We start from the raw sequence: 72,089 nt of genomic DNA, 5'->3' as shown, positions 1-72,089 counted from the left end.
TTCTTGGCATCTACCTCACCACTTCTGCTTTATAATTTAAGAGACAATATATTGCTCCGAAACTTGTTATTGCATTACTATACATTAATAATAGTCCTAGAACGCAGAAATCAGCGTACAACTGGCTATTTTCAATATGAAAAAAGAGTTTACGTGACTCACCCCAGCTGGTATGTGATAACCACTTAGTATCATATCTTTACTTGTTATTCTTGAAACGCCAAGTCCACCAGGAAACATTCTATAAATGATTAAAAAGGCAAAAACTGAAAAAAAATCTTTGCTTATCAAACACATGAAATTTCATCATTCATGATATTTCTCTGACTTGGTATTACATAGAAGAGAACGCATTTGTACCTGTAATTTTTGTTTTCCGGTTGCCAAAATCAACAGTAGTTGTGTGCATTTTTATTTTCTTTGCTGTTTTTGTCGTTACTGTTTTAACCAACTATTTTTACTTTTGAGGCTTCAGAGACTAACATCTACTAGATTTTGATTAGACTACATAGAAATTATCTTCTTTACAAAGCCCGCTTTTAAGACCCATGTGCCCGTAACCCTAAAATTTCCTTTACAAATACTTGCGTTCTCCAAAAGGCGTGCAGAAATACCAAGTGTTCAGCTAGGTACATTGTTGTATCGATTCACTGTCTAGCCGTGTCATTGGAAACAACAATCCATGTCACATACAAATACAATCACACTGTATTTGCAAGCCAAGGACATTTCAAGTTCATTCATAGAGCGCACATCGAAAATATCCCTGCAAAAGGGAAAATACATACTGAGGCCTTGATCCTTTCATCATTAGAATAGGGATAATCCCCTTTTACGATATAACGGGTGATCCAATATATACAGGGAATTGCGGGTGAGCAGGTTAAAAATCCCTCTTCTCCGTACACTGTAAATGAGTCATCAACGACTGAACAAAACAAACTGTGAGCGACTGAAATGTACGGCATCTTTACCTAAAGGTTTCTTTGATACATCCTTTCAGATAGACCATCTTTTGCAGAGCACCGGCGGTGATTTCACCAGAGATCGGCAACACCGACATGATCTCCTCCTGTAGCTTCTCCTGTTTGTCCGGATTCGTGGCAAGATTGTACAGGTTGAACACCAAGGAATTGGAAGTCTGTTGACATGTAGCAACATTTACGGGTCAGTTTTCTTCACTCAGTTATGACACGTGTCTTTAAAAATTACTTCTTCACATAACTTGAAGGAAAACATGTTCTCCATGAGAGAGCGATTTGATCAAACATCATGTTTCTATGCATCGCTGCCCTTGCGCGTAGCTGTTCATGCCGAGTGATTTTTTGAATGAATTATGCAACACTTCTGGAACTTCCAAAAGGAGATTGCTAAACATTAAGGGTCACTTTTCACTTCCTGTCGACTGTTGACGTTAGGTCGTCAATCTTCTAACCTTCTTTTATCGCGGAGGGAGGCTGTTGCACAGACTCCTTTTTTGGATCACATAGGTAGATAAATTCACTTCATGTATATGCAAAACAAATGGAAGACGCAGCAACAGCAAATGCTGCTCGAGGTCTGGTGGGGGTCAAAGTGGTATGCTCCTTCAAAGTGCAAAACCTAAACGTTTACTCAAAACTATCCTAAATGAAAGTATCAGCCACCCCCTTACCGAATTAAGAATAAAACTCCGGGTCACCGTGCAAATCCTTTAGCTAGACAAAGACCTCACATTTACCGAATTGAAATCTTCCGTGTATTAACGCTAAGGTGTAAAATAAATATTAAATTTTCAGAAATTTTCCACGAGCTTGAAAGTAAGCCCAAATAATTGGTATACAAGAAAAGATATGGAAAAATAATTGAGAGTCCGAATAACTGTCCCCAAGGAGCATTCTACCTTCATGTAGAGACTATAGTAAAGTAGCGCGGCATACTGCACCTTTTATTGTCAATGTACTCATCAGAGAATCTGTAACTGAATAAAAAAATTAAATTGACAAAACTGAATATTGTACCACCTATTAGAGAACACACTATGACAGACGATACAAAAAACAAAGATCATTCATGCTCACTGTGTCGATTCCTCCACCGATCAGTTCAACTGGCATGGCTGCCATTTCCTGGTTGGTCAGCTCCTTGTTAGCGAGCAATGACATCAGTATGCCTGCTTCGTTTCCAGGACCACCCTTTGTCTCCAGGGCTTTCAGGCGATCAAGGGTCTGTTCGACGCATGTCTGTGCAGTTCTATTTTAGAAAAAAAGTGGCGGAAAAGTTAAACGGTGATGGAGTAGTTGTGTCCGCATAGATTAAATTTCTTTAGTAGAATGTATTTTTGCATAATTTTGAAAGAAAAAATTTATAAAATCCTAAGTCAAGCAGAACCGGTTGAATCAATACCAGGCCAGCTGTAGTCATATTTACTAAGGTGGCGATGGTGTATGTAAATCTTCGATAATTACATTGCGTTGGCTCAATGACAAATAATAACACGATTGGAACTAATTTGGGATAATTGGTGAAGTAATGTCGATCTTCTCTGCAAATGTAAGCTCATCTGCCTTCCATTTTAAGTTACACACTTGTTTTCATGAGTAATTTGTAATATTGCAAGATTCAGCTATAGGGCACCTAACACGTTTGAGAAATTTGAAAATGATGATCCAATTATCCAAAATTAGTTCCAATCGTGTTTAATGTAAGGAAATCCATATCTTCAGATATGGAGTACGCACCAGGCCCTCGAAAATGAAAGACTTGACATTTGACTCAAACTTTCCACAAGAAAACTTCATTCCCTTTTGAAATCAAGAATGAAAATGAGGGGTCAGCGAGCAAAGTGTAATGCCCGAGAAATAAATTATCTGATATTGACCGATATTATGGATTCAAAATGGCCGCCACCCCCATGATAACTCTAAATTGGAATTCTCAGATTTAAAAAATATACGCGGGTGGTGACTTTATTTACTCCACGAGCTGCAAAATGAACCCCACAACTAGTAGATCAGCAACTTATTGCAAAAGATTGGGAATCCACATATTTGTCTCCAAGGCGCATTCTGTCTTATTAGACTTCAGTGTGAAAAACTCTATATCGTTTCTGTAGTCTAGCTGGAAGATAGGGTTCCCATGCATCCCCTTCGATGAATTTTTTCAACTTACATTTTTGTAATTCTTAGGGTGTCTAGTAAGTTAATTTTGATGTTCCAAAAATCAAATATTGTCCCATGGGGTTCATTCGGCAGCCATCTTCGGGGCCATCTTAGATTTCACAAAATCGCTTGTTTGATATAACTTTTGAAGTATCCATCATAGGAAGAAAAATAAAAATGTTTTGGGGTAACTTTGGCATGAGGAGTCGATTTGAAGCAAGGTTTCTATGATTTAAATACGTTAAATACACCAAACTTTAAAAAATGTGAAAAAAAGTTATATAGTTCACATCCACAAACTAAAAAATTGAATCTCATCTTCATGCCAAGGTGATATTACAGGAGAACTAGTTAATCCTTCTTTAAGTTTATCGAGAGAGATATCTTTGCAATAAACCACCACTGGTAAGGGTATACCACAAGGTTTTGAGCAGTAAACAACATATACACATGAACTACACTCAAGCGTATATGGCTGTTACGTTAATGCTATTATATAATATCAGTATATTGAAATTTGTAATAATACTGGAAATAAAGTGAAAGAAATCCACTTTGTGATCAGAATACCAAACTGTGCAGTATATCATGAATTTATGCAAAGTCATGTGACTGTCTGGACTAATTTTGGTCCAGGATGTGCATATCAATATACTGGCATGATATGATTAAGCAATAAAGCACACCCAGCTATGGTATACCACGAGATTTTGACCAGTTCACAACATATATATGCCCGAGCGGTAGCGAGTGCATATATGAAGTGAACTGGTCACAATCGAGTGGTATACAGTTTCTGGGTATGATTTATTGCTATTATATCATAACAGTATATTGAAATTCTGGCATGGAACGTCAAAAATGGGTTTTTGCTCAAGCTGAGAGCTCCCACGTATGCCAGCCGTGGTATATCGCCAATATATGACGGTTCTTTTCGCGTCTCGATCAATCAGATCGCTGCATTTACGCCATCAATATACTGGTATGATATGATTGTTATTATATCACTGATATATTGAATGTCCCTTCTCTCTCGTAGGCGTAGGCTTTGACTTTAGTATTAGCTGTAACATGTGATTGTGGACTAATAATGATAGCATAGTTATAGTGTAGTGGTGGTGGTGGTGGATTATCATGCAAAAGAACGAAAGAGTGATCACGGCAATGCCCATGAAGCACTACAGCTGCGTCATTCTGGAAATTTTATTTTACATATGAATGGCATTTAGCATCTAGATTTCACATCGTTTAGTAAAAGGTCAAGAGGTCCGACATGGAAAAGCAGGCTCAGCTGCATGATATTTGTGACAGAAGACTACTTGAAACACATGATTCAACCTATTGCATGGCTAATGCCTGTGATCGCATTCCAGAGAGTCTTGAAGGTGCAGATTTGAAAGTAAGATGTTATCATTGAGTTTGGTGCAGAAATTTCACTAAAAAGCAGGATCACTTGGGACATAGTTTAGAAGTAAATGAAGCTTCAACATCAAACTCGTCTCAAAAGCCACAATCTTCATCTGTCATGCAGTTGTTTGCTCCAGAATGCATCTTCTATAGAAACATGGAAAAGAAAGTGTCTCGAAAGACTCTGAGCAATGAATCAACTTCCCGGTATTTAAAGATAAGGCTGAAATGTTGAAGACCCATTCCTGGAAAAGATTTAGCCCCAAGCCCTTGAATTTGGGCTATTTGATCTACATCACATGGTGCAAGGTTATTACGACTTGTTTGCAAGAGAGGCAAGTTTCAATAAGTCATGTCGCAAGTCATTTGACTTGAAGTACATCAATCATCTGCATGATCAATAAATAACCATGAGCCGCGGCATTGAACACGTACAGCAGAACTGCAAATCTGCTCATCTTAGGACATTTAATGTTATGCTTGATTTCATTTAAGACCAAGTGATTGAGCAAAATGGTAGTGTGCAGCTTACATCACTGCGTCTGCTCTACATACAAGAGTAAGAGAAAATAGCTCCCCTAATCCAGAGGACAGAAGTGAGAAGCTGAAAGACAGACTTAAGAGTCCTGATATTCATGGGTTGATAACCTTTGCCAATATTAATCCAGGAAACAAAGGCTCCATTACCTATAAACTAGCATACAATACCAAAACCTCATTTACAGATGTAGTGATCTATGTATATAAGTTTGGTTCCAAATATAAATAAGTGGCCCTGCTCATTGGTGTAATAATGAAAGCAGCATTGAATAAGTCACTTCCCGGGGCTCCCAATGCTTATGATCTTGAGATCAAGTCGTCTGATGAAATCCTTCCGCCTGGCCTCAACAAGTTCCTGAACTTAGTCATCTCTGGTGATGCAGACATAGAAGAATGTGAGAAGACTAAACGAATTGTACTCAATATTGTCAGGTATCTTACTTTCCATTACCTCTTACCTTGACAGGAACTGAGAAGTTTATCTACTTTTGTATTAATCTAGGGATCATGGTGTAAATAGTTAAGTATCATAATAGATGCTGTAACACTCCATTGCTCATCAATTTCTGTATTGATTCAGGACATTTGACGGGCTTCAAACAAATGAGAATGGAAGTTATCAAAGCACATTCTCATCTGCACAATAATATGGCATCTCAACTTCAGTAAACAACTGACTAAAATTTTAAGTAATTAGGTCACTGCGAGACATGTGACTTTGGCTTGGAACAGGAGACATCGTTGTATTAGGCTTTTGATGAGGTTTCCACACCACTGACTCCCAAGATCATTACTTGCGAGTGTAGTGATGTGTTCCACCTTGAGTTGGATAATTTCAACAAAAAACAACAAAATCCATGGCTGGTGCATTGTGAACAGAACTGGTAGGATGCTTATACTAGAGGTGAAACCTGGGTTTGATGCCACCACCAATGAACATGAACATGTTCCCATAACATCTTCCCTGACTGTGGATACAACTAATACACTGGCCCCTTTCCACTTGTATGGTCGACTTGGACCCAATTCTCCCAAAGGAGCTGTGTTCACTTCATACATCACACAGTGACGTTTACTCAACTCGCAGTCAAGAGTGTCGAGTCAGGTTACTTGCAAGGGTGATGGGAAGCAGCGGAGAGAAGCAACTTGTCCCTGGGTTAGGTAGCTTAATTTCAGCAACTGGAGCCAAACCCCACTGAAAGTCAACTATCGACTATTTTGTTCCCATCAAAGATCTTTACAGAATATTCGACCGTTAAAGAGTTAATGAAGCAGTCAGAGGATGCAACTATGCAAGTGGGTCAGCAGTGCGTCCTAAACACCTTTGACCTAGGTGGTCGAATGAAGGTGACTATAGGAGCTTGTGGTGACCCTCGGTCCATTCCACACTGGGATGAACATCAACATGGTCACATACCATAAATGTACGGGGAAGCTATGCTCAAATACGAGTTGAGGCTGAACTTGTTACCAGAGGCTGTCTACATAGTCTGCTGACAGGCAATGCATACAAGTATGCTAAGGCAATGTTCTGCCTCAAGACAGTTAATGAAACAACTAAGCAATTCTTAAAAGCCTTGGACAATACTGTCTCCAGTTCCAAGCCAAAGTCATGATGTTTTGCACTGACCCAGCCTTCTTTGGTTGTAGTCAGTTTTTTACTGCGGTAGAGGTGTCGTATGGTTTTGCAGAGGAATATGTGTATTGACAACTTCTACTCTCCCTTAGTCAGAGCCCGACAGATGTCCTGGGACAACAAAGACAATGATAAGTAATGGAGTGTTACAGTAACTATTATGATACTTAACTATTTACACAATGGTGAATAGATTAATACAAAAGTTGAAAAACATGTCAGCTATTGTCAAAGTAATGGAACAAATTTGTTATATTGAATACTGTATAGATTATTCCACCAAGGAGTAGGACCACTTATCTTTGGAACCAAGCTTATATGTATAGACCATTACATCTGTTAATGAGATATTGGCATTTTAGACTAGTTTATAGGTGATACAGCATTTGTTTCCTGGACTAACCTTGGCAAAAGCTATCAACTCGTGCTTCTCACTTCTGTTCTCTGGATTATGTAGATCAGACGCAGTGATGTAAGCTGCACACTCCCATTTTGCTCAATCACTTGGTTTTAAATGAAATCAAGCACAAGATTGAATGTCCTAAGATGAGCAGATTTGCAGTTCTGCTGTATGTGTTCCAATGTCACGCTTCATGGTTATTTCTTTATCATGCAGATGATTGATATACTTCAAGTCAAATGACTTGAGACATGACTTATTGAAACTTGCCTCTCTTGCAAACATGTCTTAATAACCTTGCACTATGTGATGTAGATCATGTAGCCCAAATTCAGGGGCTTTGGGCTCAATCTTTTTCCGAGAGGGGTCCAAGACTGCAACCTTGTCTTTAAATACATCGCTCAGTCTTTGAAGACACTTTCTTTTCCATTTTTCAGAAGATGCACTCTGGAGGGATGAAGATTGAGGCTTACGAGACAAGTGTGATGTTTCAGGCTTCATTGACTGCTAAAAACTATGTCTCAAGTAATCCTGCTCTTTAGTGAACTTTCTGTAGCCATTTTGATGGTAAAATGTTACTTCGAAATCTGCACATTATAACTATGCTATGATTTTTAGTTCACTATCAACTGTAACAGGTAGTAATGCAAGTCCAACCTCACACCTACCAGAAAGAAAGGAATTACAAGATGACCTTTAAATGAACTCCATGGGACAATATTTGATTTTGGAAACATCAAAATGCATTTGCTAGATACCTTAAGGATTACAAGATGAAAGTTAAAAAATATATCCTTGGGGTGCATGGGAACCCTGTCTTCCAACCCGACAACTTATATCTACAAAGAGACCATGTGCAAACTCACCTAAATAACGTGTCCTGGCTGTGAAGAAACCTTCTCCAGGTTGGCGTATTAATGTATTTATGAAACTGGAAGCCAAACATCAGTCGACCTAAGCAAGCGAAAAAGTCTCCTGTGGCGTTGATAATCAGTTGTGGCTCTGATTTCGAGTCAAGACTCATTTCTAAACATCCAAGGCGAGTTCCCATTACCACTTTCCAAACAGCTGATAAAAATCAACGAAACGGAGGGTCAGTGAAGAAAGTACACTAATTAACGATGTTCATAATTTTGTTGGTATGCCGAGATACAAACATTATTTTAGGTTACACATTCTTGACAAGCTTTTGAACTCCATACTGTACAACTCACCGTAATATTTTAAATTCCAAAAAGGTACTTTAACCACGAAAATTCAAGTACATTACACTTACACTCTAGCGACCACTTGTAGATTTCGTTTTGAAAATCCGGTACCTCTCCATTTTGATTTCTCATGGCTTTCATTAGATCAACGAAATCGTCGCTTATTGTGTTCAGATCCGGCACAAACCGAACAAGCGAGTGTGGTTTCAATACAACCGACTGGACAGCTCTCCTGACTCGACGCCATTCATCACCTTGCCTGCATGACACAGATATTTCGACTCGATATGTTTGCATTGAAGTGGGAAAAAAGGAGACAGCCATAGATGAGGGCTGGTCAGTTCATTCATAGAGGTAGGCAGAAAGAGTCCCTTCCAACGTCAATGGTTAATTGTCTGGTGCAGCCAATGAACAATGGACTTTTAAAGGGGTCCTTTTTATGATAAGATATACAGTGCATATCAAGTAATGTGAACTGACTAATTTTAAGCCCAGAGGGTAATTAATTAGCTGTTCATTATTTTCCCTGCAACAGAAAATGTTTCGACTTACCCTTCTGCACTTAAACTTCATTTGTACCCACTCCCCACATATTTTTGCTTGTATCCCCTTCCAATCGTGAATGTTTGAAGATTCCCTTCCCTGTGCCGAAAAGACTTGTCGATTTCCCCTGCCATGGAAAAAGTTTCAGCTAAAAAATTTTATCATTCCCCTGCAAACATGAAGCTCCCCTGCCTTGTGATGGAAACACTAGTCGATTTTCCTAATATTTAATTTTATAAATAGGCTCAACTTCCCTTGTCCCCGTTTTACAAGTAACTTCTTTGTTTTTTTCTCAATCCCGGTCAACAGGCCAATCAACCGATATCAGCCCTGCCCGACAAAAAAAACTAAAATCTGCTCTCAACCGGCTAAAATATGTCCCCTGCCCAAGCAAAATTAAAATTTCCCCTGCCTTTAAAAACTTGCTCCCGGAATACCTTTATCGATGAATAGCTCCGTTGGCTGCACCTGTATTGTGCCAATAGTCAAACACCTCAAATACCTCAAATAGTCGCCGGTTCGAGAAGATTATGCCTCAATATTTGGAAGGATTGGAAAATTATGAAATCGAAAGCCTTTCTCGGGTTATAGGGATCATTATACTTTTACACGGGAACATGCCAAGAGTGACAGTCAGATATTGTCAGGGCATATACAAAAATGTGTTGGGAAAGGTTCATTAGCAAGCCAACATGCAACTATTTCAAACCTATTAACGCCTTGATTAGGGTCTTCTCAAATCAGCTGTTTAGCCTCCTGAGATGATCCATACACAACAAATACTATGATGTTATTTATTTTACATCCAGCATAAACCTGACACAATCCATCGGCATGTGTCTCATACCACACTTTTGAATGTGCCAATGTCGACAATCCCTGACTTGTGAAAAAACATGCCTCTAAGTTGTAGATCTGAGAGTACAACTTATACAAGGAATAGGTTGGCTATCAAATGTGAACCTTCTATGTTTACTTCTCCTTGGATTTTACAAGATATATCGCTGAACATGTGGTTGCTGCACAATTTAAGTGAACTTATTCAGGACATCAGGCAAAGAATCTATCGTAACTATAGTTACTCTGTTTAATGCAACACTTTCTTCATGAAAATCGCCACCAGGTTTTGTTTAGCCTTGAACAGAGGACTTCCGCATGAGCTATAATAATTACATCACAGCGCCAAGAATTATTTGTGCAGGGAGTATCTCCGGAGGTAAGGCAACTGATTAGAGAAGACCTCAACTGCAGTCCCTCCACACACTGTGCCCTATACTAAGTGTGAATAGGTTTAAAATACATGCGTTATGACATACGAATGTATTATTTCACTGTCAACATGGTTTATATGGCAGGACAAAACTTATCGTCCGCCTAATCACGAAACGGTAGAACAGTCAACCCTAACACTAAAATGTTGCACAACATTTTTGCTGGGTTACTTTAAATGTTTTCACATATCTCAAGTCACCTGGCTGTTATCGCATATGCTAAATGCCCATGCATGTTTTTGTCATAATTATTTATGCTAATTGGTTAGTTGTGTACAGCAAAGTTTTTTGGTGAACACACTTTTGAAAGAATAGTCCTTCTTGATATCATTTATTGTTAAGAAAATGTTCAGTCGGGATGTGACTTCCATTACATTATGGAGATTTGCTTATGCATTCAAGGAGCTGTGGGTTGAGCCGTGCATTTCTGAAAAGCATATACCCCGGTACTGCACCCTCCCCTCTCAAGGCTAACACACCCACCAGTCCCAAACGACAAATGACAGTGAAAGAATTGAAGAGTGCAGTATGGCAGAGATATGAAAAGTATGTGGCGGTAAATTTCAGAAGAATGAAATCAGATGACTTCAGAGAGGCAATGTCGAGAGTATAAAGTGCAAAAACCGCAATGGTCATGCTGCAAGGAAGAGGAACGACGATACGACGTACTTACATGTTTGCTATTCCTATACATCGCCGATATTTTTTCCTCGCCGTGACCAAGGCTTTTGACGCGTGACGAATCGGAGCATTGCCGTCATTTTTGAAAACGGTAGCTACATCATTCGGGTCAATGATATTTACTGTGGCTGTGTCACCCATTCTCTCGACCCAGATCTTCCCGTATTTGCGATAGTTCGCCAGGGATGCTTCCATCATCCGGTCAACGCGTTGGAGCCCTGAAGAACGAGAAACGGGTAAAAGGTGAAAGTTCAACCACCGCGACAGAAGTCCCCATTCAAAGGTGCTGGATCAAACCATTTCCGAATTTCTAAATGAGGGGGCCGACTGGTTCGATAGACAGTACTTATGGTCATAAGGACTTTTAAGAAGACCAAGTCGGAACATTTATAGAGCATAATGGCATTGTCAGTTAGTAGTGAATGTGTGGAACATTTGAAGCAAACAAAGAGCACTCCCGGCATCCTTACTGAAGCTAACATGTTAGCAAATTTGTGTCAGGATAATTTGAATGTAAATTAGCAAAGGGTGCATTCTTACCGAAGGGAGAATGATTCATAATAGCTTTAACAACAGGAAAATATTTTATCCCGGGTATTGCTTCGAAAGGTCGAGGTCTTGTCTCTGCCCTATGTTTGTTTTCTGACTGGACGTCCGTCGCTAAGGCAGCTTCGGTTACTTCCTCACCCTTGCCCATTGAACATCTCTCCACCTTAATTTGATTCAGGGTCGACGATAAAGTCCCTGAACAGCACGTCCTGGCAAGTCGCATGGCGAACCCTGCATATAACACAAATTTTAAACGTTTGAATGTTCCTTTCGTGAAGTTGTAGTGCCCGATTATGTCTTAAAGGGAAACAGTCGTCGGAACTGCGCCTGTGCTAGTTTCTTGTTTACAATGTATTTCGTGCACGATATCGAGATGCACCTCATCGTCACGGCTACAACATTTAAAGCATACGATGTAGATTATCACATACATGTTTTAACTTTCATCAATCACCATCGTACTTTTGATACAGTGTTGACATTGACTGTATTGGTCTCATACGACCTTTGAGCCAAGTTCCGACGACTGCATCCCTAAAGTTCATCTTGGGAAAAAACTCAAAAAACTTCAATACCATTGCATGTTGTTTGAACATCTTACCACACGACACGCCCCATTGTCGATGGCGACATGAAAAACTCACCATGATAAAGCGCGCACGATTATAGCTCGTTATTTAAAGTTTATATCTGTGATTTCAACACTTGACTTCTTATTTAGATACTAAGTAAAAATTAAAATGAAATTTGAAAGAATAAATCTCCTTGAATTGCTCAATTTTGGCTTAGTTAACAACGCATTCATAGTTTGCGCAATGTGCGTCGAATTTCATTCCAGCTTATTACCTAGAGACGTGTGTCAGACTCATGAATGACCTTTGACACGCGTTGCAGTTTTTAGGGGTAGGTTGATTTTATTGTGTTTCATTTTTTTAATGCAAACATTAATGGATCGAATATCATGTTACGAGAATAGTACACTTTAATTTTATATGCATGCCAAATTCTGGATGAAATACTTTTCCAGTCTCAAATTATGTTATTGCGTGGGGTAAAGCCATAGTTTTAAGAGACTGCACCTGGTGTATAAAACATTAAGGTAAAAGTCCAAGAAATAATTTCGATTCTAATGCTGGTTGTGATTTTAAATCTTAACCTCGATTGGAACTAATTTGGGAGAATTGGATCTTCATATTGTTCAAATATTTTAAAAGTGCTAGGAACACGTTTGGAACTAATTTGGGATAATTGGATGGTGAAGTAATGTCGATTTGATCTACAGATGTTATGTAATTTGCTTTTCTTTTTATATTACACATTTTTTTTATGAGTAATTTTCGATATTGCAACATTTAGCTGTATAGCACCTAACATTTTTGAGAAATTTGCAAAATATGAAAATCCAATTATCCAAAAATTAATTCCAATCGTGTTTAGATGCCCTACAGCTGAATTTTGCATTATTACAAATTACTCATAAAATCAAGTGTTTAACTTAAAAAGAAAAGTAAATGAGCTTACATTTGCAAACGAAACTGACATTACTTCATTATCCAATTATCCAAAATAGTTTCAATCGTGTTCTTAAATTTTGCATTTGCTTATTTCCCCTTACAGTCTGACTTTACACTAAAGTGTAGCCTCTGCTTAAGAGATAGTTGTGCATAGACTCCACGTGACCAGGAAACATACAATTTTTATTTCTTACTGCTTATCGTCTTTTGCGGTTTGATACTCCTTTTTTCCATCGTTTGGTTTTATTCTTGTTAAAATGATACGTAAGCTGTTAAAATGAATGTCTAGTGATTACATAGTAGAGAACTGTGACCAGAATGCACAACACTTTTATGTCTGTGCCATGGACGTGTGACCCAAAGTTGTGACATTTGAACCTGTGTGACCTCTGCTATATCATACACAGTTGTAGAAAATCGACGACAAAACAAAATACGATAAGTGACATCACGACTGATTTAACATTCAAATGACGTCAACAAAGCAAACTTTTCGTGGTAAAGATATCTTAACTTTAAAATCAAGTGAATATCGAAATGTATTAGCTTGTAAGTGGAATGAGAACAATATATGACACGGATTGATCTTTACATTGAACGTGCTCTCAATTGGCTGCATGATCGTCGCAAGGTTTTGGCATTAAGTGTGCATTTCGGTTGGCATTCATGTTCAAAAGGCAAGCTTTGCGTATATTATATTAAGGAACTTATGTTATGTCATGTCATGTCATGTTATCATACAGAGTGGAAAGGGGTATGTCTACAAAGTTGGCCCTTGTAAGGCATATTCAAACTATTTACTTCTTACTTCTTACTTACTTCTGAAACAGAGGCTACTGATATTTCCAACAGAAAACAGAAGTGTTATCCAAAGTTAGATTCTAAATGTAAGACTAATGCTTGATTAAAGGGCAAGAATGGGACCTCAAACGCAAATGCATTATCTGAAAGTTAAGTTTGTATCTTTTAATTGTATGTTGGCAGAGACTGATATGTTACTGAATAGTCTGACTTCGGACATGAAGAAATGTACAAGGTACAGTAAGGTATGTTATGTTTGGTGAGGCAATTGAAATAAGCAGATTAGCTTGCCATTTTCATGCCTTTTGTTCACTTTTCTTGAGCTGACACTTAGTATCATTTATTTTCATCATTGTTGAGCTTGTTGCATATATAAATATTCCATAGTCTGTCAAAGGTACATTCTAGGTGTGACTACAATGCAGCCCTGCTATGTTCAGAGATAAGGCGTTAGGGTTGTTATTTGCCATGTAGGAAACAATTGGTTGTGTAAAACTACCACTGTTTATCATACTATTCCAGAATGCATGATGTACTCTCTGGGTTCGTAAGTGCAACAAGGGCAAGCCAAAACTTAATAATAGTAAATATATTGTGGTCGATAATTCAGTATTAGGCCACCCTGATAACTGTTTAACAATGGATCTCTGAGAAACGTTAAGAGTATTAAAATAAGCAAAGAAACTGTTCTGTGATACAAAGCAAAAATATCGATAAAATTCAAGAAGTTCTAGTCATAATTTGATTATAACTTGCAGTGTATCTTCATGTCTGACATAAAGAATTACATTCACTACGAGCTTGGTTGGTATCATATGTGTGAAAACTAGTAGCTAGGCATTATTTTGAAAAAAAGACAGATAAGTGACATCACGACTGATTTAACATTCAAATGACGTCAACAAAGCAAACTTTTCGTGGTAAAGATATCTTAACTTTAAAATCAAGTGAATATCGAAATGTATTCAGCTTGTAAGTGGAATGAGAACAATATATGACACGGATTGATCTTTACATTGAACGTGCTCTCAATTGGCTGCATGATCGTCGCAAGGTTTTGGCATTAAGTGTGCATTTCGGTTGGCATTCATGTTCAAAAGGCAAGCTTTGCGTATATTATATTAAGGAACTTATGTTATGTCATGTCATGTCATGTTATCATACAGAGTGGAAAGGGGTATGTCTACAAAGTTGGCCCTTGTAAGGCATATTCAAACTATTTACTTCTTACTTCCTACTTACTTCTGAAACAGAAGCTACTGATATTTCCAACAGAAAACAGAAGTGTTATCCAAAGTTAGATTCTAAATGTAAGACTAATGCTTGATTAAAGGGCAAGAATGGGACCTCAAACGCAAATGCATTATCTGAAAGTTAAGTTTGTATCTTTTAATTGTATGTTGGCAGAGACTGATATGTTACTGAATAGTCTGACTTCGGACATGAAGAAATGTACAAGGTACAGTAAGGTATGTTATGTTTGGTGAGGCAATTGAAATAAGCAGATTAGCTTGCCATTTTCATGCCTTTTGTTCACTTTTCTTGAGCTGACACTTAGTATCATTTATTTTCATCATTGTTGAGCTTGTTGCATATATAAATATTCCATAGTCTGTCAAAGGTACATTCTAGGTGTGACTACAATGCAGCCCTGCTATGTTCAGAGATAAGGCGTTAGGGTTGTTATTTGCCATGTAGGAAACAATTGGTTGTGTAAAACTACCACTGTTTATCATACTATTCCAGAATGCATGATGTACTCTCTGGGTTCGTAAGTGCAACAAGGGTAAGCCAAAACTTAATAATGTAAATATATTGTGGTCGATAATTCAGTATTAGGCCACCCTGATAACTGTTTAACAATGGATCTCTGAAAAACGTTAAGAGTATTAAAATAAGCAAAGAAACTGTTCTGTGATACAAAGCAAAAATATCGATAAAATTCAAGAAGTTCTAGTCATAATTTGATTATAACTTGCAGTGTATCTTCATGTCTGACATAAAGAATTACATTCACTACGAGCTTGGTTGGTATCATATGTGTGACAACTAGTAGCTAGGCATTATTTTGAAAAAAAGACAGGAAGACTTTACATAGGAAAATCTGCCATGGCAATCACTTCAAGCCTTTGTTGACTAATATTTTGCTTGAGCGAACCCGAAGTATAGCAACTGCGCTCCAGCATGTTTTACAGGTTAAACTAACTGCCTTCCTCTGCGCATTACTACTGGGTTTGAGCTAGTATCGTGCGAAGTTGGTATTGACAAGATCTGCTATGATCTGAAAAAGGGGTAAGTTACTCTAAACCGAGGTCATATGGCTGTAAGACCTGAACATCATTTCCCTATATTACTCAGGTCAACGTGCAATATAAACACATCAGAGTGAAAACCATTCAAGGGCGTCAGATACCTATAAGTTGGTTTGATCTTGTCTGTGACGCCTTCCATATTATTTTAAATCCTCTTCTTCCTTAAATTTAACATTCAACTTCTTACTTTCGGTATATTATCTACCACGAGTTTTCTATTTGATAAAAATGACTGTATTTTCCAGGAAAGGAACAAAAGAATGAATATTTGTCTTCTTTTTCATCAGAAGTGAAAATAATAACACAATAACAGTACACATCTTGACGTGTTGGCCAACAAGGAATTATTCGAATTCCAATTTGTGTGTTTAAAAGCAGACTTAGGGGTGAAAGATTCTAAGAGGGCTTGGATTCTACATCATTTTCGTAAGAGACACGACTAATAATGGTCACATGTATTACTTACATCACTGACCAAAAGAAAGTTTTCTCGATACAATGCCGTTCTATTTATCATAGCAGTTGCGAGATGTATACACCTGTGGCCACTTTAGTGTTGATCAAGGCTATTTTACAAAGACAGAAATTCTGCTTGTACAAAGGCAAACCTAGCTCTGTCTGGGGTTGTAAAATGACAGTTTAAGATCGGCACCCTTTATTCAAGATTGAGATACAATGTAACATTACCATGCACTGGTCCATGTACAAGTCTTGTTTATTTCAATTTCCCCAGATACACTGTCTGCATGGGACATACAATTTTACTTGATGCTATAGCAGTGAGCTCATAAAAGTGTGTTGCCTCAATAAACTAATTATCGTGTAGACGCTTTCATGAATGGAAGTGGTATCTTGTTTCTCAATTTTTAACACCGGGTGCCAATCGTTAGCTCTCCTTTACAACCCTTGGCAGGGCCTGTTTTGTCTTTATACAAGCAGAATTTCTGTCTGTATCAAGTAACCTTGATCAACACTAAAGTGGCCACGTGTGTATTTGTGATGTACAAGTCGCTGCGAATAGCCTTCATTTAACTGGTATTTTTCAAATACAACATTGCAATAACAGAAAACTTTCAGAGTGTAATTTTTCAGTCAAACGCAATATCCTTCAAATGGCCAAAATATTGTAAGGTGGAAAATTGGAAGCAGCGAAAATTATTTGATTTGCAATATGAGTGATTCATTCTGCAAAAGGCTTTGAATTATATGGAAGCAGGTCAATTGTTTGCTGACAAAACTTGATATACAAATATCCGTAGATTTCCATACCATTGCATTAGGTTATAAACCACTTATCATGATCTTTGTTGATTAGATTTGTCAATTTGATCATCATGCTTACAAAGTATTGTATTTTTTCTTCTCAGTTTAAGAAAAGACAATAGATGCCAAAATTTGGTACTGTCGTACGATGTATTTCAAAACTACCTGTATTTTATCAACATGAATCAAAGGGTTCACAATCATCGACAGTCCTTTGTCTTTTGGAAAACAATACTTATGTAAGTTTAGCAAGTTTAGATAGATTGTAGAGGACAATGTATAGTATAATACCAATGACTGCAAATAGATGACACTTTTTTCTCCTTGAACAATACCATAATTTAAACAAGCAATGAGCAAAATTTGTGATGATGATGATGACATATATATATATATATATATATATATATATATATATATATATATATATATATATATATATAACATGGTACTTTGCATGTTAATGAATACTTGCTTTGTCAATTTCATTTTATTTGAACATCATTGCCAAGCCTTCTACATAAATTGTTGCAAATTTACAGATTATAGAATTTTAGTTATTTTTGCATTGGTATGTTGTATTCTTTCAGAATGAAATGTTTGAAGTAACTATGGCTTGTCAACGTCAATGTGTTCTTCCAATCACTGGCACCTGAATTCAAGCCATATTTGTCAACTATGTTCTGTGTCATTAGATGGCACTTTTGATATATTATGATCTACATAAACTAAGAAATGGCCCTATGATTGTACATAGGTTGAACCTACAGTGTTTAGCAGAACTGACATAGTCAGTGGTGCAATGGGCATTGTGTCTGTCTGCGGAGTAGGATAGATTGATGGAGAGAGAACAAAAATGTGCCTGTAAACTATATAAACACGAGAATTCCTGCGCGGCAGTTGCTGACAGTTGGTTACAATTTGCTCGAGGTATGAAGACGGAGATTCGTTCAAATCAAGTTGATCCCGCGATGAATGTAACCGGAGGTCATACTGTTCACATATCGATCAACAAAGGTTACTGACGTGTAGACACAGAGACCTCTGGGTTTTGTGGCGCACCAATGGTTGCCGTGACCTTTTGTTCGCTTCGCTAGTGAGTAGGGGTGCATTTATTGCAACATGGCAAGGTACATGAAAACATAAAGATTGATCTCTGTTATTTCTTTTCTCCAATGATGCATAGTCAATACATAGCATTTCAAATACAGTAAAATCACATTTCTGTGTAAAGGACGCGCGATTATTATGATATGGGCTTTGACGTATTAATGTGGTTTAAACAGTCGTTATCAGAAGCTGACGCCGTACATATATCTATTCTCAACGGCAACGGTAGAAGTATATCCGTACAATTACTGTAACGTTCGAACGGTGTTAAGGAATGAGTTGGTATGCCATGGTCGCTCGCAGAATTGCAGTTCATCTCCTACAAACACATTTTATCAACAGACGAGGTATGCCACCGTCACAAATTAGCAAGGGAGATTACCAGTGTACATAACATTGGCTTTCGTTGCACAGACAAGGAGAAAATGTCTGTGTTCGTTGTAAGCGCTGTATTCTGAGTTCCAACTACAACCACATCAACATACGCCGAGAAGTCGACTATACGAGGTAAAAATGGATGTTATGGACAGAGGAGACCACTGCATGTTTTCGAAACCCGCAAGAGTTCCTGCTGTCGTTCTCCTCATTTATGGAAACATAGATTTTTATTCGACGGTCATTTGAAAGCCAAAATTTCTCATCCAGGGCACTTAGTCAATGGGTTTACGGTAACCTGGTTATCGAGGTACAATTATTTACAGGATGTATTGTTTATGTACTATTTTGTAGCTGTTGCGGTGACTTGACCATTGGCATTGACCATTGACCATGGTTCATGGCCAAAACTCACCATACACTTTGAACTCAGACTTTTATCCTATGCGAGGTAAACATATTCATGGACAATAGATGTTTATACTAAGTCTTAGGTAGCTATACCTTGAAATGTACGTAATACGGGGATAAGACAGTCCTATTTCGTACTGGTTAATGTCATAAAGTCTTCCCACAATACCTTTCTGAGTGACAGTTTGTAGAACCGCTTTGATTATTTCAAAGCATAGTTACATTCCTTTAAAATATTGTGAATGGAAAATAAATAAGGGATAATGACACGAACAACACACACACCTTGATCAAAGGTCATAGAGGGACCGTGGTCAGTGTTGTTACAATGCAATTATTATTACACTGCTTCTGTCAGCGATAGGTTTATTGAACTGTTTTTGATATTGCTTTGATCCGCCCCTTTAGTTATCATTCCCGTGCAAGTAGACTGTTGCCATTGACAGCAACAGAATAACAAGCACTCTTTTTTTTGCATTGTGTCAACGCATCGACGTGCTGTCATGGACAAAGAATTGTGATCAGTCGCGAAATAAATCTGACAAATCAATGTAAAGAATCTAAATAATGTTCAGTAGTTTTGAAAAGTACACAGATTAGAACAGATTTCACGAGAGTGCCAATAATTTCAAATTTAATCGGCGACCCCATACAGGAGAAATTTTTGCCTATTTTATTCTTACTATTGAAAAGGTCTGTATCATTACTACACATTTAAGATGGAAATTGTCTCCAACTTTGTTAAATCGATGGAAAAGGACAGCGACGCTCGGCCACAGTTAAAAGTGAAAGAGAAAGCAGACAGTAAACCTAAATTATGTCGCCATTTTTAAGATCTCTTTCTTGAGCCACAATAATTTAATTCTCTCATCAAAATCGGGTAGAGATCAAATTATTTATTAAATATTTTATCTTAATTACGTTTTCATTGTCTACACAAAATGCGGACTTACCTTAACGTTACTCCTCGGCACTCGTCTGTGTACAGAATCAACGACGCTGGAACGCACAACTCTGAAAACCAACATTTTATCCTTGCGCGGGTGCAAAAAAGGAGTGCGATGTTAAATAGAAAAACAACTCCAATCGACCTATCTCACGTGATTTTAACCTGCTTAGCCGTAAAGCTAACTGATATAATGTGTCACTTTTGTAACAACCTGTAAGTTTCGCCAATGAGGTGAAATTACAAATGGCGGAGTAATATGAATACATAATATCGTTAGCAGCCCCGCCGCTGTAAATTTACAGAGTGACTCATTGGGAGAGCAGAACATTGTTGTTGTATTCGCCCTATTTTGTATAATTGATTATCGTTTACGCATTCATCATGAAATTTAAATCATCTTTAGCTAATCGTTGTTGCAGATCTCCTGTTTATGCCAAGATTTAATTGAAGTTCACTTCAATTAAATCTATGCATAAACAGGTTCCCAGTCATTTCAAGTCGTGTATTATTTTGGACTGCAGTGGAAATAAGTCTTAGGACTTTTCTGCGTTATCCATGCATATATGGCTTTTGATCGTGAGTTTTTTATAATCTGCTATTGTTGTTAATCTGTTTTAGTATTATTTTATACTGTTTGTTGACTATTTTGTGCAGAATAAATAAATAAAACAAATAAAAAAAACACCCACCCTTTTATCTTGAATCTGTCCATAATGGGAATATGCAACTCTGAAATTTAATGTTCATTTCTATTTTCAGACTGACCGAAAATGCTGCTGCGGATGTAGGGTCTTTTCGCATTTGTTCATAATTGTTTTAAGGTATAAAACGTCTTTGGACTCTCAAACTTTTATGGTCTACAAGTATTACTAGGAAAGCGTTCAGTTTTAAAGCCTGGGTGGGCCGGCAAATTCTTCATGAGCCTCCGACAAATTGATAGGACCATTGGCAAATATAGGATAATTTTTGTATATTGTACCAAATGATGCATGGTTATCCCTGACCATTCTTCTTGCTTTTGAAAGAGAATAATTTGAAGTTGAATACCTAAAGAAAAAAAAATTGATTTTTTAAATTTTCCCACTCAGGATCGAAAACTTGGAACAGTCTGCCTGTCAACCTCCGCCATGTTGATTCACATATTTCATTCAGCCATGCCCTCAAGACATATTTTTAGGGAATAGTGCATTTTTTCCTGCGCCTAGAGCTCCCTTTGAGATTAGATGCATTATAAATATTTTTATTATTATTATTATTATTTATTATTATTATTATTATTATTATTTTCACTCGGAGACGAGAATTACCTTAAGATATGGATTGTTTTTGGCAATACACAACATAAAAATATTCGAAAGTGTCAATGCACCTTCGCCTTAACCTTGGATACCCTTTGTCCTCCCCTTTGAATAACACATTGAACTACATCACCCTTTGTAAGTAAAGCAGTAGCGAATCATCGCCGCAAACTTAAAACCTGAAAATATCATTTCAAATAAAAAAGGCACACATTGAGAACGATTTATTGTATCACAGAATCTATAAACTTGAAATATTAATAGCACGTGTTTTGTGTTTGTTTTCTCTTGTTTGTTTTCAAATATATTTTCAGGCGGAAGGTCGAAAGTTGTCACAAATTGTGACATTTCTTATGATTCATTATGACCCGCATCAAAGCTTAAATGATGGCATTCAAGAAAGTTTCCTTTCAATTTTTGCTTCTACCAACTTTGTCCATCCATGGTTGCCACAATCCTAAAACGTTGTCAAAGTCCGGGGATGAACTATTTTGGCCAAGCTCAGATTCTGGTCCGACCAAAAGGGCGTCTCCCGGACCTTGAGCTTTAGATACGACCGAACTCGGATGGTCAGTCTCCGTAACAGCTTACCAGAACTGATCGGTCAATTCGAGTGGCAAAAAACTTCTTCAAAAACCAGTACGAACTCTATCGACTAAACGGGGGATTTTAGACCTTTACCAAGTTCCTTGATACTAGAGAGTTCTTTCATCGATGTGTTTTACTGAGTGCATGTGCCATTGACCTACTTATCTCCACTGCGGAGAGACATACGTACTACTGTATACGCACGCTGGAATTTTACTCCAGCTTGGTATCCTAAATAATATCTTGCGTTCATTTTGCAATAGAGGTTTGCACTACTTGCAACGGCATTCGGCTGCATTCTTTCCTTCAGTAACACTCTGCGGTTACTACCGATAGTTCGCATGGGCTTCGAATAGTTGCGCGTTACCCCCAGAACGATGATGGGGCGGCCTAGTATCGCGTAAATTCAAAGACCAACACATGCGGGCGTGCCGCGGTGCGGAAACCCTCTGCTGGTCTGCACTGACTGGTGGCCACCTGGCAATTATTAAGAGCTCGCGATAGTGGAGATACTCAGCTGAACCTAATTAAGGGGAGCAAATGTACGAGATGAGGCAGACAATTGTGAACTGTATGGATCTAAAGAAAGGCAGCCAGCAAAAATAAACTCCGCTTGCTCTACACAGGACGTGGAAGTAAGGGTCAGTATATACTAAGCTATGATCTACCGGCCTAAATTCACATCAGAGGCTAAGCACTTTGTAGCTATATGAAGCAGGGGATTTACAAACCCTTACGAGATCGAGAAGAATGAAAAGCCAAGTAATGTACCTTGCGGTCAAACATGAGTTAGACTCATTTTTCAAATACTTTGCTGGTCTACCGAAATTTTCTGAAATTGTCACCGTCTTGGTTTTTTTAAAGAATCATTTTTTTTTCTTGGTTGAGTTTGTACATGGGGATGTAGGCCATTTAGAATTTCGGTAAATCTTGGGTAATTTTTTCTCTATTATTCAACTTTGCAGGATGACCCCTGAATGAATTTTATTCTCGATTTTGAAAGAGAATGGTTGAAAGTTTCAGTGAGTAAAGTTTGAGCATACGTTTAAGTCTTTCACTTTATTCGAGGCGCCAAATACCTTATGCAGGCCAAAATGAAATTCAAACTAGCGTCAAGGTTTGTATTCAGTTCACTGGTTTACTTATCATTGATATTTGACAGAAAATATTCAGTCAAACACACCAAGCCCATAAACACGAACATCACAGGATGATGTCTTTCACTGCTCTGCCTGCTTCCGAGAAACGCTGGCTATTCACGTGGGCTTTCCGGGTATCTGGGCCTCAGCGCCGCTGATTTTCGTAGAACTCCGTACACAGATCTTCAGTACACAAAGGCGATGTTGGACTGCGCGTTGCAAGTTTTCGCACACAGCAAAACACTATTACTCTTTCTTTTAACAAAGAACTTTATTCTTAAGCCAAAAACATAAATTGTGCTGTTCAGATAACATGGTTTTCAAAAATAGGGTAGGTACGTCGGCAGGAATTTTTTTTCCTAAATATTTTATTTTTAAATATTCATTTTACACTGGCCACAACATTTCCAGAAAAATGCATCATACTTTTACAGAAAAAAAATATAAAAGACATCCTCGTTTACGCAAAAATAAAAATGCCAAGTAACGAACGCATAATTTTACGATTTTTTTTTCTTTCTCTTTTTTACTTACGTTTTAACGTAGCTCTAAAAAGTTTGGGGTGGGGAGGGTAGGTCGGGATATCGGAACAGCACAATTTTTTTGGTTCGTCCTTATCATTGGAAAAATTTGGAAACTAAGTGACTTCCCCTTACGTGAGTCTTGCAATATTTTTAATGTCATGTAAAACATATACTCACTGGTTATATAGGGTACAACAGTATACAGTCTAATCCGCCCTTGGCCTGTTATTGTCAATCTCACCAAGAACAATCAATTTCTTGAGACCACATCACAGAACAGTTTTGGCTGACTCGACCAAGCATAACGGAAAATATATGTTGAGCACTGTATGTACAACTGTCCCACTTGAACTTGACGTCATTCTGTCGTCCAGTACGCATAATTAGAAACAATCTATCAGAAGTACCAAGTGTTTTCTGGTAAGTAAGCTTAGGTCGGAGGATTTTTTTCTGATTTTCATTTTGTTGGCTGACACTCATAAAGAATGGTGAAACCTAGAGAATTTAGTCGTTTTTTCGAAAATTCGCATAAAATGTCTACAGTCGGCAGGTTTTTCCAGGGTAGGTCAGTTTACCGGAAACGCACATTCCTTTTATTTTGTCTTATTGTGTGTAGACTTTAAGCACAGATTTCCAAACAATGTGCACTCCACGGGAGGGTCACATCATAATCTAGATCTCTTCGTTTGCCCTACTCTTGAACAAATTTCGTATTCCTGACACCGCAAAGTAGCTGAAGCAGTTTCGTATAATTTATGCTCAGTTTCACTGGCGTGATAATGTACCCATTTTAATATATGAGTACAATAATTACACAACCGTGCATGAATGTATTTTATTAAACTTTATTTTGTGTGAATTTTGTTCAAAATTGGTCCACTATGATGCTATACACCTGAAGCATTATTTTTCCAGTCCCTACCTTTCAGTCCTCCGACATTTCCAATAAGCCCTCTCCCCTATAATAAACCCTCACATTTTATCGAGTCCTCTTCGAATCCACCATGAAGAGATGTCACTACAACCTTAAGAGGGCAAAAGTTCAGACAATGTGTTTACAGAGTGCTATAATTGTTAAGCGGAACTCAAAGCTCTTGGACGCCCCTTGAGCGGGCGTGTCACTCGCGTATTGTTCTGTCAATATGCAACATGAAATAATATTGAGCCAACATTCGCTTTAACAGTTCAGCTACTTACCGATATCACCACCCCACACGGCATTGTGAAATGCAAACGTGAAGCAGTTAATTTCTCACAAAAATCCGCGAGAGCTGCGAGACCTTAAAACATATATCATGTATTCGTCATCCTGAAATTACTCTGACTTGGTTTTCATCGAAACCTTACATTCAGGCCTATTAACAATATATGAGGCATTTAACTGCCTTCGGTTGCTGCTTTTCGACAACAACCAAAGGGCTTCGACAAATTGCGAAATATTTCGTAGGACGACGTTGGACACACTACACCGAGGAATTGGAAAGACTTACGTGTAGTCAAGTTTCCACGGTGCCCGTTGCTGGTGTGTACCTTCTGTGATCAGCTGAGCTTGAACAAACGGCTGAAATATTCGAGATGAAGAAAGCATTTGTACACACCATAACCGAAGACAGGTAGCCGCCAAAGTAGGTATAGCTTATCCCTCCCCAGGACGTACAAGTGAGGGTCTCGATGGAACGAGTATTATTCAGTCTAGATTCGTTCAGCGACGACTCTCGAGCCACAGGCGCGTGGAGTGTCCAGTCATGCGCCAAAGGGACCGTGCTTCATTGTAGAATAATGTAAATCTTTGTGCGTGATCCGTGTCTTGAGCTGTGAACCAGGGATCTCAAGATGCGTACAGGGCCGCGCAGAATAAAACGCTGAGTGTCACCTTAATTCTCTGCAAAAGCAAAATATTAAATTCTAAACTGTGCTAAGGTCATTCTACGATTGAGCGATCATTTATATGTGACAGAAAATCTCCGGTCGAATACGTGAAGCTCATGACCATGTCTTTCACTTTGCTGCTCACTTCCGAGAAACACACGTACAGGCTTTCCACGTACCAACGCCGCTGCCTCTGCTTTCGTAGAACTATGTCGTCCATACCACGAACAATTGATTTTTTAACTGAACACTTCTTGATATGTCTGACGTTTCTACGAATTTTCTCTTCTTGAGAAGTAAAGAAAAAAAGACGAAATTCAGTATTTTGTGTGCAGCAGGTTATTTTCAACGCTGCGGACTGGCGTCAGATTTGTGTAAACGCAGTGACGGTTGACGCCGCCTGCGGGAGAGGCAAGCACATTAGTAGTAAGTGTAGTATCTTATGCACAAGCCGACACCCGCCATGGATAGGTACTGTGCATACGTAACAGACCAGGTAGGCCAAGAATATCTATAGTTTATACTTACTTGCTAGCAACGTATCGCACATACAGGCTAAATCAACTTATGGTTGTTCAGTCCGTAAATCGTCAATAAAATATTACACAACTACATATGGATCAGAGAGACAGAGAGACAGAGAGACAGACAGAGACAGACAGATAGACAGACAGACAGACAGACAGAACAAACAGACAAACAGACAGACAGAGACAAAGACAGAAAGACAGACAGACGGACAGACAGACAGACAGACAGACTGACAGACCAAATTAATAGGCTTCTTTTGGATACCAACGGTGAATACAATGTTGCCCGGAAATTTAAGGTAGAATGCTTCTTGGGGCAATGTATGGGGACTCAATTTAAAGTTCTTGAAGTGTGAAAAAACTTTACTGTCCTGGTGATAGCCGTTTTGAATTTCAAATATTAATAATGGTAAATATTAGGTAATTTGTTCCTCTAGTAATATATTCTGCACGGTGACCCCACATTTTATTTCTTGGCGTCGAAAGGCGATAGTGTACATTTTCTTTAGAAATGTTGAGCGAAAGTTTGTCTTTCAATATCGAAAACCGCAATTCAATTGGAATTCTTGTTGACGTCTTTTTTTATTTTGCCATTACGGTGAATCTCAGTCGTATGCATTCACTCGTGCCTCAATCGTTCACCCAATTGACCCTATCGTTTTGTTTGGATCTTCAACTTAAACATACTGTGATTGAGACTAGGGGTCAGAAATGGAACATGCGCAGGAGAGTTGTGCGACGTCAAATATCATCCAGTATGGTGGCACCCGGCTAATTTGCAGAACTAATGATTTCTTAAAATTTATACCAAAAGCACCAGCAGCACAAAATTTGATGACTACCTGTAAATGTTGATCCTACAAGAATGCATGTATAAGCAGTGAAGGCTATTACTAGTAAGAGTTGACGTGAAATACTACTGCTAATTTGCATATTTGATGAACTTTGTAATTAGGGGTTTATGTCAAGAATGGTTGTACAGATTAGATAAATATCTGGCACACAGATTTTGCCAGGTAATGGCAAGAAGTTTTTTGTTTGTTTTTTTGTGCGTGTCTGGTATAATAAGTGCTAGGTCGATAGGTCACCCTCAAACAACGGAATCGAATTTGATAATTTCTGGTTCATACATTATATAGATCATACAACCATATGACAGATTTCAAGGATATTTAGCAGTTTCATACCAATGATATTGCTCATTTGCATGTTTTACAAGAACTTACCTGATTAGTGATATAAAACTGGAGGGACGTTACCAAATTGATGAAACTTGCCGTGTGTATTAATGACAGAGGGTATCATGATATCTAGTGCAAGATTAATATTCACCACGTCTACTTGTTATTTTGCCCGTTTCAGGATTTGTCATTTCCAGGGGTAAAAAAGCTACCAGGAATCCTACATAATGATCATTCAAAAGTATGACCGTAGTTATTTCAAGTAATTTTCGTTTTTCATTTCAGCTTTATACTGATTTTCGAATTTATTGATATGTTCAAATGACGCCAAGAATAAACGTAACTGTACAGGCGTTCCTTATAACAGCATATAGGTGAACTGAATTTCAAGTCGTTTGATAATTTACAAATGTAATGATTTTTCAATATTTTGCTGTTTAATATTTCTAAAGTTGCTTCACAAAATGTAATGAATTTTGGCAGTCATGTTGATTATAACAAGACGTGGGCGTATTGAAGATGTTGTGCAACGTAGTGTCATGTAAACCATATATTTCCGTTCATTCTTAAAAATTTAGTAAGAAAGTGTCAATTTACAGAAAACTACAGCGTACACTGAAACAGGGAAGCTTTGTATTGTTGGCTTGGTCTGTCGTTTTTTTTCGGTAAATGCAGCATATTAAGAAATAAGAAAATTATATGACCGACAAATATACCGCCCTAATGACAATTACAAAACAACGTGACTAGGAACAGGGAATTTGTTCGAATTCCAAAAGAGTGAATATGTTATTAGATACAAAATATTGACATGGCACAGTTCAAATTTTTACTATACAACCATGCAAATATAATTCCAAATTCATGACATTTTTTCGGTTTGAAACATACTAAAAATTGCATCACAATATCATTACCATTGTACAAGTGAACTTGATTGAATTTTGGCGAAATGTTTTTTTCAATAGAACTACAAATTTGCGATATAAGTGTGCACCAAACTTTCATCTTACGGGTGTTATTTACTCAACACATCATACGACCAAGTCACATGGTAAATTATTAGCGAGCTACATTATTTAGACTTTTTTGAAAAACAAAACTTGCAAAAGATAGTACATATTCGCCTGAGAAGTAAATATTTCCTTAATATTCTCAGCATACTCCTGGAGACAGTTGAATACAGAGCATCTTTCTTTCACATACTCAAGTCGAGATTGAACAGTTTATTCTCTCATCAGTATATATGAAACTATTCATAGGTGTTGGGGACACTCCGCACTGAGTGTCTTTTCTTTTAGAAATTGTGTCAGAGCAGCGTATAAACATCTCAATCACAGGATTGTAAATTGAATATAAATCCATACATACGTATGCACACATGCATGCATACACACTCACACACATGCGTATAAACATACATATATGTATGTATGCACGCACGCATTCATACACACTCACACACATGCATATAAACATACCTATATGCATGCATGCATGCATGCTTGCATATACATACATACACACATACATACATACATACATACATACATACATACATACATACATACATACATACATACATACGTACGTACGTACGTACGTACGTACGTACGTACATACATACATACATACATACATACATACATACGTACGTACATACATACATACATACATACATACATACATACATACATACATACATACATACATACATACATACATACATACATACATACATACATATATACATACATACATACATACACCAACATAATCAAATTTGTATACAGGCGATGCTGACACACGATCAGGCTAAATAGGCACGTGTACTAGGTGGTTTAGGAAAAGCTGATGATAACGACACCGTCATATTGAATCACGATAAGTCACGGATGCGTTCATCTTCATGAAAGCCGTTTCTTCATCAGTGTTTGACGCTGCGTACTTCAACGTAAGTTCCATCTCATCGTATTTTATCATTAAAGGGACAAAGTCGCCCATTTTTCATGAATTTTGTTTGATACGAGATACTACTTATATTGTTTGATATATAGAAAGATACTGATTGAATGGATCACGATGCGTAGAGAAATTAAATGAAACCATGGCGAAAATGAATTAATGGTCATGACCATTAATTCATTTTCGCCATGGTTTCATGTATCGTGTCTAAAACCGGGGTCGAATATATGCATGGTCACCCATTCATTCAGTATCTTTCAACATGACAAACAATATAAGTAGTATCTCGTATCAAACAAAATTTATGAAAAAATGGGCGACTTTGTCCCTTTAACAGGATGACTTGCAACGACAAAGGTCTTTCTAACATTTTTTAAACACTTTTGCCAAAATGGGTATTCACTGCCCTAAGTCGAGTGTAGTACACGCCGACCACAGCGTCTCACAGCGGTACGATAGTACGATAGATCAATCGTTCCTGAGCAATCTACTATGTGAAAACTGGTCAGTTTCTGTCGATAAAGGCAAATCTTGCCGGTTGGTCAGGAGCATGGATGATTTGCATTTTCATTCCCATTTTACCATGGTTCCACTCGATGCGAAAGTTTTGAACCAGCTGCCGATTTGGAAAGATGAAAGAAAAAAAATATCATTACTTTCATGAAGGTGTTCGAAGAGTACAAGGGCAATTATACGATTATACGCTCACATGTCAAAGGGAGTTCAAGCTAAGTATTACCCATTGTAAATTATTCCCTTGTTCAAATTTTGATGCGAGCCATATAGTTGACCTTTCTGTCAACACCATACGATAAGTATAATTTTAAGCTGCACTGCCTCGTTACAGTATCCAGAACACGCACAAAATTATATTACCATGCCCTGTCCGTCGTATTTTAATTGGTCGAGCTGAACCATATGACCGACCACAAATACGCAATAGATCATAACCAATCACAAAATAAAATGAAACACTTTTGGGCCAAGTTTAGACACTTTTTTGAAAAAATCTCCGGATTTGCAAAATTTTTACAGCGCGCGCACTACTCCCTGACAAGTTCGCGTTGGAAATTTTCGTAACTGTTGACGGTTTTGCGGGTTCGTTGATAACATAATGATAGTGACAGACTCTGCGCTGACCATTAACGTTTATTTATGGGCACAGGCGAGAGGAAAGCCAAAATTAACGTGCTCGGCAAGCCTCGCCCGTTAATTTTTGGCTTTCCTCTCTCCCTTGCCCATAAATAAACGTTACTGGTCAGCGCGACGAGCGAGTATGAAATGTCGTTAAAACGAGCGCGCACATAAAGAGACGAAATTAAATATTGTCTAAGACTGAGTATGGTCCCAATCACACAATTTACAAAGTCATGTAGGACAAAAAACTTAGGAAAATTGATTTTTTATTCGTGACCATTCAGTGCGGCCCACACTTGAGTCGATGCAGTCACCATGGTAACAGTGATTGAAAAGTCTATCAAATGACAATCTGAGGCAAAGCCAAGGGGACCCGGGCAATTTTTATCTCCGACCTAATCATCCCCTTTGGACCCCGACTAACTTAGCCCAACAAATGGCCTGTTTCGAGCAGACTGAAAACAACATCTAGACATACTGTCACATGTGGGGGCACCCTACTTATCTGCTATGTCTGTGAAGAGATAACAGTTCTTGTAATCCACTGTGTAATTAAGAATGAACGATCAGAAAAATTGAAACTATTGTCACATTTTACTAAGAGATTGCCGAATTCCGAGATTTTAGAATAATCAAGAGATATAAAATAAAAGATTGGGTCACTGTGCTTAATTTTTTCCAAAATGATGATCAAAAGGAAACTTTTTTTACCAAAATCACTGAAAATCAATAAAACTGGCCAATTATTCATTTTAAGTTCGTGCGTCACATACTTATAGTACAACAACACAAACTTAAAATTTTAGATAATAAATATTCTGAATTTAAAGAAAAAATGTGTTAATAGATTGAACCATTTATTTTTTTATCAAATTTGCTGTCGTTCCACAAACATTTAATTTATTTAATGTTTTAATAGATGAAATCTTACAATTCTCTAGTAAAGCAAATTTTGTGATACTTTCATAAATTTTAGGTCTTTTCAGAACAGTTTTGTTTTAGATGACTGTGCTCAATTTTTATTTATTTGGCAAAATGTATGCATAAATTCATGCATTGCATACTTTCTTGCGATCGTCGCTTGGGCGCAGTCTTTGGCAAATATCATTCATCTAGCCAGATTTTGATTAAGGTAGAGTGCGCCTCCGGGACAGATATTTGAACCCTCAAACTTTTACAATTCTCTTCTGGTATATCACCTGTGGGGGCTCATTTTAAAGCTTTTGGTGCAAAAAACTTTTCGCCATATAAGTTTTTCGAAAATCAAAAATTTTACTTTTCTCCATAGAGATGACACAGAGATGGCGGCCATTTTGAATTTCTAATATCGGCAAATCCTGAGTAATTTGTTTCTCTAGTACAAAAATTTGCACTGTGACCCCAGATTTTTATTATTGATTTTGAAAGAGTGTGGATAAAAAGTTTGAGCGAAGTCTTTCACTTTCGAGGCGCATACGCTTACCTTAACTCAAACCGGCTCAAACGGACTAACAGATCCAAATTGCAAATGACAAAAAGTGAAAAAAAAATATCAAGATAAAATGTTAAATCAATTTAAGAACTTGATTAATACCCACTACTCTGCATATTGTACACGCGTCGTGAAAATGTAGCGTCGAAGATATCTGTGCGCAGTCCTGTGCAATACATTTTTATTTTTTTCTGCTCGTTTTATTCTTTCTTTTGGAATTATATGTTACCTTAGCAAGGCTGATTTGCTGTTCCTGTTCGGCAACTCGTCGACCAATACTCATCCTTATTCCATGTCCAAACGGCAGTAGCATGAATGGATTGACACTCGCTTGCAGTTCGTGTCCCCGAATCCATCTCTCCGGGATGAATTTGTTAGGCTCTGGAAAATACTCCTCTCGTTGTATCTTACAATTGTCTATGATCCAATGAAATCATAAGTATAATGAGTACACCATATTTAAAGTAATAAGGACCGTTACTTCATACAGAAAGTCTTAAACCTTAGTTCAAACTCTCCTTCAAGAATAGTGCTTTCAACTCTTCTCTTTCTTGACAGAGAATAACAATCTGCTGACACTGTGAATATTTTATACAATTCACATGATAGGATCGTAAGGTTTTCAGAAATCAGATTTCGATTTTCAATCCGCAGACCGTCATCCTTGGGAGTTGACGAGCGGTGCGGAAACCCTCTGCTGGTCTGTACTGATTAGTGGCCACATGGCAATTATTTAGAGCTCGAGATAGTGGGGATACTCAGCTGAGCCTAAGCAAGGGACTAAATGTGCGAGATGAAGCAGACAGTTGTGAACTGTATGGATCGAAAGAAAGGCAGACAGCAAAAATAAACTCCGCTTGCTCTATACACAGGACGTGGAAGTAAAGGTCAGTATGTACTAAGCTATGATCTTCCGGCCTAAATTCACATCAGAGGCTAGGCTCTTTTTAGCTATATTTTAAATATGCATTTTGCAATGGCCGCAACATTTCCAGAAAAAATGTATCATACTTATAACAGAAAAAAAAACAAACAAAAAAAGACATCCTCGTTACAGCAAAATTGAAATGCCAAGTAACGAACGCGTTATTTTACGATTTTTTTACTACCGTGTTAACGTAGCTCTAAAAAGTTTGGGGTCGGCGGGTAAAAAAAGGGTAGGTCGGGTTATCGGAACAGCAGTTTTTTTTGTTCGGCCTTATCATTGGAAAAATTAATCGGAAACTAGGTGACTTCCCCTCATATGAATCACGCAATATCATGTGAAAACATACACTCACTGGTAATATAGGGTACAACAGTATACAGTCCTGTTATTGTCAATCTCACAAGAAACAATCAATTTCTTAAGACCATATCACAGAACAGTTTTGGCTGATTCGACCAAGCGTAACGGAAAATATATGTTGAGCTCTGTATGTACAACTGTCACACTTGAACTTGAAGTCGTCGTCCAGTATGCATAATTAGAAACAGTCTATCAGGAGCACCAAGTATACTAGTATTAAAGTCTGGCGATTTAGCACACACCTTAGCATGTCTCTGCTGGAGAATACTACAAGTTACGCCAAATGAAAAAAGTGTTTTCTGGTAAGTAAGCTTAGGTTGTAGGATTTTTTCTGATTTTCATTTTGTTGGCTGAGACTCATAAAGTACGGTAGAATTTACAGAATTAAGTCTGGTTTATTTCGAAAATTCAGATAACAATTGTCTAGGTTTGGCGGTTTATTCCGGGGTAGGTCAGGTTACCGGAAACACACATTGCCTTTATTTTGTTTTATTGTGTGTAGACTTTACACATTTCGAAACAATGTGCACTCCACGGGAGGGTCACATTATAATCTAGATCTCTTCGTTTGCCCTACTCTTGAACAAGTTACGTATTTCTAACACCGAAAAGTAGCTGAAGCAGTTTCGTATAATTTATGCTCAGTTTCACTGGCGTGATAATGTACCCGTTTTAATATATGTGTACAATAATTACACAACCGTGCATGAATGTATTTTATTAAACTTTATTTTTGTGTCATTTTTGTTCAAAATTGGTCCACTATGATGCTATACACCTGAAGCATTATTTTTCCAGTCCCTACCTTTCAGTCCTCCGACATTTCCAATCAAGCCGTCTCCCCTATAATAAACCCTCACATTTTATCGATTTCTCTTCGAATCCACCATGAAGAGATGTCACTACAACCTTAAAAGGGCAAAAGTTCAGACAATATGTTTACAGAGTGCTATAATTGTAAGCGGAACTCAAAGCTCTTGGACGCCCCTTGAGCGGGCGTGTCACCCGCGAAATGTTCCGTCAGTATGCAACATGAAACAATGAAGCCAATATTCGCTTTGAGAGGTCAGTGGCATAGCAATAAAATGCAAGGGTGAAGAAGTTCATTTGATATCACTGGCAAACGTTTATCATTTACTAATCCCTGAAATACTCTGAGTTGTTTTTCCCCGAAACCTTACATTCAGGCCTATTAACAATATATGAGGCATTCAAAAGCCTTCAGTTGCTGCTTTTCGACAACAACCAACGGGCCCCGGCAAGTTGCGAAGTTTTTCGTAGAACGACGTTGGACCCACCCAGGAATTGGAAAGACTTACGTGTAGCCAAGTTTCCACGGTGCCCGTTGCTGGTGTGTACCTTCTGTGACCAGCAGAGCTGTTACAAACGGCTCAAATATTTGAGATGAAGAAAACATTTGTAAACACCATAAATCGGAAGACAGGTAGCCGGCAAAAGTAGGTATACTTTATCCCTCCCCAGGACGTACAAGGGTCCTAGTGAAACGAGCATTATTTGGACTAGATTCATTCAGCGACGTCTCTTAAGCCACGGGCGCCTGGAGTGTCCAGTCACACTCTAGAGGGACCGTAGTTCAGTGTAGAATAACGTAAATCTTTCTGGGTATTCCACGTTAGCAATTCCACGCACCCGTGCCCGGCACCCTTGTCTTCAGCTGTGAACCAGGGATCTAAAGCTGCGTACAGGACCGCGCCGCGCAGAATGAAACGCCGAGTGTCACCTTAATTCTCTGCCAAAGCAAAATATTAAATTCTAAACTGTGTCAAGGTCATTCTTCGATTGAGCGATCATTTATATGTGACTGAAAATCTCCGGTCGAATAAGTGAAGCCCATGGCAATATAATGTCTTTCACTTTGCTACTCACTTCCGAGAAACACGTACAGGCTTCCCAGGTATCAACGCCGCTGTTTTTCGTAGAAATGCGTCGTCCACACCACGAACAATTTATATTTATTTGAACACTTCTTGATATGTCGCACGTTTCTACGAATTCTCTATTCTTCAAGTAAAGAAAAGAGGACTAATTTCAGTATTTTGTGTGCCGAAGGTTATTTTAATGCTACGGACTGGCGAGAATGAGCGCCACGGATTTGTGATTGTAAACGCAGTAACGGTGGCACGGTTAACGTTGACGCCGCCTTTGCGAGAGGCAAGCACATTGCTATCAAGTGCAGTATCTTACGTTTAGGCCGCCACCCGCAACGGTGTCATCAGGCACTGTGCATATACTTACGATAGGTTGCCAGCAACGTATCGTACATACAGGCTAAATCGACTCATGGTTGTTCAGTGTGTATATCGTCAATACAACATTACACAACTACGATGGATTGAGAGAGAGAGAGAGAGAGAGAGAGAGAGAGAGAGAGAGAGAGAGAGAGACAGACAGACAGACAGACAGACAGACAGACAGACAGACAGACAGACAGACACACAGACAGACAGACAGGCAGGCAGACAGAAAGACAGAGAGACAGACCAAATTAATAGGCTTCTTTTGGATACCAACGCGTTAAGCAAGGCAGTGATACAATGTTGCCCGGAAATTTGAGGTAGAATGCTTCTTGTGGCAATGTATTGGTACTCAATTTAAAGCTCTTGAAGTGAGTAAAAGGTTTTACTGTCCTGGTAATAGCCGTTTTGAATTTCAAATAAGGCCAAAGTAATTAAATTCTTTGTTTTGCGTCCCCACCCGCGTAGGTTTTTAAGATTTCCATGAAAAACACACACAGTGTATTTGAATAGGAAATTTTAGGACATAACCGCTTAGCTTTTCTGAACTAAAATTTTGTTACAAATTTTTATTTGCTGCAATCAAATTACATTGTGTTAATTTTGTTGTGTGTGTTTTTCAGCCGCTTAGACGCTTACCTTTTCCCATTTAGAGTGGACGCAAAACAAAGAATTTAATTACTTTGGCCTAATGGTAAATATTAGGTAATTTGTTCCTCTAATAATACATTCTGCACGATGACGCCACATTTTATTTTTTGGTGTCGAAAGGAGATAGTGTACAGTTTTCTTTGGAAAGGTTGAGCAAAAGTTTGTCTTTCAATATCGAAAACCGTAATTAGATTGAAATTCTTGGTGACGTCTTTTTCAATTTTGCAATTACGGTGAATCCCCTTCCTATGCATTCACTCATGCCTCAATCGTACAACCGACTGACCTCATCGTTTGTTTAGATCTTCAACTTTAACCTATTATGATTGAGACTTGGAGTCAGAAGTGGGACATGCGCAGAAGAGTTGCGCGACGTCAAATATCACCCAGTACGGTGGCGCCCTGCTAATTTGCAAAACTAATGATTTCTGAAAATTTATACCAAAAGCAGCAGCACAAAATTTGATGACTAGCTCTTAATGTTGATCCTACGAGGATGCATATAAAAGCAGTGAAGGTTGTTACTAATAAGAGTTGACATGAAATACTACTGTTAATTTGCATATTTGATGAAATATGTAAATTAGAGGTTAATATTGAGAATGGTTGCAGAGATCAGATTAATATCTTGCACACAGATTTTCCGAGGTAATAGCAAGAAGTTGTTTTGTGTTTGTTTGTTTGCTTCTTTTTGTGCGCGTCTGGCATAATTAAGCTAGGTCGATAGGTCACACTAACGACAACGGAATCGAATCTGATTAATCCTGGTTTATACATTATATAGATTATACAACCATATGACAGATTTCAAGGATATTGAGCAGTTTCATATCAATGATATTGCTCATTTGCATGTTTTACAAGAACTTACCTGATTGGTGATATAAAACTGGAGGGACTTTACCAAATTGATGAAACTTGCTTGTGTATTAATGGCAGAGGGTATTGTGATATATAGTGCAAGATTAATATTCACCACGTCTACTTGGCACTTTGCCGGTTTCATGATTTGTCATTTCCAGGGGTAAAAAAGCTACCAGGAATCCTACATAATGATCATTCAAAAGTATGACCGTAGTTATTTTAAGTAATTTTCGTTTTTCATTTCAGCTTTATACTGATTTTCGAATTTATTATTATGTTCAAATGACGTCAAATATAAACGTAACTGTACAGATGTTCCTTATAACAGCATATCGGTGAACTGAAAGGGGTACTACAATTTCAAGTCGATTGATAATTAACAAATGTAATGATTTTTCAATATTTTGTTGTTATTTCGAAAATTGCTTCACAAAATGTAATGAATTTTGGCAGTCATGTTGATCATAACAAGACGTGGGCGTATTGAAGATGTTGTGCAACGTAGTGTCATGTAAACCATACATTTCCGTTCATTATTTAAAATTTAGTAAGACCGCAAACTTGTGGAAATAACGTCGAAGAAAGTGTCAATTTACAGAAAACTACAGCGTACACTGAAACAGGCAAGCTTTTTAGTACATTGTGTGGTTGTTGGCTTGGTCTGTCGTTTTTTTTTCGGTAAATAAGAAGAAAATAATATGACCGACAAAATATACCGCCCTAATGACAATAACAAAACCACGTGACCAGGAACAAGCATTTTTTTCGAATTCCCAAAGAGTGAATATGTTATTAGATACAAAATATTGACATGGCACAGTTCAAATTTTTACTATACAACCATGAAAATATAATTCCAAATTCATGATATTTTTTCGGTTTGAAACATACTGAAAATAGCATCACAATATCATGACCTTTGTACAAGTGAACTTGATTGAATTTTTTGCGACAGGTTTTTCAATAGGACTACGAACTTCCGATATGAGTGTGCACCAAACTTTCATCTGATAGGTATTCGTAACTCAACACATCATACGACCCGGTCACATGGATTGGTAAATTATTAGCGAGCTACGTTATTTAGATTTTTTTGAAAAACGAAACTTGCAAAGATAGTATATATTCGCCTGAGAAGTAAATATTTCCTTTATATTCTCAGCATACTCCTGGAGACAGTTGAATACAGAGCATCTTTCTTTCACTTACTCGTGTTGAGATTGTGGGTGTTGGGTTATGACACTCCGCACTGAATATCCTTTCTTTTAGCCATTGTGTCAGAGTAGCGTGTAAACACCTCAATCACAGGATTGTAAATTGAATATAAATCCATACTGCGTATGCACGCACGCATGCATACACACTCTCACACATGCGTATAAACATACATACATGTATGTGTGCACGCATGCATTCATACACACTCACACACATGCATATAAACATACCTATATGCATGCATGCATTCACATACATACATACATACATACATACATACATACATACATAGATACATACATACATACATACATACATACATACATACATACACACACACACACACACACACACACACATACACACATACATACATACATACATACATACATACATACATACATACATACATACATACATACATACATACATACATACATACATACACCAACATAATCAAAATTTGTATACAGGCGATGCTGAAACACGGTCAGGCTAAATAGGCACGTGTACTAGGTGGTTTAGGAAAAGCTGCTGATGACATTGTCATATTAAATCACGATAAGTCATGCATGGGTTCATCTTCATGAAAGCCGTTCTTCATCAGTGTCTAACGCTGCCTGCTTCAACGTAAGTTCCATCTCATCATATTTTATCATTAACAGGATGACTTGCAACGACAAAGGTCTTTCTAACATTTTTTAATACACTTTTGGCAACATTCGAATTCTATGCCCGAATTCTAGTGCAGTACACGCCAATCACAGCGTCTTACAGCAGTGCGATAGTACGATACATCAGTCGTTCCTGAGCAATATGTGAAAACTTATCAGTTTCTGTCGATAAAGGCAAATCTTGCCGGTTGGTCAGGAGCATGGATGATTTGCATTTTCATTCCCATTTTACCATGGTTCCATTCGATGCGGAAGTTTTGAACCAGCTGCCGATTTGGAAAGATGAAAGAAAAAACAATCGTTACTTTCATGAAGGTGTTGGAAGAGTACATGGGCAATTATACGATTATACGCTCACCTGTCAAAGGGAGTTCAAGCTAAGTATTACCCATTGTAAATTATACCCCTCTTCAAATTTTGATGCTATCCCAATAGTTGACCTCATTGTCGACACTATAATTTTGTAGTATAATTTTACGCTGAAATGCCCCGTAAGGGTATCCAGAACACGCACAAATATACAAAAGGTCATCTTAAATGAATTGCTCTTCTGAATGACAAGTTATAAACGTCAATTTCATTACATCAGACGACGAGCGAGTACGAGATGTGAAAACGAGCGCGCACATAAAGAGGCAAAATTAAATGTTGTCTAAGACTGAGAAAGGTCGCAGTCACACAATTTACAAAGTCCTTTAGGACCAAAAAATAGAAAAATTGAAGTTATTCGTGACCATTCATGCGGCCTATCCTAGAGCCGATACAGTCACCATGGTAACAGCGATTCAAAACTCTATCACATGACAATCTGAGGCAACGCCAAGGGGACCCGGGAATGGTGTGGCGGGTCCCGGTATACAATTTTAGTCAAGCTCAATTTTTATCTCCGACCTAACCATCCCCTTTGGACCCGGACTAACTTGGTCCGACAAATGGCCTGTTTTGAGCAGACTGAAAATGACATCTTGACATACTGTCGCATGTGGGGGCGCCCTACTTATCTGCTATGTCTGTGAAGAGATAACAGTTCTTTTAATCCACTGTTCATTGTGTCATTAAGAATGAATGGTCAGAAAAATTGAAACTATTGTTACATGTTACTAAGAGATTGCCGAATTCCGAGATAGATATTAGAATAATCAAGAAATATAGAATAAAAGATTGAGTCACTGTGCTTAAGTTTTTCCTAAAATGATGATCAAAAGTAAATTTTTTTTACCAAAATCACTGAAAATCAATAAAACTGGCCAATTATTCATTTTAAGTTCGTGCACTTAATGAAATGTTCACATACTTATCGTACAACAACACAAACTTAAAATTTTAGATAATAAATACTCTTAATTTAAAGGAAAAAAATGTGTTAATAGACTGAACCATTTATTTTTTTTATCAAATTTGCTGTCGTTCCACAAACATCTCAGAGGGTTATTTAATGTTTTAATAGACGAAATCTTACAATTCTCTAAGAGCAAATTTTGTGATACTTTCATAAATTTCAGGTCTTTCCAGAACAGTTTTGTTTTAGGTGACTGTGCTCAATTTTTATTTATTTGGCAAAATGTATGCATGAATTCATGCATTGCATACTTTCTCGCGATCGTCGCTTGGGCGCAGTCTTCGAATTCGGCAGAAATCATTCACCTAGCCAGATTTTGATTAAGGTAGAACGCGCCTCCGGGACAGATATTCGCACCCTCACACTTTTACAATTCTTTTCTGATATCACTTGTGGGGGCTCATTTTAAAGCTTTCGGTGCAAGGAAACTTTCACTGTCTTAGTTTTTCGAAAATCAAAATTTTACTTTTCTCAATAGAGATAACACAGGGATGGCGGCCATTTTGAGTTTCAAATATCGGCAAATCCTGAGTAATTTGTTTCTCTAGTACCAAATTTGCTCGGTGACCCAAGATTTTTATTCTTAATTTTGAAAGAGTGTGGTTGAAAAGTTTGAGCAAAAGTTTAAATCTTTCACTTTCGAGGCGCATACGTCTACCTTAAAGCGCAGTGGTCGTAGCGCTGCGCATGCTCCTGAGGGGTCCCCCTGTTGTCAACATATCCACGAATGCCGCACTATACGTTACGGGTTGATTATGTTTGCGATATTGCCGCTTGTTAAAATGGCGGCTGATCTGTCACAAGCATACCAATTTACCAAATCTAGTAATTACACGCTGGATAGAGATCACATTTGATCATGATTTTCTTGGAATCAGTTGAATGGGCTCGGCTTCTGTTATCGCTCGAACCATGTAGCTAAACACTTACCTGTACGCGTGTATATACCAACAGACTATTAATGACCAGGCTCTAGTCTACGACATCGCTAGCAAGAACAAGAGCTTTCATTTCAATAGCCCAACAGGAGTATAATTGACAATAACGCAAGCTACAGAAATCTACAGCTGTCAGAGCAATGCCCCCTGCAGCAAGAAGCATTTGTTCCTTGGTCTGCATGAAAGTCCGTGTACAAGAGAACCGGGTATATGGCGCGCTACACTCGGCTGTGGAAGAATCCAACTCCACTACGAAGTTTACCCCGTTTGGGGAAGCAAACGAGAATTCCGAGCACAGATATCAAGTCAAGCGAAGGACCTTTCATAGGTCTTCTTGCTATGTGGAGGTTATCTCAATTGAAAGAGGATTCAGACCTACCCGGCAATCAGGTGGTACAACAACGAAGTTTTCGTAGCACCGGTAGGCTAACACTACCTAGCCGTTGGACCACTGCCATGACCATGCACAGGATCTCTCGATACATCCCTATGTGTAGCCCTGCAATTTTTCTGCCAAATGCCGCGCAAACCCGCTCGTTTTGTCTATTGTTTCCTGTCATTTGACTATTTCTTGCCACGTATTACTAGAAGAAGTAAGAAATGGTGATCAACAGTGGGTCGTGGGCCAAGGCGTCGCGGGGCCGGTACGTTGTGGGACCGGATTCTCTTATATCCGTACGTCAACGTGGTGACCGTCTCCCTTATCGAAGCAACAGCATCCCCCGTGCCCTACTTTGGCTTGCCGATCATGCTCTTGAGTGTAATTTTTGTGTTAGGCGTTGTGCTTGTTGCTAGTCTACATATAAAGACAATGTTGATCATTTAAGTGATGTATTCAGTGTATTTTTACTGTACAGTACATAGCATTGTGTACAACCAGCGTGACCGCGCGCGATCAAACCCATTTGTTCACTGTGACTGCGTGCAGTAAACTCAGCGACATAATGAGCCGAGTGTAGTTTCTCAATGTTCGTAGCCTTACATGAGTTTATAAATAGAAATACACCACTGAAGTTCGTTTCCGATCTTAATATTTTACTATTGCATGATGTTGAGTCTTACAAAGTCGTTAACAAAGTGGGGGACCGCTCCCATCTCACTCAGATTGAAGTTGAGAAGACTTATGTTTACAAAAATTCATGTTTATCAACAAAAAAATCGCGCACGCGCAGCGCGACGACCACTGCGCTTTAAGTCAAACCGGCTCAGACGGATTATATATCCAAATTGCAAATGATAAAAAGTGAAAGAATATCAAGAAAAAATGTTGAATCAGTTTAAGAACTTGATTAATACCCACGGCTCTGCATATAATACGCGCGTCGTGAAAATACAGCGTCGAAGATATCTGTGCGCAGTGCTGTACAATACATTTTTATTTTTCTGCTCGTTTATTCTTTGTTAGAATTATATGTTACCTTAGCCAGGATAATTTGCAGTTCCTGTTCGGCAACTCTTCGACCAATACACATCCTTACCCCATGTCCAAAAGGCAGTAGCATGAATGGATGGACACTCACTTGCAGTTCGTGTCCCCGAATCCATCTCTCCGGGATGAATTTGTCAGGCTCTGGAAAGTACTCCTCTAGCATTCCCCAAATGGCGTTGTATCTTACCATTGTCTATGATCCCATGAAATCATAAGGTTTATGAGTACACCACCTTTAAAGTAGTGAGGACCGTTACGTCACACAGAAAGTCTTAAACGATATAGTTCAAGCTCTCCTTCAGAAATAACGCTTTCAACTTTTCTCTTTCTTGACAGAGAATAACAAGCTGATGACACTGTGAATATTTTTAAACTGGGATCGTAAGGTTTAAAGAAATCAGATTTCGATTTTCAACCCGCAGACCGTCATCCTTGGGAGTTGACGAGCTCACCCTAAATAGAAAGGTGCTCAAAATGAGGCATTGTAGGACTACCGTTTATTTGACCAAACAAAAGATGTTCGGTGAGGGGTAGACCAGTGTGATCTCTGAGTTTATTTTCTTTAAAGAGGCACTCCCACTTGGTAACATTTTTAAAACACATTTTTTAATGCCAACGGTCGATTGACGTGGCGGCTCCGCGCGGATCGCGAGATATCGATAAAAACATGTCATTTCCCGAGCGTATTTTTCACATCCCGAAGTTTTACGATCGTTTCTGGTTATGACCCGAAATCCCCCGAAAGTGTGTTGTTGTGCTGATTGACGATATTCTAAGGAGTCCAAAAACGTTCGAATGACGCAATTAATTTACCTCCTACTGCGATGACTTTATATACATCATTATCAATGCCTTTACCTCTGGTAATTCTTTTTTTAAAACTTCTCCTTAGTTTTTGTCGTTTTCATTATTCTCAATCAGTTGTATTAAATTTTTAAACAGTACCACATAGATATCAGTTTTTACGTGTAAAATATTAGTTGCCTCTGATGACTACATTTTGTCGTCTACCACACAGTTACGCGTGGTTCGATAATAGCGACCGCAGCGTGGTATGCGCGCATACCACGCGGTGGCCACTATGCATACTATGTATCAACCGCACCTATCTGTGCTAGTCACCTATGCGAATTCTGGTGGAATCAGCAAACTTTGTTTTTCGTGGTTTTTTTTTGCCGAGTCAGTAGGACTCGGCTTTCTCCCATGGGACATGACCGCTCACCGACGCGAGTGGTACTACTGTGGCGTACAGCAGCGTCAGCGTAGACTCGTACTCCATAGCTTAGTTGACAATGGCCCCAGTGCCGAACGTTCTATGTTCGGAAGCTGAATTCAGGTGGGCCACCGGAATTCAAACTTAAACTTTTTTGAGGACATGTTTTTTATCTATATCTCGCGATCCGCGCGCATTCGCCATGCAAATATCGACCGTTGGCTTAAAAAAAATGTGTTTTAAAATTGTTACCAAGTGGGAGTGCCTCTTTAAAACTATCCTTAACGTTGTGAACAAAGAACCACACACACATTGTCCATGAATATGTTCGTCTTGCGTGAATACCGTATCAAGGAAAAAGGTTAGCATTATAAATCATTGCGGTGTGACGTAATGATCGTTTCACCACTAATCTTCGACTCGTGGAGACACAGATTACGTCACTCGTAATTTTCTTCGATGAACGAAGAGAAATATTAGGGAATAATATCTAAGTATGCAAATCTATCCCTTCGCTATCGATATCTAGAGATTTGGACTGTCACCTCTACTGAACAACTCTTTCACTGGGTGAGGGACGGTCTTTCATGACTTACCCCTGCCGGTACATGGTAGCCACTGAGGACCATATCTGTACTTGTAACACGAGCGGTCCCAATCACCGTTGGAAACTGTCTGCATATAAGCATTAAATAAAAACATAAAAAGAAGTAGTACAAATGAATAAAATATAACTTGCATGCTATGTATATGTTTGTGACACATGGGATCTGCACTATGAACATACATCGCGTTCTTCAGAATATGTATGTGCTCCACAGATAGCCTACATTCATAATCGGAAACACTTTGTGCGAAAGTTGCAGCTTGTAAAATTCAAACAGTATTCGACGAGCTTTTTTGTACAATCACCCGTCTGGCTTTGAAGACTTGAATTAACATCAATATTTCCTATTCACAATTTTCCCCATTGGACAGAGAAGTGTACGTCTCAGTTATTTATAGACTCGATGGCGACAAATAAGAGGTACTACATCATCAGCGTCCCTACTTATACAGAACGATGAAAGTGAATTGTTCATATCATACCGTAGAAAGACGATTCTCGTATCGTCATACTCCTTCCATTATGAGGTATTGCGTTACGACATTCAGCATATCGCTCCAGGGTCGTGTGTCATGGCGGAAGAATACAATGTGCTTATCTCTGCGTGACAATTCTTTGCATGACTTTTTCCCGTCAAATTGCAGATTGTGTTCTTGATATTTTCGTCAAAACTGACAAAACAATACTTTTAATTTTTGAAATTGCCCCATATCTCATTCGAAGCTTGTTATGAAAATGTACAAAGAAAAATGTTGTTATTATATTCAGATAATCTAAGTGTGTCTGGCCCATGCAGCTATTTCTGTACCGACAGCATTTTACCTCGGTCTTATTTCATTAGTTTTCACATTTACCCGAACAAAATAAAAAGCCTTGGGAATGACTTGGATGTTTAGCATTACCTGAAGGTTTCTTTGATACATCCTTTCAGATAGACCATCTTTTGCAGAGCATCGGCGGTGATTTTACCAGAGCTCGGCAACACCGACATGATCTCCTCGTATAGCTTCTCCTGTTTGTCCGGATTCGTAGCAAGATTGTACAGGTTGAACACCAACGTATGCGAGGTCTGACGACAAATTAGGTAGTAGCTTAACGATTACAATGAGAAATACTGAACTCAAATCTTTGAGCTAGCATAACTAAAGGCACTGTGAATACTGTCGGTATGTCAAGAATTAGATCTTTGAATTGACTGACATCATCCAATTTTTAAAAAAGGAAACTTCGATTTTCTTTGCTCACTTTACGCGGCGAAATTTTCAATTGCAAAAAGTCAAAGCTGACATGCTGTGAGATATTACTTCGTTTTTCGTCAACAAAGACGAGGGCGTAGTCATTTTAATTTGCTAGGTTGAAAGATTACCATGAAGCAATATTTAGGCTATTGTGCTTAAAATCTCGCACAGTTACAACCACAACTGCACGTCTTGGTAACACACGTCGTCAAAAATTGTCTGTTGTGCTTCGTTAATTTACGGTCACGTGGTACGCATCATTTCGGGGCTGCTACAGGCAAAGAGTAAGGGACCGATCAGTTTTTACGGCCGGGGGGCGGCAAAATCCAGGGGGATCATCGTAATTTTGTAATCCGCGATGGGGGGAGGGTCACCACGTTTTCATAAACATAATACCTACAATAAAGTTCACTTTATGCCACGGCCATGATCAACCCTCTTTACCGGCGGGCCGCCTTCGGCGGCCAACTGCAATAAATATACTTTATGTATTACCCATGACCCTCGTAGCGGGCAGACGCCTTTGGTTACCCTCGTAACGGGCAGACGCCTTTGGCGGCCCACTCCAATTAGGTTTACTTCATGCAATGGCCATGATCGACCCTGCGGAGGATCCGCCTGCGGAGGCCCACTTCAATAAATTGACTTTATGTAATACCCCATGACTATCTTAACGGGGGACGCCTTCAGCGGCCCTGACCAGTAAAGTTTACTTTATGCAATGGCCATGCTCGACCCTCTTTACCGGCGGACCACCTTTGGGGGCCCACTAGAATAAAGTTGACCTTACCTAATGGCCCATGACCCTCTTAACTGGAGGGCTGCCTTTGGCGAACCACTTTAATAAAGTTTACTTTATACAATGTCCATGGACATGAGTTGTCTATGGAAATGAAGTTAAAAATTGCCTTACAGTCGTCCTAATTAACAGACGTTTGCATGGATGTGGCTGAGAAGTTTGTGCACTGGCATCTCTGCTACACGAATAAAGTGCGCAGCGTACCGGAGTTCAAATCCAAACCGTGTGGGTAAATTTGACGTATGGGTTTTGGTTTTCTTTTCAGCGAGGGGGGGGGAGTCATCAAATTTTTTCGTCTGACAAAGGGGGGGGGTCATCTTTTTTTCACGTAAAATGCAGGGGGGGTCTATATTTTTTTGAACACCGGCGACAAGATTTTGCCCCCCTCCCCCAGGCCGTAAAAACTGACGACCGGTCCCTAAGTTACCGGTCAAGTTTCCAAACTCCTGACCGGTTACTGGTTCGGACCAATTGTTGGCTGGGAAAGTTTGAAAGTGCCGTCTACACATATGTTCTAGAACCCGTAAAGAATTCTGCTGGCGTTTTCGTCTGCGAATGACCAGTGACGAGATGTGTGGCTTTGCTTATTTCTGAATATCAGCAATCGGGTTTTGTTAGAAATCGAGAAAGTGCTAAGGAATGACTCGATTTTTTCGGCTTTGGAATCGGATGACGTTTGTTTCCTAAACACATATTGACTTGCCATATTTTGGTAACAGCATACTCTCGCTTTTTCGTCGGATCTAAGTCGGAATTGCCTAAAACAGTCTGTTTCCTGAATCGCCATCTCGTCGCGGGAAGCATGAAAACCACAATACTTTTCTTAATTTTGAGAAAAACTAACACCCACCGTATCGATTCCTGCGATAAGCAACTCGATAGGCATAATTATCATTTCCTGATACGTCAACTCTTTCATTCCAAGCAGCGACACCAACATACTTGTTTCACTGCCGAAGTCACCTTTCCCTTCTAGCGCCCTCAACCGGGCGATCGTTTCATCAACGTACTTTTGAGTTATTCTGAGAACACGAAAGAGTGGCAGAATGAAGTATTAATAACTATGCATCACCAAACAACAAAGGACAGGGTCTGGCCGTAAATTGAAAGCAGAAACCAAAAAGGATATAATATTATTCCGTCGACAGAATATAAGATGTCAGTAATCAAACACTTTTAAGACGCAAGCATTGTACAGTTGGAAACACGTCGTAAAACCTTATATTTCGGTCATGTTGCTACTTAGTGTGCGTGATGTATAAGTATGGATGATTAATTACAGATTGGAATAAAAGTATTTTCCTGTCTCACCTGAAAAATGTATCCTGACTGCGTAGAAACGTCCTCCAGCTAGGGGTGCTGATGAATTTGTAAAAGGGAAAGCTGAACACCAGTTTCCCTAGGTGTAGCAAGAAATCGCCGGTCGCGTCGATTATCTGCTGCGCCTCAGACTGCGGGTCCAAATTACGCTCGAGACAACCCAGGCGCGTATCGAGTGTAACCTTGGTAACAGCTGAAATGTACATGAAGACTGTCTCTGTTATTATTACTGGTTCTTCTCCCCGCTTCACGCCAGCATTATCTCAGCCTAGGTCTAGCTAAAGTCCCTTCAATTTTAAACCGGAGATTAGTTATTGTGCAGAGTTTGGATGTTGATATAACAGTGACATGATATTTTTTTTCGTAGCATTATTGTCACTTTTCGAGTCATCTGATCGATTGCAAATTTCATTTTTAATTTCGTCTTAAGGTAATATGCACCTCGAAAGTCAAAGACTTAAACTTTTGCTCCAACTTTCCTCAAGGAATCTTTCAATCATTCTCTTTCAAAATCAAGAATAAAAATAGGGGGTCACCGTGCAAATTTTGGTACTAGAGAAACAAATAACCCAAGATTTACCGATACTAGAAATTCAAAATGGCCGCCATCCCTGTGTTTACTCTATGAAGAAAAATAAAAATTTTCGAATTTCGAAAAACTAAGCCGGTGAAAAGTTTTCTTTTACCAAGAGCTTTAAAATGAACCCCCACATGTGGTATATCAGAAGAGAATGGTAAAAGTTTGAGAGTCCGAATATCTGTCCCCGAGGTGCATTCTACCTTAAATACATACAAGTTACAACTGTAATGGTTGGGTTCACAGTAGTAATCACACAGGAAATGTGCATAATTTTTTTATATGTGGCCTTGCCTATTTCTGAATATCAACAATGGGGTTTAGATGAATATCATTTAACAAGCATTGCATCATTTTGTTACAAATCGAGAAGCCGGTCATGCACTCTTCACGTGCTCTTGTGGACCATGGGTTTCTGCCTGTGCATGTTAAACATAAATCAGATCTAATTAACATATTTTAACGTAGGGAGTTTATGACGCTGCGTTTAATATGACAAAAAATGACTGTACAGTTTCCATGGTTTACGATTGCAATGATAATTCTAAATTTCATGGCCATTGCCAATTAATGACGCGCTGAATGTTGCCAACACATTTTTTTCAAAGCAATATTTCTCATCAAAGATGACAAGGAAACCCCACATAGTATATATTTTCAAAAAGCGGAGACTCTAAAGTTTAGTATGGTAGCAGTAGTTTACTCGAAGGATGAAGTGGGTGTATATTTTTGGTAAAAAACCTCAATCTTGGTATTAATGATAGAAATTAATTTAAGTCAAAAACGACGCTATTTTCTGTAATATTTCACTTTAAAGAAGAGTATATGTAGAAATAACACATATTTCATTTTGCATTACCTATCCTCATTTTAAAACGGCAAGGGTTGAAAGACTGAAACCCCAAAAAAACTGATTTAAATCATGACTAGCAAAATTAAAACGCCTCTGATTCAAAATGCAAGATCTTTATTGCCAAACAAAACAGTCGTTTTGTTTTAAAGCGTTTAAAGAATATAATGTGAAAATTTTAAGAAAATTTGACCCTGCTAGAGTGGAGTTAAATTCTTTTTGAAATTTTGAAATTGGGAGGAAAAAGAAGCCAGGAAATCGGGTGATTTGCATGCATTTGCATAAATTAACACTTCTTTATCACGCAACTTACGACTGCTTGACAAGCTAAAAGGTGAACTCAACTCATATTTTAATCTTGGTTTAACAAATTAATTAAAATTGAATTAAAATTTGCATAAAAAGGTTATTTTTAGCAAGATTTTTAGCAAGATTTCAGCAAGCCCCCTTAATTAATCAGTGTACGCTGAGACAATGTCAAAAGCTACTTACACTCGAGAGCCCACTTGTAAATTTCATTTTGAAAATCAGGAATTTCTCCATCCTCGTTCCTGAGTTCTTTCATCAGAACGATAAAGTCTTTGCTGATGTCATCCAGATCTGGAACAAATCGAGCGATGCATTTTGGTTTCATCATGAACGACTGTACACTCCTTCGAAGTCGACGCCAGTCCTCGCCTTGTCTGTGGAAGGATGGAGTTTATTTGTGATAGGGCTCGACTTGGAATATTGGGTATAGTGACGATCGTTTGGGAAAGCTTGTGACTGTGATATTGGATTAATGTATGCATCTTAGATATATCTTTTCATATATGCAAATATAGTCACAGGATAGAGTGCTGGGGTGATCCCGTGTATACAGACCACAACAGTAACAGAAGTGAGGCGAGATCAAATGTGTAGTGCTGGATGGGTAGATAGACATATGGAAAGAAGGACTGATGACATAGATAGACGATGCATAGGCAGTAGGATAGTGGCAGGAACAAAATAACAAACAATCGTTGACATAAAGAAGGGTGGTAGGAGTGGACTTCGTATAAAGATAGAGGGAGTGAGCAACACAAGACATCGGCCTACATACATACATACATACATACATACATACATACATACATACATACATACATACATACATACATACTATACAGACGAAAAGTAAATGTGACAAACATGACGCATGCAAAAGGGCACATGTGCACAGTTGAGACACCGCAAGATTGACACAGAGTGATGTACAAAAGGACAGCCAGAGAAAGACAGACAGACAGATTGACAGAAATGTCAGTTGACAGGTGGCATAGTGCTACAAAGGGAAATATTATGCCACAGTAGATGAGGGTACTGAGGGTACTCACAAATTAGCCACGCCTACTGATCTTTTGTACATTTCTCTTGACATTACTATTGGGTCGAGGGACGGTCGTTCTGGCGTCCTACCATCGTGCTTGAACATGACTTCTGCATCAGCAGGGTCAATGATGTTGACCATAGCTTGGGTGCCAAAGCTCTCTATCCAAATCTTACCAAGCTTATGATATCTGTCAACGCATGCGTCCAGCATCTTCTCGATAGTGTAAGGGCCTTCATAGGGGAGGGGGAACAAAGAATGGCAATCGATAAACACGCGTTGCATTTGTTCAATTGAATTTTCGCAAAAGTATTACAAGAAAAAAAGTTGTGTGAATCTGCTGCTTTTTGTCACCGTGCACTTCTTGTTTTAACAGCCTTACCTTTCTTTATATATATATGGTAAATCGCTCTGCTTTACTGATACTTGAAGTAATACAACATGAGCAATTGAGTTAATTAAAGAATTCAGTGAATATGGTTGTAATGACATAGGTTGACTCATTTCAACCGTAAAACGAAGACAGCAAGATGTATTGGTCTTGGAAACATTGACCACAGTCTTACCCACAGGAGTGTAATCAAGGAGTGACCCGACAACCGGTAGATACCTTGGCTTCGGTATTTCCTCAAAGGGTCGGGGATTTGAGATATCTCCATCCCTGGCACCCTTGCCATCGCCGCCCACAGTAAGCTTAAAAGACGCAACAGTGCTTCGGTCGTGTTTTGCCGAACATCTGCCGATCGCATTCCGACCAAACATCGGGAGCAGTACTCTCCCTGGGCCTGTAACTGTTCGCATTGTTGAAGCCTATAGTGATAAGAAAAAGAGTGTCATTAAATTTACCAATGGAAATGACATATTGTCGCTCTTGGGGCGTTACCCATATTTCTCTGCAGGGCGGACAAATGTACCAGTCAAATTGAACGAACAAACGTTCGAGGATATGACCGTACTTGCACGTATGTCTCTGTTCAGTTACCCATCTGGTAGTGTCATGTCTTTCTAGAATAGATGAAGAGATACGATGCTTTGTACTAACACACTACATGTACCAGGTATCCGGTATGGATATACACCCGCCAGGATTGGTTCAGAATCAACAAATTTTTGAGCAAAGCTAAACAGTCTAATTAAAAGGCCATTATTTGTAACTTTTGACCACTTTTTACCTCGGAAAATTCCATGTTGGAGGCTCATATTTGTTGCAAAATGTTGTTTTACGAAGAAACAAACATGATTAGTGATGTTATAGCCACATAAAACTGCTAATTTTTGTTCAAACGTGTTGCCCTTCCGAGCTCGTTTGTTGACGTCTGGCATGCTCAGCGTGCTGGGGAGAACGCAGATATGGTGACGCCGCGATCACGCGAGATGTACAAGTTCACGTTTATTGCGGGATCAAAACAACATTGCGTCGTGGATTGCCAGACATCTGGCTACGCAACGTACTCGGACAATGGACTACGACGTAAGTACCGGGCATAAGTAATGAATATTTATTTTGAAATTGCTGTAAATGGCTCGCGCAGGTGCAGAAGAATGCCTACGTTGCAATCCGCGTGTCAACAGAGTTTGTATTTCTGTCCGGACAAAAATTGAAATTTTCGTTGTAAAATCACATGTAATTTAGTTGTAGGGCACGTAATGTTTCCGAATAATATGCGATTCGCTGTTATTTGACAGGCTATTCAACATGAGCCAGTGATCATTTCAATCAAAACTAACGGAAAAATCGCCAGAAGATACAGCTGATGGAACTTTAATTGATCACTAATATCATTGGCATATTTACAGTCATTCACCATAAGCTTATCATTTGAACGACAGCAGGGCTCGAAATTAGCTGTAGTCCCGCGTCCACAGACTACCAACTTTTCGCAGGGCTACCAAGTCCATGAAATGGTAGCCCACACGGACTACCAAAGCCTGGGACATGAAATACTTGGCGTGCGATGTCCGTCACTTTTGGACGATCTAAATGCAGTCAACATGTAGTTTCATTTGTTTGAAGCAATTATCCTTTCATCTATGGAGAGTTTTTTCTGGTGACTATTACAATTTTCACTGCTATGTTGTTGTTTTCACAAGATGCAGAGCGTTTGATACTAGAATGTTGAGTTGCTTTTCCGTGTGCAATCTTTGCATGCCAGTTCACACTATGCTGCTGATCGGCAGCATACAAGACTTCCTTGTGTCAAGTTTTGGGGTTTTGATGCTGAAATTTCACAAAACTTTCACTTCTATATCAAGAGATCGTGTAATCAGTTTGATTTCAAATAGTAATATAAAACACTGTGCTTGGAAATCGTGGCTGAGTTTCATTGTCTTTTATATGTGGTTGTCGATCAGTATCAATGTATTACGTTCTGTACAGAGAGACTCGGGTGTAACAAGGCATGCCAGTTCATAAAGATCATGAGAATATTTTTTCTGTTTTTCTTTACTCAAGTTACAATTTCTTTGGATGTATAAGCCGATTTAGAAAGTGATAGAAAGTGTTACAAATGTACAAAAATAAGCATAAATTAAGCGTTCGTGACACAAAGCATGGGTTTCTCAAGTAGAAGCCCCTAGTTTTACTGCTGTTTTGTGTTGCTGAACCGGGGGCTTATACTGGGACGAGCACAGTATCCCTAAACTAAAATATTCATGGACTACCAGCCATTGTCACTGGGCTACCAACTTCAGAAAATGGTAGCCCAAGTGGACTACCAAGGTAAAAAGTTAATTTCGAGCCCTGGACAGACGTATCATATTTGGCCACAATACCTCAGTATCTGCCATAGGACTTTTTGAAAGATCTTTATACCAGCCTAGTATCCATGTCACCGGTTTAGATGCCAATGCACCGTGTCTTGTTCGAGAATTCTCGTTTGAATCACAATCCCTAACAATTGACATGTCTCAGAAGCTGTGACACACACACACACACACCTATGATGGCAATGTGCCGAATTCGAATTCGTGGATATTTCTACACGACCACAGCGATCGGCCGCGGAGCACGGTTTCTCCCCAGTTCAAGCTCAGAAACGTAATGGAACAAAACACGTACTGTATACTTTACACAACTGTGAAAGATTGAGATGTCGATGCGATGTATGACAGTATATACTCATACCCAGTTAAAGTGTAGCACCGTTTTTTTATTGATTTTGTAATAAAGGTACCAGATCTGTGAAGCATTCTATGCTATATCCAAAGCCCACAGGTCTTCAAAATAATTGTTCAACGCTTCTAACATCTTTTAAAAATTCCATAGCATTTAACAACAGCGACTCAGTGTTGTGGGATGCTGTGGAATTTTTAAAAGATGTCAGAACCGTACTTAAAGTACATGGCGGACAGCTCTTTTGACCTAGACAAAAATTGAAGTTGTTAAAAAGCAACTCAACGCGGTACACATTGCTAAGCTCGAAGCAAAGGCTCGCGTGATGCGCTACTGCGGCTCAGGGGCCGGGGCTCTCGTGTTCTGTACAACCGACACGCCCAAATGTATGGAAGGATTACCAAAAATCAGGGCCGACAATACACCATCCAAGGTTTCGATCCCCTGCTTCTGCAATGCAATAAAGGTAAATCCTACAATAAAACTCACCCGTCTGTTTTAGGGGAGTTCCTCAGCTATCCACAAACCTCCGACCGTCGGATATACTGCAGTTCACTGACCACCTGCATGCGGCAGAACTATGGTTGGTTGAGTATGCCGCACCTGATAGTGATTTTATGTAAACAGGTCAACATTTTCAAACCAAATATTAAATACGCTTCGAAAAGTGAACTTGTATCACTCAACGTACCTACGAGCAGGTGTTGTCCCTGAGTTGCTCGATAGCTTCAAGGTGACTGAGGTGACCTCAGGATGATGCAATGCAGGTGGTCGCTTGTTTGTTGTACGCAGGCGCACACGTCTGTATTATTGCTCCATTGACCTTTGTCGACGCGACCTTTAGAAAGTTACTCAGGCATGACCAATCGAGACAGGCGCTAAAATGGGTACAATAAAAAGCAAAATCGGACCTAAATCCATTAAAGTGGCGAATTAAGAAAACAAAGGCGAACATGCCACACTTTTACTCTTAAAGAATGTCAAATCAAGGAAAAGAGAAGAAAATATTGCCACGGATTCATTCAAACTTTTCTCTCCGAGCTTTACTACGGTATGACCTCAGACAACAGAAGTTGAACGAACTTTCCTGCTCGTGTTGCTTTCCGGATACTTGGCAGAAGCGTATCACGTCATTTTTGCGATCATGGTGAGGTATGACATTTGAAATGTTAACATTTCTTTTGTTGTAAGTCGATTATTTTAATACACAATTAAATTTATGTGTTAATCGACCGTGGCAAAACTGTTTTGGACGCCATCGGTGTTTTGCGATCAGACCATGCAGGGACTGCAAAATCCATCTAAGCAAGAGTTGTGTAAATCCGTGCAATGTGGGTAAAGACGCTTGCCTATGTTTCTTAATGACCAAAACCCGCATGGGCATTGACATTACTCAGATGTCTGTGAGCATGACTGTCATCTCTCGTCTGAGTTTATTTTTACGCACATGCAGAAAGCCAGTTTGTTAATGAAAATACTCGAAAATGCGTGTCATGGCCACCCAACCCTTGAAAATTGCAACGTCAAGGGAGCTTCATTCACCCTTGCTTCTCTCACTCTACTCGCTGCACTGTTTGTTTGTTTAAGCAGCATTCAGATTGTGCTTGGCATTGCTTGAACTTCTAGTAAACAGTCCGACCCCGAGTTGGTACATATCTGTAAATGATAAATAATTCAGTGATGCGATGTAGTGGGGTAATCGCAACTGTTTTGTTTTGTTTTTTGATTGTTTGTTTTTTCTGACCGCCATGCAGTTGACTTATCGCAGTCACTATACGCATGCGCTGATGCACAAACAAGAGAGATCATGGTCTCCTTCGCTTGTCTCTCTCCTGTACTGTTTCTCACCCAATGTATTTTGTATACAATCGTCACCATGGAGACATGAGCCGTTTCCTTGGGCTAGAGCTCTATATCTGTTCAAAATATACCGCAAATACTTGGAGTAACGCGACTAGCCCTGCCGCAGCAAGAAGCATGGTGTTTCATGACGACGATCCACTGACGAACTCGTCTTTCGCGAATGTCGTTTGACCTTTGGCAGATGACTACCTGTAGTACTGAGGGCGCTCAGCGCAACGATGAAAGGTCGACGCGTTCTCTTTTATTTATGTGATATCAATTCGGTTAATGATTGATACCATGCCGTTTATGGCACATCAGCCGGTGGGGAATCCAGGTATGAGGTGCGTACAGCCATTGCTCTGTTGCACTGGCATCCATAAAGGTCAGTACGTGATGCAAACATTCAGAAAAATTATTGCCTATACCCATCGTCAACTGATCGTTCGATTCCAATAGCTCTGTTATATAGAAATTTTAATGAATTGACCAGGACGTCTAATTACGTGTTATTTTTTGTTTATTGTAATGAGTTCCAGGCAATTTTGCATTTCATTTCAAACATATTCAATATGAACATCGGTAGAGAAACCTTTACACAGAAAACAGAAAAAATTCAAGGGTGTGCCAGTGTTCAATCGTCGAGTATATGTAACCTCAGAACAAAATTAGTGGTACCAAATTACACTATTTACTAAATATAGACTTTGCCTGATCATTGTTTTGCCCGATAAGTCTTTACCACATACGATAGAATGTCTCTTATCATTATTCTAAAAAACCGATCTTCTCTATTCTGTGCCAAATAAAATTGAAGTGTATATATTAGAATTCGACCAGGAGTCTTAGCCATTTTTCAAAGAGCGAGGGGGGGACTTGTTTACGCAAAGGCATGAACAAAGGCCTTATTTTCTATCAATGAAGTTGAATCTTGCAGGCTTGTCGGGTGCATGGAGGATCCGAAATACCATTCCCATCGGGCCATGCTTCCATTCCAGCCGGAAGTGTTGTACCAGCTGTATAAATGAAATCAGAAAATTATACATTCACTTCCTGGTTATTAATTGTCCCAATCACCATTATGTAGCAATATATATATATACACATACATATATATATATATATATATATATATATATATATATATATATATATATATATATATATATATATATATATATATACATACACACACAGACATCAAAATATATAGATGTCTTCGTAGGATATTGTAGTGCTAGATGCCAAAAGCAGAGCGTTATAAACAATATCACAGATTACTTCTAGTACAAAGTAATAGTATGTATTACTAACGTTTTATGTATCTTACAATCGTTTTAAATCTCTGATGTATTAATTGTTTTATTGTATACATATATATATATATATATATATATATATATATATATAATATATTATATATATATATATATATATATCGAAATGGATTGCTTGTCAATGCAGGCAAAGTATAGTGCTCAATGAATTTTCTGCTGGGCGGTAATATATATATATATATATATATATATATATATATATATATATATATATATATATTTATATATATATATATATATATATATATTTATATATATATTATATATACATATATTATATATTATATATCTTACAATCGTAAATCTGTAATGTGTTATTTGTCTTATTGTATATATACATATATATATATATATATATATATATATATATATATAAATCTTACAATCGTTGTAAATCTGTAATGTATTAAGTAATATATATATATATATATATATATATATATATATATATATATATATATATATATATATATATATACACACACATACGTGTGTGTGTATGTGTGAGTGTGTGTTGTGTACCTTTGCCATGACAGTTTTCAATTCTTCTTCAGCCACACGTCTTCCCAGGCACATCCTTGCTCCATGTCCAAACGGTAGCAATATGAATGGATTCACGTCAGTCTGCATGTCATGCCCACGGATCCATCTTTCCGGAATGAATTTTTCTGGCTCAGGAAAATATTCCTCTAATAGTCCCGCGATGTTGTTGGACATCACCATAGTCTACAAGGGAGAACACGCCAGAAAGCTAAAGTTTTCCTTCTGATTCAATATTTATGCCGGAAAACAAACTGACACGGCTAATGAACAAACGTATTTTTCTGACTTTTTATTGAAGCGTACTGTCTTGTCAACGTTGCAGTAAACGATGGGAGTTCAAAAAAACAATAACAAAGGGACCATACAGGCGTCTTCCCACCGAGTCGTTTCCAGGCTCTCGACGACTTCGTTCAAAATTAGTAACTGGTCATCATTGACTAAGCTATAGGCTCTCTCTCTCTCTCTCTCTCTCTCTCTCTCTCTCTCTCTCTCTCTCTCTCTCTCTCTCATGACGTAGTACACAGCGACTGCTTAACAGTATAGTATCACTCTGAAACTAACAGATTTCAGTATACGTCATTCGAATGTGACACAGCAATCGTCGAAGAAATGTGCAGACTAAACGTAAGAGGGAATTTTTTATTTACTGAAGTAAATGATTTATCTTACCCCTGCTGGTATGTGGTAACCGCCAAGAACCATGTCTTTACTCGTGATTCGATTAACACCCAATCCCCCTGGAAAAATTCTAAAAAAAGGGAGATTACCGAACTCTGGAGAGCAATAACTAGAAACACGGCAACACGCATCAACAGCAAGAATATCATGATCATCATTTTCACCGCCACCACTACCACGAACAAAATCACTATTAACTTATGTCTATCGTTATCAAGCCGACCATGATCGAGTCGAAAACATTATTCTGACAATATGATCATTTCCCTGTTTGTTTTGCAGATGTACCCCTGTATTGTTATATAAATGTTTGGCGTTTTGTTGAAATCAGTTTTTCATATTTAATGTACAGCTCACAATAACATGACTGCAGCGCAGCAACAGCGGACATCATCATTTGTAGTGCGTCGTTGTCATCGAATTTATATTGTAGAACGCGCCTTGGGGACAGATATTCGGGCTTTCAAATTCTAATAATTCTTTTCTGATCTACCACTTGTGGGGGTTCATTTTAAAGCTCTTGGTGTGAGAAAATTTTTCATTGTATTAGTTTTTTTCGAAAATCGAAAATTTTATTTTCCCCATAAACTTATTAATAACACAGGGATGGCAGCCATTTTGAATTTCAAATAGACCTATCGGGAAATCTTAGGTAAATTTGTCTCTCTAGTACCAAACTTTGCAGGGTGACCCCTGGTTTTTATTCTTTGTTTGGTAAGAAAATTGTCAGAAGTTTCATTAAGGAAAGTTTTAGCAAAAGTTTAAGGGGCCACCTTGCAAAATTTGGTACTGGAGAAACAAATTATCCAATAGGTACCGACACTTTAAATTCAAAATGGCCGCCATTCCCGATAAAATATAATATCGATTTTCACAAAAACTAAACTTGTGAAAACTTTCAAAATGAGCCTCCACATGTAGCAGACCGAATTGCATTGTGAAAGTTTGAAAGTCCAAAATGTCCCCCTTTTTAAAATTTTGTCTGCCGTTTTCGACACTGAACGTACAGCATTATAACACGAGATGATGTATGAGTGGCTACACAGAGACAACAACACGTGACCTACGAACTCTTCCGGACTCACAGATGCTTCACCTGAACGTTTCTTTAATACACCCTTTAAGGAAGGTCATTTTATTGAGTGCTTCCGCGGTGATTTCACCAGAACTCGGCACCACCGACATGATCTCCTCGTATAGCTTCTCCTGTTTGTCCGGATTCGTAGCAAGATTGTAGAGGTTGAACACCAAGGAGTTTGACGTCTATGGAGAGATAAGGACCGATACTGGATGAGCAAATATGGGGCGTGAATTAACTGACAATGTTTACATTAAATATGTAAATGGAAGACAATAATGTTTTCAAAGAATTAAACATGAGAGGTGTTTCGTAAATTTTGTGAGACAATTCAGACCAAAAATAGATGGCTTCTCAAATAAAGGGTACATAAATTACTATGACATTAAGAGAATCGTGACTTTCCATGAAAACTATTTCACAACATCGCCCTGTCTCCCTATACTGTGATTTACGAACGGTGAAACAATTGGAGCGTTCACGCTTGAGGGCGCTCTGACTGTGAGGATGGAATGGCGACGTGCATTCTGCGTGTAATGCAATTGAAATGCTGTTTGTTTTTATACTTTTAGTTTATTGATAAATTTATGATTTTTATGCAAAATGAACAAAAGTAGTTAGACTTGAAAGTGAAGGATGCGCCATGAATTTTTCTTGTTGTTTCTTTCTTTCTTTCTGCTTTGAATTCTGAGCTTTTAGAATCAATTACCATATCTATTGTCTACTTTACTTATATACAGATATGTTGACATTATTTTCACGTTGACGGCAGACTGATCTTCTGCCAAGTCAAATATTACCTTTTCAAAATGAGTGGAATTCAATGTCGAGCGATGCGACGCTGATTTGGAGCAGGCTAAGGTAAATTAGAGATAGCGAGAATACCTTCGGTATATCTTTCATCAGAATCTTTTTGTTGATCACTGTTACATAGCGGAAACGTTATAAAGACAAATGACTTCAAAGTAAATGGATACTGAAAGTTAGCGTCAACAAAATTATCGATTCAAAAACAACGTGTTAAGAAAAGTATGCAACTATTTCATATCCCTTTAAAGTATACAGAATAATATATTTGTAGCGATAAATATGGGAAACAAATCCCGTGGTGACATGACTGCACTTACTGTGTCTATTCCTCCGCCAATCAGCTCAACCGGCATGACTATCATTTCTTTGTAAGTCAATTCTTCTCTAGCGAGCAGTGACACCAGTAGACTCGCTTCGTTGCCAAGTTCGCCTTTCTCCTCCAGGGCTTTCACGCGGGCGATGGTCTCATCGACGTATTTTTGAGCAGTCCTGCACAAGAATATCAAAAGAGATAAAAATGCCGCACGTTACTATGTCTGTATTCGGATGTTTGTTGATAACCCTATATGCTCCACGCTATCTTTGACCATACTTAAAGCTTCCATGATCATCAAGGTAGAGGGCGCCCCGGGGACATATTCTAGGACTCTCAAACATTGACAATTTTTTTCCGATCCACCACTTGTGGGGAGTCCATTTAAAAGCTCTTGTTGTAAGAAAACTTTTCACCGTTTTAGTTTTCGAAAATCGAACATTTTATTTTTCCCCATAGAGTTAACACAGGGATGGCGGCCATTTTAAATTTCAGATATCGGTAAATCTTTGGTAATTTGTTTCTCAAGTACAAAATTTGCACCCGTGACCCCAAATTTTTATTCGTGACTTTGAAAGAGGATAGCTGAAAGATACCTTGAGGAAAGTTTGAGCAAAATTAAGTCTTTCACTTTCGAGGCGCATACTACCTTAAAAACTGCAGGATGCCGGGAAATTTACCAACCTCCTTACTCTGGAGGGACCGTGCTCTGAACAATTTGAATGTTCAGTTCATCGTTTGTGGGTGACCACACGATATTTGAAGATCAAAAAGCGTCGCTATATTTACACGTAAATGCTCATCGTTTCAATGTAATCTTTTAAAAGGGAAACAAAAGGAATCGAACACATTTCGCTAGGAATAGAATAAAATAAGCGTCGAAAATTGACCAAGACTTATAACAATGTTTTCTTTGTCCGACCAGTCGAAGAGCGCAAGACTTTATGAAATTTGTTAGACGTTATTTTCACTAGTATAATATAGGACCGACAGGCTCTGAAGTATGGTACTGATTGGCGGGTTCCCGAGAAATACGCACACATCTTTGTTCGCCAAAGACCGTATATCCCCGTTCTAAAGCATGGAGTTGTTTTCCCAGAAAGGACAAGACAATATACAGGAAGACATAGTCTATCACCGACCTAAACATAATATCTTGGCTTTTCAGAAACTTCCTCCAGCTGGGCGTGCTGATGAACTTGTACAGCGGAAAGCCAAATACCAGTTTGTTCAGGTAAGTGAAGAAATCACCGGTGGCATCGATCATAAGCTGTGCTTCCGAGTTCGAGTCGAGGTTCTTCTCCAGACAGCCTAAGCGAGTATCCATCACGACGCTGCAGACGGCTGTATAAAGATAAGCCAATGAGAGATGTGCTTAAAATGTGCCGTCATCGGTATTCATTTCGCAAGCCGACGACAAAACTGTCGATGTCGATTGTTTTCGGCATGATTATGTATCCACGAATACGCGTACTTTTATGTATGTGTGTGTGTATGTATGTATGTATGTATGTATGTATGTATGTATGTATGTATGTATGTATGTATGTATGTATGTATGTATGTATGAACGTAACATGTACACATTGCGGATTGGGTAGGTAGGTGGTAAGTGGTGCGTGCAAGCATACATACATACATACATACATACATACATACATACATACATACATACATACATACATACATACATACATACATACATACACATATGTTCTGGCATATAGAACTCCACCATGTTAAACGAAGGTTTGGGATAAAAATTAAACTATAGATGATGGTTGTCACTTACACTCAAGGGACCATTTGTATATTTCATTTTGGAAATCGGGCACTTCGCCATCCTCAAGTCGTCGTCTTTTGATGATGGAGACAAAGTCATTACATATTTCATCCAGAACTGGTACACATGTAGCGAGAGATTTTGGCCTCATCACGAATGGTTGGACAGATCGTCTGACACGGCGCCACTCTTTGCCTTGCCTGGAAAACAATGCTGTTGATAACTCAGAAACTGTGTGTGTGTAAGTCTGTATGTCTGTTCGTCGTTCTGTCTGCTCATAACATTGTCCCTGTCGTCGTTGAGATAGGGGAGCAAGAGGGTCGCAATGGAAGCAAATGAGCTTGCTGGATAGCCAAAAAGAACCGACTGAAAAGATATTAATGAACAAAAATAAATTTACATATATAACAAAATTATATACAATTCACGATACTTTAAATACAATTTTGCCACGTACATTAGTCATAGAAGTCTCGGTCAGTCGATCAATTTTCAACATGGCGGATTTCTACAGCTAAAATACATAAGATTACAAAAGTCAAAGTGAAGTTTGAGGTTATACAGGAATTTCATACCAGAAATTCCTAAAATGATGAAAAGATGAAAAAGTTTGGCGCTAGTTTCACAAACAAATTTTTTGCAGTGAAAGCCATCGAAGATGTGTTAAAAGTACTTATCAAATCGCTATCTCAAACTCTTGCTATGGTTAGAAGTCGACTTTTAGCCCACAACGCATTTCGAGATCGTTTAGTTTAACCCCTTAGCACAGGACAAAAGTTCTGAGCTATTTACCGTTATGTGGCGAGATTTAAATTCAAAGTAACTTGAAGTGTATGACGATTATGAAGACACACTCACATATTCCCAACTCCTATGCTTCTCTTGTACTTTTCCCTGGCCATAATCATTGGATCTATGTCCATACGAATTGGAGTTTTACCGTCATGTTTAAAAATGGTCTCGACGTCATGAGGATCAACAACGTTTACAGTGGGTCTTACTCCAATGCTCTCCATCCAAATTTTACCGTATTTTCGATATCTATCAAGCGAGGCCTCGATTATTCTCTCTACCTGATAAGGACCTATATATAAAAGCAATTAAATATGTTAATACGACACGAGGGCTTCGGGGAGAAATACCAAGGTCGTTTAAAACTCTCTCTCTCTCTCTCTCTCTCTCTCTCTCTCTCTCTCTCTCTCTCTCTCTCTCTCTCTCTCTCTCTCTCTCTCTCTCTCTCTCTCTCTCTCTCTCTCTCTTCTCTACTCTCTCTCATACCCATGCTTATATACATACATCTATGTACACATATTAAATATTTAAATACATATACGTATATCATTTATCACACACACAAATGTATACACACACACACACACACACATATATATATATATATATATATATATATATATATATATATATATATATATATATATATATATAATATATATATATAATATATATATAAATGCATCTATTACCTAAACATAGTTTCTTTTGGCTGTTGAACCATACGAGTATATCCCGTAAAGTGTGATTGTGATACTTTATGAAGAACAGACCGTCAAAATAGCTAGATAACTAGTGTGATGCACAAATGGTCGTCGATTTAGCCGTAACAATGGAATTCTATTTTTATTGCTCTTTAAGACGAGTTACGAGGAAATAGAGGAATTGGGCACTTTTATTACCTAAAGGCGAGTAGTCAAGAAGTGTTCCCAAAAACGGCAAAAATCTCGGTCCCGGTATTTCTTCAAAGGGGCGCGGTTTTATCAGGTCTGTGTCACCTTCACTGCCGTGCGTCGCTGTGGCAGCCATGGTACTTTTCTTGCACTTGGTTACGGGGCATTTGCCTCGATCCAATGGTCGCCGCAACGTTGCCAGCAACAGTCTCTCCGCGCCCATTCTTGTCGTCTGCATCATAAGTTCCTGCAGGGATGAGATTTGAAATTAAATGCTCAATGTTTGCAACAGCAGAAAATAAATATTATCGACTGACGTCACTATTTGACTTTCATTCTTGAAAAACTCTTTGTGATTATTTCTACTGACGTGCCACATGCGGGCGCTGTTTAAATTTGCGGTCGGAGTGTGGCTGACTGTTCCACATTAAAAGCACAACAAGATATGATTTAGAGTTAGTTGTCAAAAGCGGACAAAAACAGCGCCACCTGGACTTCAAGAAGATTATTAATTCAGCGAAACAAATTACCCTGCTTTTGACATACACGTTGTACGTGGACATACCGGAAGATGCAATTGTGTATACCAGATACCCGGACCAGATATCATTCGATAAGATTCGTCATAATAAGAATGAGAGCGGCTGCACATTGCCTGTCGGCATGGCGACCGCGCTCTTTTTCTGTTTCAGTTCATTTCGCGTTCAGAAGATATTGGCTACTACGCGCTCAGTGACATGCTCGGAGTGACTTCCGGTACGATCAGCCAAATCACGCACAAAGGCAAAATGGAGTCCGATTTAATTACGTCCCCCCGGACTGATTAACGGAAAGTGAAATTTGGCACTGTAATGTTCATTGATATGTGACTAAATTTAGCATATTTGACGCACTTTCGGTGGAAATGTTCAAATAACATGTATTGCTTAGAAATGTTACGCAGAGATAGCTACTTATTATATTCCTTAACAACGAAGACAGATATCACTATCTTGTCAGTTCTTTCCTGTTACACGTATTTCTAATTCTTTCTGACGTGATTCATCTCTGACCAATCAAAGTCAAGCACACTCATTTTCTTTCCCACCAAACCGGCTATATCACAGCCTGAATTAATCACTCTAAAGGTATACAGTCGCCTGTAATCTAAATATGCCAATATATGGTCAAAGGGGCGTTCCTTGATATTCAAAATGCCCATGCGAGGGCGCTGCTTTTAAAAAATGGCCACCCGCTTAAAATCTGTGATTGGTTAGATTTTCTCTTTCCATGGTAACTGTGGCAAAATTGGAATAGGTGACAGTATACCTTTAATACTTAGTGTATATGCATCATGACATGGGCGTATCGCAGAGTGCATCGCTCACTAAGTTTGAAGAAACAGGGCCGCCGTCTCTGTGTCTCCATCAATTCCACTCAGAATTACTTGCTTCACAAACAATGCCACGCATGTATTTCCCTTGGGCAGGCCTTGAGCGCTTGTCATGTCACGATCCGTGGTCAGACTGAAATCCTTAAAATACCGCCAATGATATGGTGTCGCTCACATATATACATGTGATCGGAATTGGTACATACTAGTATGGGTACCAATTAGATCAACAATAAATGTTGTTTCTATCTGTTCAGTGCAGCAAAATTCTATGTTGATGTTATGACAATGGTTTATACAGAGTACAGCCAGAAAAACAAGAATGACAAATGCAAATAAGGTCTGCAACTTAGGTACTGGAGGTCAACTTTAGAAACATGTATATCAACTTCTATCGCAATGGACCAAGCAGATCTTACATATATAAGCAAATGTCAATAAAAAAATTAGCCAGAGAAGGCTTGACAAAAAGAAAAAATGGGAAAGTGGGGAAAAATAATGTACAAAGAATCAGGTAAAAAGATTAGTGCTACCTCATCAATCTTTTATACCCCCTCCCCCTACGGATATAAAATTTTCCACCCCTTGATATTGACCTTTTTTTACATAGAGCTCACATTGGCCAGATGACAGGAAATGTAAAGAAGGTGAGTTATTTACAATTTTGGGGATTTTTTAAATGCTACCAGTGCTGTCATTCGAATGTAAACATCACTTAAGTTAGTTACAGATAGTGAAATGCCTTCCACTATGGGGATGATTATGACGTCTGGAATTATCCTGGATCCAACTTTCTTATCAGTTCTTGTGTGTCTTACGGTATGGATATTTATTATAGTGACATTTGCACTCGCAGCTCTCCGCTGCAACTGAGACAAAATACAAAATGCAAAACTGTAAAAATAGAATACGTGCAACCAGCCCACACGGGCTTACAGGTCACTTCAAAGCAGTAAAGTACAATAAATTAGCACTGGTGATACAAAAATGTTTTCCTGACAGTATAAGCTGCTTCAACAAAGCGTGTTACGGTCTACAACAATTTGTAAATAAGAACTTTAACTTTTCAGGGTCTGATAAGTCACTGAAGTTTGCTGATTTTTCTATAATTTTGTCAAATAATATTCTACGATGATGGTCATATGCCTTACAGTAAAACAGAAAATGCGTTTTCGTTTCTGGGGTACGCAAATCACAAATTCACAAATTCTGTCTTCTACGTCTAGGTCTTGAATCTACCCGTTTCAATACGCAAGGGGAGGGTACCTGATCTCAACTGAGCAATGAGAGACCTCTGGATCCGACATAGATTTACCTTAAGGTACTCTTCAGGGCCATAGGTCTCTTTAAAAGTTACGTACGTACGTAGCTTGGGTTTGCTCTGTACAGAGCTAGCCCATTCCCGTTTAGTGTGATTATATAATAGGTCCTTTACCATAGACAAATTACATGATACGACAGAATCAAATATGACAGCCCTCCCTAATTCATTGAAAACATCATAAACCTCTGAGGACCAGTTATTATTATTAATGTTAAGATCCCAAATGAACACTTTCTTCGTGAGCCTGTTATCAGGCATCACAAGTAACCTGTTCCACATTCTTATCATATTCAACTTCCGTCTCTCCCGTGAAGAGGCCCATCCCGTATCTCCAGTAATGGCGTGAAAGCGATAAACCCCCAAGGTAGAAACGAATCGCTCTACTTTGGACTGAATCGCAGCACCTGAATTTCTTAAAGCCCCATACTCCACTACAATAATCCATAATGGGAACAACTCCTACATTAAATAAATGCGAGTATGTACCAAACCCCATGTCTTTAAGGAGGGAAAATTTAGACATTATGGCACCCAGGGCTCTTCCAGCAGAGTCAGCAAGTGTAGACGCAGTAAAGTCAAAATTCAAGTGTCTTACATAGAAAAGTTGCAAAATTGGTCTGCAATGGAAAATCAAACCTCAGCTTTGTTTTCTGGATCAAATTTCACTACAAAATTGATACTACCAAATAGGACAAAATTATGTTCTCAGCCTTATCCACAGTCTCACAACATATCCTGGGTTGGTAATTGGTATAGGTCATTTAAGGTCAGGGACTGAGAACATTACCTAAATTATACAAATTTCGCAGTTTCCTGGAGCAGAAGATTTATCTAACTAATAACATCCTTTGGGACTTTTGTTCCAAATTACAAAGCTATCAGACAAGTAGTTTCTGAGAACAAATGTTCTTGGCCAAAAGTGACAAAATTGCCTTAAAATACGTTTTCTTGAACGAAAATGACAAAATTGCCTTTAAATACAAATTTGCATATTTCGGGACAATTTCCACATATCCAACTATTGTCATCCCTGGGCATCTGTATACCAAATATAAAAGCTGTCTGTCCAACCGTTTTAAAGACAAAAGATTTTTTACGATTTTTTGACCAAAAATGACAAAAATTGGCCCAAAACGGTAATTTTGCCAATTGTGTTGTAATTTCAACAATTAGAAGGGTAACACCCTTGCAAATATCCAACCCAAATTTGAGAGCATTTATTTTAAAATGAGAAAGATAACCAAAAAATTCAGCAAAATACAAAATTCAAGATATCTTCACGATATTCATAAAACTGTAACCATCTAAGGTACTTGCACACTAATTTTCAAAGCAATCAAAGCGGTGGTTCTTGAGTTGTTCATCTGTGACCATTTTCACATTTTTAACATTTGCATAATTTGGGCAATGCAAAGTTCATTTGAACAAAATAGCCCAGGATGCATCCACACACCAAATACCAAGCTAAAACGTGCAGCGGTTCGTGTGTTTATGATGTCGACAGACGTAATACACACATACATACAGACGCCACCGACTTCAGCTTATACGATAACCTCAAATTGGTATACCAAATGTGAGCTAAAAAGTAACTTGTAACTTTATTTGCCTGACACATGTTCGAGACGATACGTCTTGGCCAGTCTGCGAATATGACCTTTGACTCACGCGTTGCACGGCATCTAAATCCTGTAATTCTTGTTTGCGTCAGAAAAGACGCTCGCAAGGTCCCCCTTTCACTCCGCGGTCGTTAACATGTTGGAAGGTCGCCCAGCTGTTTATTCTTTATCAAGGCGCCATTTACAGGCCCTAGCCCATTGGCGCTTTGAGACGCTGGTCAGTCAAAATACTGTTTTGAGAAAGTCAGATTCGCAGCCTTTGAGAAAACATATTCGCACAGGTAAAATGGGGTGGCAGTTAGATAGGAATACGTGTGCTTTGCCTGCCGTCCACAGAGTCAAATAAATAGTATCTAAAGCCTTTGATGACAAAAAAGAAACACAATCGTCTTGACTGCGCCCTCTAAAAAGTAAATCGTAAGACGACTCAGCAGAACTCTCCGAAATCGATTTCCAGTGATACTAAGCTTATATACAGTATGACTCTGCAAGTACAGCCTCTGAAATGCCATGCCAACGTCCCTGTTAATAGTCCTGCCTGCAGAAAAACAAGTATCGGGAATAATTTTGGTAAACGACAGTAGCGCCTGTCAGAAAATAAACTTCCAAGGTCTTGAACCCATCGCGTTTCATATCTGTTGGTGCCTACATGTGCAAATTACATGTAAGTGAACAATAGGCGTAATTTAGATGGGTCTGGTTCGAGGCTGTGAGTGGGACAGTCCTGGGACGAGGCCACCTAACTGTTAACTATAATTGGCTTCGACCTTCGAGCGTTCCCCACCTTCCCTCCCTCTGCCACTAGCTTCTGACTATCCCATTTTTGTTGTTTTTGTCAAAGTCTTTGGAATCTGTATACGCCTACGGTGGCGGAATTTGTATAGCCAGTCAACGTTGTACAAAAAACGTTCACCTTGACCTCCACAACACTGGTGTCTTTCTGCATTAGTATAGGCATCATTTAAAATTGCTTTTTTCATGAAGGCGTAACTTTGTTCATTTTCAAATGTCGCATACTTACTGCCCAGTATCGAAGTTTGACTTCCCACAGATCTCCGTCATAAATATCCATAAATGAGTCCGCAAGCGACCCAATACATATCGGCGATTTGGGGTAAACTATTGATACTAGACTCACCCGATATTTACAGGCGATTTGGGGACTCTAGTACACCAGGCGATCATCCACACGATGTGCCCTAATATCTGTCCACGCTGAGTGTGTGAAATCGCCGATATTTATCCGATATTTATCGGCCAGTTATGGATTCTAACTCAATACTAGACAATGACTTGAATGACGTGCCTTGTGTATCGTCCGACATAATAAAATACACGATACACAGATCTTGTTTGGCTCAGTCCAACATCGTCAGTCAGATTCTGACTTCGATACTCGACGATACAAGACTTGTAAAATCGCTGGTAAATATACATCGGAGATTTCACTACCTTACAGATCTGTCTCAACCCTACGTCGTCAGTCAGACTAGACGATACTAGGCTTGTCAAATCGCATGTAATTTTATCCGATATATATCATAGATTTCACCACTTTACAAATCTGACCCAGCCCGACGTTGTCAGCTCTAGTCGAACGTGGACACTAGGTCTGTAAAAATGCGACGCTTATCGGAGATTTCACCACTTTTGAGTTCTGGCTCAGTCCGACGTCTTCAATCTGATCCTAAATTCAATCGATCCTGGAGGACACTAGTCTCAGCAAAAAAGTTGTGAAATAGCAGGCATGTATCAGGTATTTATCGGAGATATTACCACCTAATAGATTGGCCACGCTAGACATCAGTTCGATTCGTCAGTTCGATTCTAACTGCCGAAAGCGCAGGTAAATATCGCATATAAATCGGACCGTTCATCAACTCAAAGGTCTGGCCCAAAATTCTGATTTCGATTATATAAAGTCTGGTAGCTGTAAACATCAGATATCACATAAAAAGCGCAATGTCCTCTGCTTTCTATTGTCTGCCAATATTAGGAACGAGATTGATGAAGGTCACTACTGCGTTAGTTTTGTTAACAAAAACATGGTTCAAGGGTGCACGACGCTGCAAGCGACTATTTTTACGTGATAAAGACAAGGTATGTGAGTAGGCAGTATTACGTACATACATACATACATACATACATACATACATACATACATACATACATACATACATACATACATACATACATACATACATACATACATACATACATACATACATACATACATACATACATACATACATACATACATACATACATACATACATACTCCATCCATCAATCCCTCCATCATCATTCCACCAATCCATCGATACAGACATTCATTCATTCATACATACATACCATACGTGCATACACACATGCATACGTACATGTACGTACATATGTTCATACATATCATTCATAATCACTGGAGGTTTTGGGTCTGAGGAATTTCACTCACGGGCGAGGTGGTAGCTATAACTACTCACACACATAAATTCATACATACGTCTGTATGAAGTTGGCTCTCGTGCAGCTAATACGGGTGCCTGTACGGAGAACAGTCAACAGTACAGTATACTGAAGTAAAGAAGTGGGCGTTTCATCCATAGTGTGAGCCTTGTTATCTGATGTACAGGCTGTTCTATCGAAACATCAGCATATTATCAAACTGGAAAGTATAACGTACTTGTCTCTCGGTTGAAGTTTCGCCTTGGAGTTCTCAGTGTCAGCTGTATGTCCCTCGAAACGGGCTTTTCAGGCACGTGAACAAGGCTTCAGATGACCGTAGGTTCGCAGTAGACTGTGGACGCAACTTTTGTCTGATGAATTTACGTGCGAGAACGTTTGCGCATGTGCATGAGCTACCAAGGACAGCGTCAAGGCAAAAATGAACAACACAGACGCGGGTTTTATTTTGCCAGTGGTAAAACATGATTTCTTTTTTCTTTAAAATTTACGGAAGTAACTTCTTAATTTTCCTGTAATAAAGCAATGTTGTGCAAAGGAACCGGTAATTACTGGCTTGAAAGAGTGAAGTTATGAGAACTGCCAACAATCACGCACATTTCCAAATACTTACGTTCGGCTCTCACCAAGGCCACACTATATGGTGGTTACGTCATTGCGTACCGTCATTCATAGGTAATCCTTATCGTCTGTGATAAGGTAGGGTCTGGTCTAGCCGGCCCAATTACGCAGGATTGCACTCGTCTGACCAAAGAGAACAACAAAAAGTCTGCCGTGTGCTCACATACACAGCGGCAACGCCAGTGTAAGTTGGGATTCAAGGGACAGCGGCTGTCCAAGAAGCAATGGTCACAAATAACGTTGATTAAAGGGAGGGTGTCGTTGACAATGCGCGTGTGCGACTTTCTTGTTTACAAACAATGTATTTTATGTTTGATATCTAGATGCATCACGTCAACATAGCAGCAACATTTAAATTTTACGATATCCATTGTTAACAAACATGTTTTAACTTTCATCAATCGCCAATGTACCCTTGATACAGTGTTTACATCGATCGTAGGGTCCCTGGCAACCTTTGAGTAGCGCCACTATGTGTTGTTGCTTTGTTATGTCGCCCTCTCGCGTCGGCTCTTTACTCTTTACTTAGTTGCTATGCGCATGCGTTTCTCTCTCTCTCTCCGCATCGCCATGTTGTAGTTGTGTTAGTCTTGTACCAGTCGTAATAAAGGTCGACGTTTATCTCCGACATCCTGTGTCTGGTTGTGGTCTTGACCTGATGGTTAAACGGGGATTGTCTCCTCACTGGCGTGGCGGCAGCGATTTACGGACCTACACGCCATTTACGAAATAATGAAGCTTTTCGAACCGACCTTTCCCGTACCAGCAGCCGTCTAGACTTCACGCATAGGTGGACAACCAGTCAGTAACTATAATATTACTGGGTAACGCGGACATTCGGACACACTCAAGCTACACTCGACATGGCGGACCTCCACCGCGCTCCAAGGCATGGTGCCTGAGTAAGTCAGAAAGATGGCGCCAAAATCTCAGCTACACCTTGCACTGTTCTTGGGAGAGAGCACCACTTGGAAAGCCAAAACCAAGTCTTCTCCTCTTAGAGGATTTTGCGACGACGATGACGAAGACACCCCTGCTGCTTCACGTCGTACAACACTACAAAAGGTCAAGGCCATTGAACTCATGCTG

The 72,089-nt window shown here is 38.8% G+C and overlaps 3 protein-coding genes across 8 annotated transcripts in view; all 3 read right to left on the bottom strand.

Annotated features, from left to right (window-relative positions):
- The window catches only part of LOC139137045 (cytochrome P450 10-like), a 23,078-nt gene extending 2,723 nt beyond the window's left edge, over positions 1-20,355 (bottom strand). Inside the window, exons 1-8 of the mRNA XM_070704996.1 lie at positions 20,115-20,355; positions 11,367-11,606; positions 10,819-11,044; positions 8,400-8,590; positions 7,990-8,191; positions 2,061-2,232; positions 975-1,141; positions 163-241 (exon numbers count right to left, since the gene is read on the bottom strand). Of these exons, the coding sequence (XP_070561097.1) occupies positions 163-241; positions 975-1,141; positions 2,061-2,232; positions 7,990-8,191; positions 8,400-8,590; positions 10,819-11,044; positions 11,367-11,598 (1,269 nt within the window). The 5' untranslated portion in view covers positions 11,599-11,606; positions 20,115-20,355. The remainder of the gene's footprint in view (positions 1-162; positions 242-974; positions 1,142-2,060; positions 2,233-7,989; positions 8,192-8,399; positions 8,591-10,818; positions 11,045-11,366; positions 11,607-20,114) is intronic.
- Positions 20,356-29,500: 9,145 nt separating this feature from the next.
- LOC139137043 (probable cytochrome P450 301a1, mitochondrial) lies at positions 29,501-55,754 on the bottom strand. 4 transcript variants are annotated; one of them, XM_070704989.1, is made up of 10 exons: positions 54,025-55,754; positions 50,990-51,233; positions 50,431-50,656; positions 49,565-49,755; positions 47,637-47,838; positions 47,176-47,347; positions 45,191-45,357; positions 44,278-44,356; positions 42,458-42,661; positions 29,501-29,820 (listed from the first exon to the last, which is right to left on the bottom strand). In XM_070704989.1, exons 2-10 carry the CDS (start codon positions 51,222-51,224, stop codon positions 29,710-29,712), a joined length of 1,587 nt encoding a protein of 528 aa, XP_070561090.1. In that variant the 5' UTR covers positions 51,225-51,233; positions 54,025-55,754; the 3' UTR covers positions 29,501-29,709. The 4 variants fall into 4 exon arrangements, with proteins under 4 accessions (XP_070561090.1, XP_070561089.1, XP_070561091.1 ...); XM_070704988.1 differs by lacking the exon at positions 29,501-29,820 and adding an exon at positions 38,777-39,028; XM_070704990.1 differs by lacking the exon at positions 29,501-29,820 and adding an exon at positions 38,777-39,028 and having other exon boundaries at positions 54,227-55,754.
- A 125-nt stretch (positions 55,755-55,879) lies between these two features.
- Positions 55,880-70,767, bottom strand: LOC139137044 (probable cytochrome P450 CYP44). Of its 3 annotated transcripts, none has more exons than XM_070704995.1 (10): positions 70,600-70,767; positions 63,614-63,851; positions 62,778-63,003; positions 61,929-62,119; positions 61,279-61,480; positions 60,141-60,312; positions 59,032-59,198; positions 57,927-58,005; positions 57,237-57,440; positions 55,880-56,393 (listed from the first exon to the last, which is right to left on the bottom strand). In XM_070704995.1, exons 2-10 carry the CDS (start codon positions 63,843-63,845, stop codon positions 56,283-56,285), a joined length of 1,584 nt encoding a protein of 527 aa, XP_070561096.1. In that variant the 5' UTR covers positions 63,846-63,851; positions 70,600-70,767; the 3' UTR covers positions 55,880-56,282. The 3 variants fall into 3 exon arrangements, with proteins under 3 accessions (XP_070561096.1, XP_070561094.1, XP_070561095.1); XM_070704993.1 differs by lacking the exon at positions 70,600-70,767 and adding an exon at positions 70,420-70,576; XM_070704994.1 differs by lacking the exon at positions 70,600-70,767 and adding an exon at positions 64,913-64,933.
- Positions 70,768-72,089: the final 1,322 nt, after the last annotated feature.

This window comes from Ptychodera flava, chromosome 7 (genome assembly GCF_041260155.1).
Source record: "Ptychodera flava strain L36383 chromosome 7, AS_Pfla_20210202, whole genome shotgun sequence".
Classification (NCBI taxonomy): Eukaryota; Metazoa; Hemichordata; class Enteropneusta; family Ptychoderidae; genus Ptychodera; species Ptychodera flava.
Note: the sequence above shows the minus strand (reverse complement) of the source record. Positions and strands in the feature narration are given on the sequence as shown.

Excerpts from the sequence above, each read along its gene's own strand:
- LOC139137043 (XM_070704989.1), bottom strand. The coding sequence starts at position 51,224 with ATGCGAACAGTTACAGGCCCAGGGAGAGTACTGCTCCCGATGTTTGGT. Across the intron at positions 47,348-47,636 it reads AGTCAGGATACATTTTTCAG|AATAACTCAAAAGTACGTTG; the intron begins GTGAGACAGGAA and ends TCGTGTTCTCAG. Across the intron at positions 44,357-45,190 it reads TGTATCAAAGAAACCTTCAG|ACAGTTTCCAACGGTGATTG; the intron begins GTAATGCTAAAC and ends GCTTATATGCAG.
- LOC139137044 (XM_070704995.1), bottom strand. The coding sequence starts at position 63,845 with ATGATGCAGACGACAAGAATGGGCGCGGAGAGACTGTTGCTGGCAACG. Across the intron at positions 61,481-61,928 it reads ATACAAATGGTCCCTTGAGT|CCGTCTGCAGCGTCGTGATG; the intron begins GTAAGTGACAAC and ends ATCTTTATACAG. Across the intron at positions 57,441-57,926 it reads GTTACCACATACCAGCAGGG|ACTATGGTGATGTCCAACAA; the intron begins GTAAGATAAATC and ends TCTCCCTTGTAG.